The sequence below is a fragment of the Oncorhynchus clarkii genome, chromosome 18 (genome assembly GCF_045791955.1).
Source record: "Oncorhynchus clarkii lewisi isolate Uvic-CL-2024 chromosome 18, UVic_Ocla_1.0, whole genome shotgun sequence".
NCBI classification, from domain to species: Eukaryota; Metazoa; Chordata; class Actinopteri; order Salmoniformes; family Salmonidae; genus Oncorhynchus; species Oncorhynchus clarkii.
In genome coordinates this window covers 49,957,967-50,029,905 of record NC_092164.1, presented here as the reverse complement: position 1 = coordinate 50,029,905, position 71,939 = coordinate 49,957,967, and the positions used below count along the sequence as shown (strand labels likewise).

General features: G+C 43.5%; 3 protein-coding genes across 4 annotated transcripts; 1 reads left to right on the top strand and 2 right to left on the bottom strand.

Moving 5' to 3' along the window:
• Nucleotides 1–19,790: 19,790 nt before the first annotated feature.
• LOC139373624 (terminal nucleotidyltransferase 4A-like) lies at nucleotides 19,791–45,131 on the bottom strand. Of its 2 annotated transcripts, XM_071114343.1 has the most exons (13): nucleotides 44,186–45,131; nucleotides 37,884–38,007; nucleotides 37,691–37,737; nucleotides 37,464–37,584; nucleotides 28,720–28,827; nucleotides 27,670–27,798; nucleotides 27,331–27,544; nucleotides 26,919–27,045; nucleotides 26,622–26,725; nucleotides 26,266–26,429; nucleotides 25,991–26,137; nucleotides 25,191–25,355; nucleotides 19,791–24,021 (listed from the first exon to the last, which is right to left on the bottom strand). In XM_071114343.1, the coding sequence occupies exons 1-13, from the start codon at nucleotides 44,956–44,958 to the stop codon at nucleotides 23,842–23,844; spliced, it is 2,403 nt and encodes an 800-aa protein (XP_070970444.1). In that variant the 5' UTR covers nucleotides 44,959–45,131; the 3' UTR covers nucleotides 19,791–23,841. The 2 variants fall into 2 exon arrangements, with proteins under 2 accessions (XP_070970444.1, XP_070970445.1); XM_071114344.1 differs by lacking the exon at nucleotides 44,186–45,131 and having other exon boundaries at nucleotides 37,884–38,306.
• A 382-nt stretch (nucleotides 45,132–45,513) lies between these two features.
• On the bottom strand, nucleotides 45,514–54,511 carry LOC139373625 (steroid-5-alpha-reductase, alpha polypeptide 1 (3-oxo-5 alpha-steroid delta 4-dehydrogenase alpha 1)). Its single transcript, XM_071114345.1, has 5 exons — nucleotides 54,058–54,511; nucleotides 53,585–53,751; nucleotides 51,864–51,965; nucleotides 47,827–47,977; nucleotides 45,514–47,725 (listed from the first exon to the last, which is right to left on the bottom strand). The coding sequence occupies exons 1-5, from the start codon at nucleotides 54,366–54,368 to the stop codon at nucleotides 47,659–47,661; spliced, it is 798 nt and encodes a 265-aa protein (XP_070970446.1). The 5' UTR covers nucleotides 54,369–54,511; the 3' UTR covers nucleotides 45,514–47,658.
• Nucleotides 54,512–55,020: 509 nt separating this feature from the next.
• Nucleotides 55,021–62,218, top strand: LOC139373623 (RNA cytosine-C(5)-methyltransferase NSUN2-like). The gene is given in 20 exon segments (XM_071114341.1): nucleotides 55,021–55,231; nucleotides 55,669–55,826; nucleotides 56,865–56,969; nucleotides 57,049–57,154; nucleotides 57,277–57,348; nucleotides 57,516–57,600; nucleotides 57,975–58,170; nucleotides 58,589–58,663; nucleotides 58,737–58,867; nucleotides 58,960–59,033; nucleotides 59,291–59,421; nucleotides 59,708–59,804; nucleotides 59,940–60,103; nucleotides 60,174–60,266; nucleotides 60,430–60,565; nucleotides 61,249–61,329; nucleotides 61,408–61,546; nucleotides 61,659–61,698; nucleotides 61,820–62,053; nucleotides 62,055–62,218. Coding segments are annotated over 20 exon segments (2,229 nt in total). The 5' UTR covers nucleotides 55,021–55,150; the 3' UTR covers nucleotides 62,086–62,218.
• The last annotated feature ends 9,721 nt before the right edge of the window (nucleotides 62,219–71,939 follow it).

The window sequence follows — 71,939 nt, the reverse complement described above, 5'->3', positions numbered from 1 at the left end:
CTGTGTACTGAGCCTTTTCCTCTTCCTTCTCCTCCTCTTCCTCAATGAGTCTGGTCAGACAAGGAAAAAAAGACAGTTCCTTCTTTCTTCCTCCTGTCCCTGGTTTATTACAGAGAGAGGTTGTCTCCACGTGTAGCACACTGCTGCTGCTGCTGCTCCTAGGCAACATGTTCCCTCGTCAGAGGGGAGAGAGAGACTGAGAGAGAGAGAGAAAGCGTGTGCGTGTGTGTATTTGTGGGAGAGAGAGAGAGAGAAAGAGAGAGTATGTGTGTGTCTGTGTCTAGTGTGTGTATGTGTGTGTGTGTGTGTGTGTGTGTGTGTGTGTGTGTGTGTGTGTGTGTGTGTGTGTGTGTGTGTGTGTGTGTGTGTGTGTGTGTGTGTGTGTGTGTGTGTGTGTGTGTGATTGCGGAAGAGAGAGAGAGAAAGAGAAGGAGGGAAAGTGTCAAAGTGGCTCAGAGAGATGGAGCGAAAGGAGAGAGAGGGAGAGTCAGAAAAAGGGGGCAAGAGAGAACAAGAGTGTGAAAGAGACTAAGAGCCAGACAGAAGGAGAATGTAGCACTAGAGAGTCAAACAGGGAGGCAGAGAGAGAGATAGGGGTTGGTATAGAGGGGGTTGGGAGAAAGAGAGAGGGGTAGGGGTTGGTATAGAGGGGGGTGGGAGAAAGAGAGAGGGGTAGAGGTTGCTATATAGGGGGTTGGGAGAAAGAGAGAGGGGTAGGGGTTGGTATAGAGGGGGGTGGGAGAAAGAGAGAAGGGTAGAGGTTGGTATAGAGGGGGTGGGAGAAAGAGAGAGGGGTAGGGGTTGGTATAGAGGGGGGTGAGAGAAAGAGAGAGGGGTAGGGGTTGGTATATAGGGGGGTGGGAGAAAGAGAGAGGGGTAGGGGTTGGTATAGAGGGGGGTGGGAGAAAGAGAGAGGGGTAGGGGTTGGTATAGAGGGGGGTGGGAGAAAGAGAGAGGGGTAGGGAGGGATGTAAGCTGTGCTAATGTGAGAGGAGTGAGGGAATAAGGGAGATTTGGAAAATAAAGACTGAACAGAGAGGATGAGATGCTACATACAGTATGTAACAGCTGGAGAATGAATGGAAGAGACAGAGAGAGAGAGAGAGAGAGAGAGAGAGAGAGAGAGAGAGAGAGAGAGACAGAGAGAGAGAGAGAGACAGAGAGAGACAGAGAGAGACAGAGAGAGACAGAGAGAGACAGAGAGAGAGAGACAGAGAGAGACAGAGAGAGAGAGAGAGAGAGAGAGAGAGAGAGAGAGAGAGAGAGAGAGAGACAGAGAGAGAGAGAGAGAGATAGGTTGAAATTTAAAGGTAATTTTCAATTGAGATGACATATGCATAGTTTACCGTGATGCAGTTTCTGTGAACGCGGGAACATTGCCTTAAAATTGAAATTGTGCTATAGTGCTGGACTTCGGCATTATGGATTGAATTCAGCCCTATAGAATAATAGATTGAGTGTAGAATGAAAGAGACAGGGATCCCAGGTTGTCGTGACTCATTCTACAATATGTCCCGTGCCACACTCCCCTCCCTCCCTCCCTCTCCACTCTTCGCTTCTTTTACACCCTCCCTCCCTCCCTCCCTCTCTCCCTCCCTCCCTCCCTCTCTCCCTCTCCACTCCTCGCTTCTTTTACGCCCTCCCTCCCTCCCTCCCTCCCTCTCCACTCCTCGATTCTTTTACGCCCTCCCTCCCTCCCTCCCTCTCTCTCCACTCTTCGCTTCTTTTACGCTCTCTCCATTTTTTTCTGTATCTCTTTCTCTCTTCCTCACTCATTTTACTTTCATGTCTCCACCACATGACAATATCTGAGGTGTGAAAACTGTCATCCGTAAGACTATTCATTAATCTATTCTCTAATTCTCTCTCTTGCGCGTCTGACGTTTTCACAATTGATGAGCTAACCTGTATGATGTCATTGCTCACACTTTATTTCAAATCCACACTGCACCAAATGTGAACCAGCTGAAGTATGCATTTCATTCCATTTTCACAGATACACCGGATTTCTACAATGTCATGCATTGTGCTCAAGGAATGGCATTCCATTTTAGCAATATTCCTTTTTTATACATGATTTGAAGCTAGATTTAAAAAGTCAAATTCTTCCAAATCAATGGCGATATCTCATGAGTTGAGTTTACTGGGAATGTTACAGACTGTGGCTCTAAGTGTGTTTGAAACGTATTTGAACTAAGGTAATTCCAATGGTAGTACACTGTAGTACACATTGTGATTGAGAGGCTATTTTGGTGAAATTGGCAATGTTCTAAAACAGTGGACCTGTCCCAGTGATGCTGGTAAATGTGTGGAAGGGCTCCCGAGTGGCGCAGTGGCCTAAGACACAGCATCTCAGTGCAAGAGGTGTCACTGCAGTACCTGGTTCGTTCGAGGCTGCATCACATCCGGCCGTAATTGGGAGTCTCATAGGGCATTGCTCAATTGGCGCAGCATCGTCCGGGTTTGGTCGTCATTGTAAATAACTGACTTGCCTGGTTAAATAAAATAAAAAATAATTTTTCTGTCCAAGACACCAGTTCTCTCCTGTTGACTCATACAGTTCTGTAGTTCATTTCTTCAATGGGTTCACTGTCTGATAGGTACAGAGTGTGTGTGGGTTGGTTATTCTATCCTTGAGGGGATCTTAAATCCCCAAAGGTTCCCACAAGGATAATAAAATAAGGGAAATTATGCCTTATGGGGATGTGGGAAATGTCCCCACGAGAACAAAGGCTATTTTAAACATAGGGGTTAGGTTTAGGGTTAGGGGTTAGGAAAAATAGGATTTTAAATGGAAATTCATTTTAGGTCCATACGAGGATAGAAGAACATGACATGTGTGTGTTTGTGTGTAAGTGTGTTCGTGTGTGTGTGTGTGTGTGTGTGTGTGTGTGTGTGTGTGTGTGTGTGTGAGTGAGTGAGTGAGTGAGATAGAGAGAAAGTGAGAGAGTGTGTGTTCGAGAGAGAGAGAGTGTGTGTGTGTGTGTGTGTGTGTGTGTGTGTGTGTGTGTGTGTGTGTGTGTGTGTGTGTGTGTGTGTGTGTGTGAGTGTGAGTATGTGTGTGAGTATGTGTGTGTGTGTCTAATTGGACTCACTCAGTTCACACTGGTTCTCTCTATACTGTAATTTCATGATGTGTCACATATGGGAGTATGAGTGACAGGGTTCTCTGTTAAGTGAATCTAATTAGCAACACATCTCTATCTATCAGCTTAGGAACATAGAAAGCTGCTGTAACTGTAGGCTATGTTAGTTGCATCCATTTCATTTAATTGATGTAAATCCGTTGGTTTAATCCATAATCCTTTACATTATATGATAAACTCAAATCCACCTTCAAGCATATGCATTTGACATGATTTGAGCTAGAGTCAATTTATAAAAGACACACTTGAAGGAAACAGGGTACCATTTGGGACACAACCTAAATGTAAGTATATACAGTATAATAAACATCATGTAGTATCTAACCCAGGCTGCATGTGTCCCCATCATTCATAAATATTATATATCATGGTGTGGAGAGTGACCTAGAAAACCACTGGTTTTGTGTGTGTGTGTGTGTGTGTGTGTGTGTGTGTGTGTGTGTGTGTGTGTGTGTGTGTGTGTGTGTGTCTTCCCTAGACCATTGGTGTCAGCTCACCTGTGATTAAACCATCCTTTGGACAGTGTGGTAAATTGATGGGTTGGGAATCAATTACACTGCTGTAGAGATATACCTAAAGAGAGATATACCTAGAGATAGAGAGGTGGGAGAGAGAGATAGAGTGAGGCAGAGGTGGGAGAGAGAGAGAACGAGAGAGGTAGTGAGCTCATGGGCTCCTGAGTTCTTAGTTCTTCTGCTAAAATATAGATTTAAAGTTGGATAAATGCCGATAAACTAGATTTTTTTTCGCAAAGTACTTCAAAACCTTCAATCCAAATCAAAATGACTTACCTAAAACCTTGATTTTGGTCCAAATTACATGAATGAACTATTACTATCAAGGACTTTCAAGAAAAAACGTCTAACAAACCAAAACCTGCAGAAGAAACACAGAGGAACCTGGAAATACCATCCAACACAACACCGAGTGAGTAATGTTCAGTCTGAACCTACTTCTGAAGGAGAAAAGTAAAAGACAATCATCTCTAGGTCATTTTGTTATATTAAGATGAATAAATAAGGCTACTAAGCTACCAAACTGCTAGGACAGAACTGACCTGGCTGCAACTTCAATTAGCACTGAAGTTTGAAGTTAGGTGTGAAAACTCTTGAAAATACAGAGCCCCAATGGCTTATCCCTGTGGAGAGGTCATTACAATACAGTACCCCATGGATATAAAAAAAATAACACTGCATGGAATAAATACGAAAAAAGCTCCTCAAGGACGATCCAGAGAAACTATTTGCTGACTGCTACAAAGAGGGGAACGTAAGCAACTTAATTTTCCACAAAGACCATCCCCTGGAATGGCACAGTGCTATAAGAGCACACTACCCCTATGTCAAGAGAGAGGGTATTGGCCCAGGCTAGACACTCAGAATACTAGACATTGAGGAAATTGAAACAACTTGTACACGTCAACGTGTACATGTCTGGGACAGTAATGGTGCAGGGCCTCCTCAAGCAGGACTTTTACGGGATCAAAGAGAGAGCACAGCAGGAAAATCTCTCTCTCTGCGATGACTCCCCCATCCTGAGTCAGTCTGATCACACCTCTTCAAACTGTCCTGCAGACGAGGATAGTCCCCCCTCCAGCACTGAACACACCCAGGTCCACAACTGCTCCTCCATCACTGAGAGGGATATATTCACAGAGCTGGAGAGAGACATGGTGGAGCTCAGAGAGCTAGTCCACACAATCCAGACAGAACAGACACATAAAACAGACCAGCATAACAACACCCCCCACAACAAGACTCTGAGGGCAGAAGGTGGAGATGGACGGCTGTCTGAGAGAGCTGGCTGCTCTACAGTCTGAGGTGAGAGAACTTAAAGAGGCACACATGGCACTGAAGGAGGAGGTGACAAAGCTGAGGTGTGACAGAGAGCAGGACACTCCCCTAGAGAACCAGCAGAACAGCCCACTGTCAGCTCTCTTGACAACCCCTACACATCCACTGAGGACACACAAAAGCCAGAGGATAAACTTATTCCCAAACACAAAGTGTCTAAACTCTGGTGTCCAAACACTAGGCATGCCCTGGAGCTATTGTCAGAGGACAGACTAGGGTCCCCCAGCCACATCATAATTCACACGGGCACAAATGACCCGAGGGCCCAGCAGGAAAGGGTGGCCACAGCACTCAAGGGAGTGATTTCAAAAACTTCTTCCACTTTGCCCAACGCACAAGTGGTTATCTCCACCCTGCTACCACGAAAAGACAATCCAGGGACTGTGCCTCAAAACCTAATGTCTTCCTGTCCCACCACTCTACCCTGGACTTGAACAGCCTTTATGACCAGTAATGTCTACCTGTCCCACCACTCTACCCTGGACTTGAACAGCCTTTATGACCAGTAATGTCTACCTGGCCCACCACTCCACCCTGGACTTGAACAGCCTTTATGACCAGTAATGTCTTCCTGGCCCACCACTCCACCCTGGACTTGAACAGCCTTTATGACCAGTAATGTCTACCTGGCCCACCACTCTACCCTGGACTTGAACAGCCTTTATGAGCAGTAATGTCTACCTGTCCCACCACTCCACCCTGGACTTGAACAGCCTTTATGACCAGTAATGTCTACCTGTCCCACCACTCCACCCTGGACTTGAACAGCCTTTATGACCAATAATGTCTACCTGGACCACCACTCCACCCTGGACTTGAACAGCCTTTATGACCAGTAATGTTTACCTGTCCCACCACTCCACCCTGGACTTGAACAGCCTTTATGACCAGTAATGTTTACCTGTCCCACCACTCCACCCTGGACTTGAACAGCCTTTATGACCAGTGATGTCTACCTGTCCCACCACTCCACCCTGGACTTGAACAGCCTTTATGACCAGTAATGTCTACCTGTCCCACCACTCTACCCTGGACTTGAACAGCCTTTATGACCAGTAACGTTTACCTGTCCCACCTCTCTACCCTGGACTTGAACAGCCTTTATGACCAGTAATGTCTACCTGGCCCACCACTCCACCCTGGACTTGAACAGCCTTTATGACCAGTAATGTCTACCTGTCCCACCTCTCTACCCTGGACTTGAACAGCCTTTATGACCAGTCATGTCTACCTGTCCCAACACTCCACCCTGGACTTGAACAGTCTTTATGACCAGTAATGTCTACCTGGACCACCACTCCACCCTGGACTTGAACAGCCTTTATAACCAGTAATGTCTACCTGGCCCACCACTCCACCCTGGACTTGAACAGCCTTTATGACCAGTAATGTCTACCTGGCCCACCACTCCACCCTGGACTTGAACAACCTTTATGACCAGTAATGTCTTCCTGTCCCACCACTCCACCCTGGACTTGAACAGCCTTTATGACCAGTAATGTCTACCTGGCCCACCACTCTACCCTGGACTTGAACAGCCTTTATGACCAGTAATGTCTACCTGGCCCACCACTCCACCCTGGACTTGAACAGCCTTTATGACCAGTAATGTCTACCTGGCCCACCTCTCTACCCTGGACTTGAACAGCCTTTATGACCAGTAATGTTTACCTGTCCCACCTCTCTACCCTGGACTTGAACAGCCTTTATGACCAGTAATGTCTACCTGTCCCACCACTCTACCCTGGACTTGAACAGCCTTTATGACCAGTAATGTTTACCTGTCCCACCTCTCCACCCTGGACTTGAACAGCCTTTATGACCAGTAATGTCTACCTGTCCCACCACTCTACCCTGGACTTGAACAGCCTTTATGACCAGTAACGTTTACCTGTCCCACCTCTCTACCCTGGACTTGAACAGCCTTTATGACCAGTAATGTCTACCTGGCCCACCACTCCACCCTGGACTTGAACAGCCTTTATGACCAGTAATGTCTACCTGTCCCACCTCTCTACCCTGGACTTGAACAGCCTTTATGACCAGTAATGTCTACCTGTCCCACCACTCCACCCTGGACTTGAACAGCCTTTATGACCAGTAATGTCTACCTGGACCACCACTCCACCCTGGACTTGAACAGCCTTTATAACCAGTAATGTCTACCTGTCCCACCCCTCTACCCTGGACTTGAACAGCCTTTATGACCAGTAATGTTTACCTGTCCCACCACTCTACCCTGGACTTGAACAGCCTTTATGACCAGTAATGTCTACCTGTCCCGCCACTCCACCCTGGACTTGAACAGCCTTTATGACCAGTAATGTCTACCTGGACCACCACTCCACCCTGGACTTGAACAGCCTTTATGACCAGTAATGTTTACCTGTCCCACCACTCCACCCTGGACTTGAACAGCCTTTATGACCAGTAATGTTTACCTGTCCCACCACTCCACCCTGGACTTGAACAGCCTTTATGACCAGTAATGTCTACCTGGCCCACCACTCCACCCTGGACTTGAACAGCCTTTATGACCAGTAATGTCTACCTGGCCCACCACTCCACCCTGGACTTGAACAGCCTTTATGACCAGTAATGTCTACCTGGCCCACCACTCCACCCTGGACTTGAACAGCCTTTATGACCAGTAATGTCTACCTGGACCACCACTCCACCCTGGACTTGAACAGCCTTTATAACCAGTAATGTCTACCTGGCCCACCACTCCACCCTGGACTTGAACAGCCTTTATGACCAGTAATGTCTACCTGGCCCACCACTCCACCCTGGACTTGAACAGCCTTTATGACCAGTAATGTCTTCCTGTCCCACCACTCCACCCTGGACTTGAACAGCCTTTATGACCAGTAATGTCTACCTGGCCCACCTCTCTACCCTGGACTTGAACAGCCTTTATGACCAGTAATGTCTACCTGGCCCACCACTCCACCCTGGACTTGAACAGCCTTTATGACCAGTAATGTCTACCTGGCCCACCTCTCTACCCTGGACTTGAACAGCCTTTATGACCAGTAATGTCTACCTGGCCCACCTCTCTACCCTGGACTTGAACAGCCTTTATGACCAGTAATGTTTACCTGTCCCACCTCTCTACCCTGGACTTGAACAGCCTTTATGACCAGTAATGTCTACCTGTCCCACCACTCTACCCTGGACTTGAACAGCCTTTATGACCAGTAATGTTTACCTGTCCCACCTCTCTACCCTGGACTTGAACAGCCTTTATGACCAGTAATGTCTACCTGGCCCACCACTCTACCCTGGACTTGAACAGCCTTTATGACCAGTAATGTTTACCTGTCCCACCTCTCTACCCTGGACTTGAACAGCCTTTATGACCAGTAATGTTTACCTGTCCCACCTCTCTACCCTGGACTTGAACAGCCTTTATGACCAGAAATGTCTACCTGGCCCACCACTCCACCCTGGACTTGAACAGCCTTTATGACCAGGTCCACCTCTACAAGGCAGCAATCCCAATGTTTGCCAGGACCCTGAAGGACGTCACCCTCAACCGCAGACCCAGCACCTCACACAGGAGCAACAGAAAAACAGACAGCTCGCCCAGACCAGCGAGGCACCCTCCCAGACCTGCAAGAGCCCTCCTGAAGGACCTGCCCCCCAGAGAAGCCACGCCAAGAGGACCTACACCCAGACCACAGCATCACCACCCACACCCCAACCAGCTAAGACCATCCCAAGCAAACACTGGCCACACCCTATATAGGCCCCCCCATATCAGACCTATGCCCCTTCTGCCCACCCCATGCCCCCCGCAGCAAGGACCTCAACATGACAGCAGGACATATGCCCAGGCCATGAGCAGAGCAACAGGCCCAACCCCCACTATTACATCCGCCCAAGCCCCATCATGCGACCTAAGAGGTATGTATCAGATGCTCAACATGCTCTGCTCACACCTACTGTAATGGTCCAGGCCTAAACCACACAAAAACTACACTAAACACTATGGAACACAAAGGTTTTACTATCTTATCCTGGAATATTCCAGGTCTGAGGTCATCTGCCTTTGGTCTAAAGAGCAGGAACCAAGACTTCATCAAAGACATTGGAAATACAGATATTGTCATCCTACAAGAAACATGGTATAAATGAGATGGACCCACTGGTTGCCCTCTAGGTTACAGAGAGCTGGTAGTCCCATCCACCAAACTACCAGGTGTGAAACAGGGAAGAGACTCAGGGGGTATGCTAATTTGGTATAGAGCAGACCAAACTCACTCTATTAAATTAGTTAAAACAGGAACATTTTACATCTGGCTAGAAATGAATGAGGAAAGAATCTCAACAGAGAAAAATGTCTTCATGTGTAATACCTGAATCCCCATACTTTAACGATGACAGCTTCTCCATCCTAGAGGTCCAGGGACATGAACTAGTCTGTGGTGACCTAAATGCCAGAACTGGGCAAGAACCGGACACCCTCAACACACAAGAGGACAAATACCTACTTGGAGGTGATAGCATTCCCTCCCCCATATGCCCCCCTAGACACAACTATGACAACATAACCAACAAAAATGGGTCACAACTCCTGCAGCTCTGTCGAACGCTGGGTATGTACATAGTCAATAGCAGGCTTTGAGAGGACTCCTTTGGTAGGTACACCCATACCTCATCTCTGGGCAGTAGTACTGTAGTACTGCACTCCATCAGATCACAGCAAAATCACACTCTACTTGAACAGTGCTATGCTCAATCATGAGGCATCAAAGCCAAAGGAACTGAATACTATTAAGAAGCTATAGATGGAAGGAAAGTAGTGTGGGAAAGAAACAATTGGGCAACCACAAATTCAACCCCTTCTAGACAAGTTACTGGACAAAATGCTTCACTGTAATAGTGAAAGTGTAAACTTGGCAGTAGAAAACCTAAACAGGATAACAGTTTGACCTCTCAGCTTCCCTTTCAAATCTAAACATTTCAAGCAGACAACTTAAGAAAATGAACAACAATGACAAATGGTTTGATGAAGAATGCAAAAACCTAAGAAAGAAATTGAGAAAACTATCCAACCAAAAACATAAAGACCCAGAAAACCTGAGCCTACACCTTCACCATGGTGAATCACTAAAACAATACAGAAATACACTACGGAAAAAGAAGGAACAGCATGTCAGAAATCAGCTCAATGTAATTGAAGAACCCATAGACTCCAACCACTTCTGGGAAAATTGGAAAACACTAAGCAAACAACAACATGAAGAGTTCTGTCCAAAACGGAGATGTATGGATAAACCACTTCTCCAATCTTTTGGCTCTATAACAAAGAACAAACAGCAAAAACATATACATGATCAAATTCAAATCTTAGAATCAACTATTTAAAACTACCAGAACCCACTGGATTCTCAAATTACATTGAATGAACTACAAGACAAAATACAAACCCTCCAACCCAAAAAGGCCTGTGGTGTTGATGATATCCTCAATGAAATGATCAAATATACAGACAACAAATTACAATTGGCTATACTTAAACTCTTTAACATCATCCTTAACTCTGGCATCTTCCCAAATATTTTGAACCAAGGACTGATCATCCCAATCCACAAAAGTGGGGACAAATTTGACCCTGAAAAAATCCATAGAATCTAACCACTTCTGGGAGAATTGGTCAATTCTAAACAAACAACAACACAAAGAGGTATCTATCCAAAACGGAGGTTTATGGATAAACCAATTATCCAATATTTTTTGCTCTATAACAAAGAACAAACAGCAAAAACATATACATGATCAAATACACATCTCAGAATCAACTATTAAAGACTACAAGATCCCACTGGATTCTCCAATTACATTGAATGAACTACAGGACAAAATGCAAACCCTCCAACCCAAAAAGGCCTGTGGTGTTGATGGAATCTTACATGAAATGACAAAATATACAGACCACAAATTCCAATTGGCTATACTTAAACTCTTTAACATCTTCAGCATTTGGAACCAAGGACTGATCACCCCAATCCACAAAGGTGGAGACAAATTTAACCCCAATAACTACAATGGGATATGCGTCAACAGCAACTTTGGGAAAATCCTCTGCATTATCATTAACAGCAAACTCGTACAATTCCTCAGTGAAAACAATGTACTGAGCAAATGTCAACAACAACAAAAAATCCCCCCCAAAATTTTGTTTGTTTTTTCAAGTTCTTCGTAACTTGTTTTGAACATAATGTTGCTGCTAACGTCTCTTAAGACCGAAAAGAGCTTCTGGACATCAGAACTGGGATTACTCACCTCAAAGTTGATGAGGAGTTCTTCTTCAATGAGTCGGACGCGAGGGATATACAGACACCCGACCAGGCCCAGATCCCCGTCAATTGCTGGAAAAGAAAATGTAGGTTTTGCGGAAAGCAAGCTGGTCCTGGCTCTCTGTTCACAAACACAAACAGACCCCACAGAGCCCCAGGACAGCAATACAACTTGACCCAACCAAATCATAATTACCTGACACATTGGAAAGAATTGACAAAAAAACTGAGCAAACTAGAATGCTATGTGGTCCTAAACAGAGAGTACACAGTGGCAGAATATCTGACCAATGTGACTGACCCAAAATTAAGGAAATCGTTGACTATGTACAAACTCAGTGAGCATAGCATTGCTATTGAAAAATGCCCTCATTTTGTGTGCACACTGGAGAGCCATAGAGACACATATATATCCCTCAGATTACACAGATCCACAAAGAATTTGAAAACAAATGCAATTTTGATAAACTCCCATATCTATTGGGTGAAATACCACAGTGTGCCATTACAGCAGCAAGATTTGTGACCTGTTGCCACAGGAAAAGGGCAACTAGTGAAGAACAAACATCACTGTAAATACAACCCATATTTACGTTTATTTATTTTCCCTGTTGTACCATTTGGACATTTGGACATTGTTACAACACTGTATATATACATAATATGACATTTGAAATGTCTTTATTATTTTGGAACTTTTGTGAATGTAATGTTTACTGTTCACTTTTTATAGTTTATTTCACTTTTGTTTATTATTTATTTTACTTGCTTTGGCAAAGTAAACATATGTTTCCCATGCCAATACAGCCCCTTAAACTGAATTGAGAGAGAGAGAGAGAGATGATACATCCCCCCACATTTGAAAGGTGTCATTATACAGGAGGATGTGTTTAAACTTTAGGTGTTGATCTATCCTCATCTCATCTCCTCGGCGCGCACACACACACACACACACACACACACACACACACAAGTGTGTACGTTGTACGAATATCCCTTTCTGTCTACTGCTAGTTACACTAGTTACACACACTCCAACCATCATGCATCAACATGTCCATGCTGGAGGGTGCTGTGACAAAATTAGCACCCCGTAACAACGTGTGTTCTGTTTAGGAAGTATGGTCAGTGTTTTTCACGGCGCTCTCATTCTGTCACCACAGCAGCAGTGTGTACAACAGGGGAGCAGGTGTTTTGCATAGAGAGTGATATAAGTAAAGAGAATAGTCAATTAAAATGAACACGATAAAATATGAATGTGCTTACCCACTGTCACATAGCTGCTCCAAAAGTAGGTGGCATACTTACTAATGTTGACTTATTTTGTCTCTCTCTCTCTTCCTTACTTTCTCTCTCTCTATCTCCCTCGCCCAAACTCTCTCTCTTTCAAAAGAAGGAATTAAGTAATGAAATTCTATTACATCGCTCTTTGCAAAAAAATCAGCAAAACCCTGGGTTTCAATTCTTGAAAGAGCAAAACTGGGGTTCTACTCTCTCATCACTCTCCTTTCTTCCAAACCTCTCTCCTCCCGCCCCTCCCGCCCCTCCGTATCCCTCTCGCTCCCTCTGATTTAATTGTAAATGCAGCGAAGCGCTGGACAGGCTAGTGCCCTTCTCTGACAGATCTACTCCCCCAACCTGTCACACACACACACACACACACAGGCCGGTGGGTCTGGTGGAACTAATCTTTCAAGTGTAATTTAAAGTGTTTGATAGAGGAAAGGAGGGAGGGGATATGGAGGGATGAGGAGGAGTGAAAGAAGAGAATATGGAGGTGAGGTTGAAACTGGGTTATTCTGGACAGAGGAGAGGATTGGGAGCGAGGAGTTGAGAAAGAGGGAGGAGGAGAGAAACAGAGGGTGAAGGGAGAAGAGTTTAACTAAAGAGTCTAGTTTTAACATGGTTTTATTGTTATAAAAATTAAAGAACTGAGACAGTGACAGAGAGCCAGAGAGACTATACAATATGTGTGTGTGTGTGTGTGTGTGTAACGACAGGCTCGAGATGAGTGCTGCAGTGTTAATCAGGGATTGTTAAGCCAGTCGACTAATCAGGCTTTTAATGATATGATGTCATACAGAGAGCTTTCTGTCTTTGTCTGAAGCAGCTCAGTAAGAACATGTTGCTGGGCTCTCAGATACACACAGACACTTCAATTCACATCAATGAAGTCTGTTCATTCATTTGTTTGTTCATTTGTTAGTTAATTTGTTCTTACACACTGAACCTGCTTCGTTCCTATGTGAAACATAAGGTTTTTCACGAGTGAGTGCCATTGCTGCCAATCTTTTGGGATTGCTTTCTATGACAGGCCCAGTTTTCATCTCCTTCTCCCTAGCCCTTTGCCAGGTTTCTTTGGGCAGCCGGCCACGCTTCCTTATCCCATCTGCTGTCCATCTGGGGCTGTCTTTGTGAGTGCAGTATAAGATCAACTGTATTGTCTTGGACACAGTGCTGCTTAGGGTTTCAAAATTCTGTTAACTTTCTCAAAAATCCCAGAAATCCTGGTTAGAATATTTCTGGAATCAGTAAGGAATAAGCAGGAAATCTGGAATCCTCCAAACAGCATTTCTGGCAAACCTGGGAATATGGGGAAAATTGGCTGAATTTACTATAAAAACATTAATAACATTCCAAAACATGCATCCTGTTTGCAACAAGACCCTAAAGTAATATTGCAAAGAATGCGGCAAAGCAATTAACTTTTTGTTCTAAATACAAAGTGTTATATTGGAGGAAAATCCAATACAACACATTACTGAATACCACTCTCCATATTTCCAAGCATAGTGGTGGCTGCATCATGTTATGGGTATGCTTGTAATTTAAAAAAAGCAGACATTGAATATCCCTTTGAGCATGGTGAAGTTATTACACTTTGGAGGGTGTATCAATACACCCAGTCACTACAAAGAAACAGGCGTCCTTCCTAACGCAGTTGCCAGGTAGGAAGGAAACCGCTCAGGGATTTCACCATGAGGCCAGTGGTGACTTTAAAACAGTTACAGACTTTAATGGCTGTGATAGGAGAAAACTGAGGATGGATCAACATTGTAGTTACTCCACAATACTAACCTAATTGACAGAGGTTACTCCACAATACTAACCTAACTGACAGAGTGAAATGAAGGAAGCCTCTACAGAATAAAAAATATTCCAAAACACACGTCTTGTTTGCAACAAGGCACTGAAATAATACTGCAGAAAATGTGGCAAAGCAATTCCCTTTGTGTCCTGAACACAATGCAACAGATTACTGAGTACCACCCTCTATATTTTCAAGCATAGTGGTGGCTGCATCATGTTATGGGTATGCTTGTAATCGTTAGGGACTGAGTTTTTCAGGATAAAAAATAAACGTAATGAAGTTAAGCAAATCCTAGACGATCCTAGACACTGGGAGATGAATTCACATTTCAGCAGGACAATAACCTAAAACACAAGGCCAAACATATACTGGAGTTACTTACCAAGAAGACCATGACAGAGTTAGGTTTGACTTAAATCTGCTTGAAAATCTATGGCAAAACCTGAAAAATGGTTGTCTAGCAATGATCAACAACCAATTTCACAGAGCTTGAAGAATTTTGAAAATAATAAACGGCAAATATTGTACAATCCAGGTGTGCAAAGCTCTTAGAGACTTACCCAGAAGAACTCACAGCTGTAATAGCTGCCAGGTGATTGTAACATGTATTGACTCCGGGGTGTGAATACTGTATTTCATTCTCAATAAATTTGCTAAAATGTCTAAAAACATGTTTTCACTGTCATCATGGTAGAAACATCTATTAATCCATTTTGAATCCAGGCTGTAACACCACAAAATGTGGAATAAGTCAAGGGGTAGGAATACTTTCTGAAGGCACTATATGTGAACAGAAGGCAGGCTGGCACAGGACTGTCATGCCATTTCCAATATTTATCCCCGTCTTGGATCGGTGACAAAACGTAGCTTTCCCAAGGATCTATTCACTGTGTGTATTTGGCATGGATAGTTGACAGATACTGTGTTTGTATTTGTGATGAAAATATGACAACACTTGTTGGGGAAAGGAGAAACATGACAAATTGCATCTGTGTCTACCTCCCTCTTATTGTTATTATTTATCTGTCTTTCTCTCTCTCTCCGATGTCATTACCTAGAGGTGCTCAGTCTTATCTGAGAACCTTTGATTCTCTTCTCCCTTTCTTCTCTTTCGAGTCATCTCTCTCCCCATCCCTCCCTCCCTCATCCCTCTGTCTGAACACTAATCCAGATGAGAAACCCTTATAGGCCGGCTACTTTACAACACAGAGGCATCTCTCATTCTCTATCTCTCTCTCTCCCGCTCAGCCTCTACTTCCTTCGCTCTCCCTCTCAAACATTATTCAGCTCAGAAACGTAATAAGAGAACACACTTATCATATTTATTTTTTATTTAAAAGCCTTTGTAATGGGGTAAGGAGGGTAAGAGAGCGTCAGAGAGAGAGGGGGAGAGAGAGATCAATATAATACAGAAACAGACAGACATAAGCAACATGGACACTTACCTATTGTCAGGCAGGTATCTCAACATCCCTGTGGAAACAGAGGAGAAAAACATAAAACACGTACAGTACTAGTAGAAACATGAATGGGCCATCAGTCAAACATTAAACACAGATCATGGCTTTCAGTTGAGGCTCAACACACACCTACAGTCAATGCAGAGTGAAATTCTACACACCCCTCCCACTGGGCAAAGATGTCAATTCAACGTCTATTCCACTTTGGTTCAAAGTCATTTCATTGAAATGATGTGGAAACAACGTTCGTTCAACTAGTGTGTGCCCAGTGGGCTGGCAGAGTCTTCACATTTTGCTGCCTTAAAAATATATTTTTAAAAAAGTATTACATTGGATTTTCTTCCTATCGATGTACAACCTTTAAAACATGAAAGATAATGTCCAATTTTCCAAATAATATATATATTTTTTAAATAAAGATGTCTTGATTATGTATGTCTTCACACCCCAGAGTAAATACTTGGTGGAAACACCTTTGGCAGCCATTACAGCTGTGAAACATTTTGAATAAGAATCGACCAACTTTGGACAACTCTTAGGGCAACACACAAAAACATTGCTCAAGCTTAGTATATTTGGTTGGGAGTCATTGATGTCAGGACTGAGACAGGACCATCCAGTTACATCCACCTATTGTCCTGCTGAAATATAAAACTGTAGGCCAAGGTTAGGTATTAAGAAGCTTGAGGCAGGGTTTCCTCAACATTTTTCTCTGGACTTTGCTGCTTTTATATCTCTTTTGACCCTGACAAACTCCCCTGTCCTTGCTGATGTTGCCTCCACAATACTTGAAAATACAGAGGACCAACAACTCTGCATTCACTCCACTACTGGCCTGTATGAAAAATGTAAAAGAATGAAGCCTGTTTTTTTATTTTGTATTTTTTTTAATCCACTCCGTTTGCAACAAGGCTGTTAAAGTAATTGTCCGGTGTTTCCAGATTTCTATGAATTATGACCTATAATTAATTACAATATGAGGTTAATACAATAGTTTTACTACCCAAAAATTATTAAGTATGTTAAAAATCTGCTTTTCTGTGTTGAAATGGTGTGGGCATACCCAACAACAGAATGGTGGGCCTATACAGTCATTAAACGTATTAATGGTAAGTAGACCGCTGATTGGCCAGCTCATCGTGCACGGGATAATGACATCATCCTCTATGAGGAAGCATTTTTTTAACTTCTGTTTAAAGTTACAAGTTTGAAGTGGAGATGAAGTGTTTTCTTTTCTTCAATTTATGCTTTGGCCACAAATAAGAGTATAGGATGAGTCAATAACATTGGTTATGGGTTAACAGAATATGACCTGTTAAATGGAAGACTTTCAGTTACTTTAAAAAGGTCCAATGTAGCCATTTTTATCTCAATATCAAATGAAGTACCTTATTGTGATTGGTGAACCTGGGTTGCAGGGAGCCTAGTGGTTAAGAGCGTTGGGCCAATAACCAATAGGTTGCTGGTTCATATTGCCGAGCCAACTAGGTGAAAAATCTGTTGATGTGCCCTTGAGCAAGGAAGTTAACCCTAGCTGTTTTGGACAAGAGTGTCTACACATTGATTAATGACATTTTTCAATTAAAATGGTCAACAACAACAAAAAAATGCTTCTTTGCAAAGAGCAATTTCTCAAGCAAGAATTTTGCCAGCTGTCTGGGAGTGGTCTGAGAGGTTTGGAAGTGTCTTTCTTATTGGTCTGTTAACTAATTTACCACCTGTTGAGGTAGAGCGAGGCTAAAACTCCTCCCCACCAGGCTGAAATTGGCCAAAATTAAAAACTACATGCTTCGGTCACATCCAATACAACACAAAACAGAATGAACCCCTCTGTTTTTTTAAAAGCATTGTGGTGGCCGCATCATGTTATGTATATGCTTGTCACCGACAAGCACATTTGAGAAACAGACGCCTCAAGTCCTCAACTGGCAGCTTCATTAAATAGTACCTGCAAAACACCAGTCTCAACGTCAACAGTGACGAGGCGACTCTGGGATGCTGGCCTTCTAGGCAGAGTTCCTCTGTACAGTGTCTGTGTTCTTTTGCCCATCTTAATCTTCTCTTTTTATTGGCCAGTCTGAGATGTCTTTTTCTTTGCAACTCTGCCTAGAACGCCAGCATCCAGGAGTCGCCTCTTCACTGTTGACGTTGAGACTGGTGTTTTGCGGGTACTATTTAATGAAGCTGCCAGTTGTGAGGCGTCTGTTTCTCAAACTAGACACTAATGTACTTGTCCTCTTGCTCAGTTGTACACCGGGGCCTCCCACTCCTCTCTGACGAGTTTCAGAATAAAGTTATTTGTTTCTGGCCATTTTGAGCCTATAATTTAACCCACAAATGCTGATGCTCCAGATACTCAACTAATCTAAAGAAGGCCAGTTTTATTGCTTCTTTAAATCAACACAACAGTTTTCAGTTGTGCTAACATAAATGCAAAAGGGTTTTCTAATGCTCAATTAGCCTTTTAAAATGATAAACTTGGATTAGCTAACACAATGTGCCATTGGAACACATGAGTGATGGTTGCTGATAATGGGCCTCTGGATGCCTATGTAGATATTACATTAAAAAAAATCTGCCGTTTCCACTACAATGGTCATTTACAACATTAACAATGTCTACACAGCATTTCGGATCAATTTGATGTTATTTTAAATGGACAAAAAAAATGCTTTTCTTTCAAAACAAGGACATTTCTAAGTGACCCCAAACTTTTGAACGGTAGTGTATACAGTAGTTAAAATATATTTTTAGAGAGAGAGGCACTGTGATAAAGAAATGTACCTGTTTAAAAAATAAAAAGTTAAACTTGCTTTTTGCCGGAGTAAGATGATATGGTTCTGTACATAACTGAGCGAAGTATTAAATCTGTTTTTGGTTTGGGTATGGTGTCTGGTGGGGTGCGTTTGTCTGTTTGAAGTGTATGCAAATAGATTATACAAGTGGTTAGGCATTTTCAACACACAAATGTTTCTTTAGAAGAGAAGTAGACAATGTATCCTCAACCATGAAAGACTATGATGCATGTTGTTAATGTTAGTAGTGTCTGTGCGGTTAAAGACGTGCTGCTTTGTTTTGAGTCAGCTGCAGCTTTGCTAGGTCTTTCTTTACTGCACCTGACTATATTACCAGACAGGAAAACCCACCTCAGTAGGTTGTGCAGATCAGTAGAAAAAAATATATCATTTATTCCCTTTTGAGATTAAATTTGAAAAAGGCAGCAAAATGTGAAGACTGCAAGACTTACACTAGCGACTATTTTCTTGGCCTGTTGGTAAGTGTCGGGACTCCTGATCACATACCACAACATTGAATAGAGCCTAGGGAACTCTGGATTCAAGGCTATGGGCACAGATAGAACAATGAGACAGATATTTCCCCGGATGTTTAAATGTGAAGCATTCGTTTGTCGTTTCCACGCACTACCAAATATGGTGATGAGAAGAAGCCCAGTGGGCAGCAGTGGAAAAAATGTTGCCGCCATTCTGCTCATTTTCTCATCGATGAAACATTTGATCTCCATACAGTTATGGTTCTAAAACTAAAAACGGGAACAAAGAGTGGACTGCATTTTGTAGAGTTTACCCTTTTGCCAAAGTTTTGAAACTTTTAGTTATTGCACACGCACAGTTCAGAGTAGGCAGTCTCTAATGGAAATATGCAAATAAATACTAGAACTCGCCAATAGGATCTCACCAGCTCATGCTTGGCTCTGCCCACCTCCTTGCTTGTTCTGCCTACTATGAAATGACAGACTCTGGACTATCTTGGGTTAGTTATAAAAATCTTTGCTATGGGTGTGCACCTAGTGTGCCACCTAGTGTAGATGAGCATTAGTACAGGATCACATTTGACCTCATTTTATAATCAAGCCTTTCTGTACCTTAATGAGAAGGGACTTAAGCACATACAAAAACAAGACAAGATCACTATGATAACTGGCAGTTTTATGATGTTTAATAAAAAATAAAATAGAAAAAAATATACTGGTACATAAAAAAAGAAGTTCAAAACAAAAGCCAGGCTGTCACTCTGTGACCGCCGCTAGTTTGGCGACCATTTTAGGAGTTCCTCTTCAGATGAGTTGGCCATGACAGAAGAGCCGCCACCTTTCACAAAATGGCGGCCGTTAAGTTTAAAATCCCTCATTGTGATGCAATGGAGTGCATTACATTGCATCTATGTGTACATGTGTTTCTTGTTCTCAATGGTCTAAAGAGGATTCCTCTCCTCCACATCTCTCCGATCTACCAAATGATTGGCTTTTACCTGTTCCAATTTCTTTTAGATCAGATAAAGGGCATGAGGGGAGGAAGCTTGTGTAGACCATTGGGATGCACACAGAGTTGAATCCATACAGACACACTGCATTTCAGTCTTAATAGAATCTGTAAAAATGGTGGACAACTGACAGGCTTGACAAATCTCCAACCAGAGATAGTGTTTGAGCTCATCTCTCTGACAGATGATGGTTCTATTCTCTAAAAGCAGACACAGCTTGAGTCCCAAATGGCACCCTATGTCCTATATAGCCCAGCTACCTTCCACAAGACACTACAAAGATCTAATCAAAAGTAGTGCAATACATTCAGAACAGGATGCCATTTGGGGCCGACGACCCTGTCAAAGGCGATATATTGGCCAGGTCGAGTTTTGATTGGTGGTTAAAAGTTGCTATAGTAACATTACAGAGAGTGACGTTGGCGCCTAACACAGTCTCAGGAAGGGTAGAGGACTATAGTGCACTAGGAAGGGTATGAAGTCGTCCACTACAGAGTGCAAGTCGCTCCTCATGTGCACTCAAATGACACCCTTACTCCTATATTAGGGCACTACTTTAGAACAGCACTAGAGTACAATAGCATGCGCTATATAGAGAATAGGGTGTCATTTGAAAAAGAAAAAAAACAGTCTCTCTATTCGCTCAGACAAGCCAGACATACAGATACCCAACCACTTAAACACACACCCCCTTCCATAGACTTTCTGCCAGATAGAAATACAAAACTAGACTTTTAAAACATCAGGACTTGCATACAAAGACAGAGTGTTGTGGTTCACTTGTAACTGGGCTGAGGCTGGCTAACCACCATCTAGCCTAGCCCACCAATTACAGGCCTAGTCGTTCAAACTGGAGTTTACAGTAACGTCACTCCGATCCAAGAAGCAGTGGTTGTCATTGGAAACAGAAATACTGGGGCACTCAAAAATAACCCACTTGCATAGTAATAACATCATATGTTCAGTGTGTAGCTACCGCGCTGAGCCTCAGCCACACACAGTCACTCGTATGTGTGTGTGTGGGGCTATGTACTTACGAGACACACACACACACACACACACAATTAAACACAAAGAAAAGACAAACAACTAGCGGAAGTACTTGGCAATCAAATATACACTAGATTCCAGAATGGAATCAAAATGATTCCCTTTCCTCCACTGTCCAGAGGTCTCCAGAACTTTCTCCCCTGCTAAGAAGAAAGACCCTTTAGCCTTTAGAGCACCTAGTCTTTTAGGGCATGTCTAAATGGTACCCTATCCCCTATGTAGTTCACTACTTGACATAGCGGGTAAGTTGCCATTTCACACCACTCACCAATCTTCAGGTCATTTTTGCTGTTCCTTCATCTAACTCCACCCCCATACCATGCACATCTTTAAAAAATGACAGACATACACTACCAGAAACACACTTGGAGCATACAATATGTATTTGGCCTGTGCCAAACTCCTGCAATGGGGAAGAGTTTTCAGCCCTACTCTACACTAGGACTGAGTAGCGGAAATGGCACAAACGTTAGGTGACTAAGTCCTCCTATGACTGACACGCACGCACGCACGCACGCACACACACACACAAGCACCAAATAAAGATAAGGGTTTTAAAAACAACAGCTATGGTATTGGGCGTGACTAAGAGCTCAGTCCACTGTGACTCTGCTATAGTAAGAGCTCAGTCAGTCAGTCCACTGTGACTCTGCTATAGTAAGAGCTCAGTCAGTCAGCCCGCTGTGACTCTGCTATAGTAAGAGCTCAGTCAGTCAGTCAGTCCACTGTGACTCTGCTATAGTAAGAGCTCAGTCAGTCAGCCCGCTGTGACTCTGCTATAGTAAGAGCTCAGTCAGTCAGCCCGCTGTGACTCTGCTATAGTAAGAGCTCAGTCAGTCAGTCAGTCCACTGTGACTCTGCTATAGTAAGAGCTCAGTCAGTCAGTCAGTCCACTGTGACTCTGCTATAGTAAGAGCTCAGTCAGTCCGCTGTGACTCTGCTATAGTAAGAGCTCAGTCAGTCAGTCAGTCCACTGTGACTCTGCTATAATAAGAGCTCAGTCAGTCAGTCCGCTGTGACTCTGCTATAGTAAGAGCTCAGTCAGTCAGTCCACTGTGACTCTGCTATAGTAAGAGCTCAGTCAGTCAGTCAGTCCACTGTGACTCTGCTATAGTAAGAGCTCAGCCAGTCAGTCAGTCCACTGTGACTCTGCTATAGTAAGAGCTCAGCCAGTCAGTCAGTCCACTGTGACTCTGCTATAGTAAGAGCTCAGTCAGTCCGCTGTGACTCTGCTATAGTAAGAGCTCAGTCAGTCCGCTGTGACTCTGCTATAGTAAGAGCTCAGTCAGTCCACTGTGACTCTGCTATAGTAAGAGCTCAGTCAGTCAGTCAGTCCACTGTGACTCTGCTATAGTAAGAGCACAGTCAGTCAGTCAGTCCACTGTGACTCTGCTATAGTAAGAGCTCAGGCAGTCAGTCCACTGTGACTCTGCTATAGTAAGAGCTGTCAGTCAGTCAGTCAGTCAGTCAGTCAGTCAGTCAGTCAGTCCACTGTGACTCTGCTATAGTAAGAGCTCAGTCAGTCCACTGTGACTCTGCTATAGTAAGAGCTCAGTCAGTCCACTGTGACTCTGCTATAGTAAGAGCTCCATCTAGTGAGACAATGTGAGATTACAGACGTTTAACCTGTCAACAATAGAGGTTGCATTGCAGTAGTCTGAAGCCACTTATCTCCTTCTGATTCTTCCTTTTCAGACATTATAAAACACCCATGGGGGGGTTCAACTATACTTTGACACCAACAAGATACACACAACTCACCAATTGACACATACTCTTGACACAGACACACACTCCGTCACACACTCTTGACACAGACAAACACTCCGTCACACACTCTCCAGACCGGAGGCCATCTGGGGAAAGTTTCTGTAAACTCTTGGCAAAAAAAACAAACCTACAATCTTAAAAACATAACACCAAAATTCCTTTACATACACAAATAATAAAATTAAATAAAGATTGATAAGATAAAAAAAAAAAATAGAACACATTATTGCACAAATTAGAAACCGTCCAATGTGTGAACACTGAATAAGATACAGCTTGGCTACAGGGTTCAAGGACAAAGGCCTTCACAACGCAACCCAGTCAAAAAAACTAAAATAAACTCAATTTACAATACGACACTGGTCTTTCGCTACTTCCACCTGGCAAAGATGTCACTATCCTCAGTCTCCTTGAACGTATGTGAAAAAGGGCAAAGCGCAATTTTTAAAATTATTAATGTGAACAATAAACATTAACGAAAAGAAAACAAAAGGTGGATCCCAAACAGGAAGCAAAAGACTGGAGCGCTGCAGAAAAGTTCTGGGGTCAGAATGCACGTTGGGTTGCGCTGCGTTCTGTTTGCTAGTCGCACTGCTCGTTCCCGTATCGTTGGCCGTTGGTTCATTGCGCAGTAAAAAACATGCACAAATGGGGAGAGGATGAGTGATGGAGAAAGAGTTTCCCCAGAGCTACACTTCTTTCCCTCCTCGGGGCCAAAGTTCAGCAGCCCAAAGTGTTGAATGAATCCCAATGCTGGTCTGGTGCCTCTGCCTGCCTGTCCTCCAAGTTGAACAGCAGGGAGCATTGTCTCATGAAGTTGTCTTCCCAATCAGTCAGAATGAGAGAGGGATGAAGGGAGGAGAGGAAACGGGGATGTTTTATCCTTTATCTGCTCAGGCTTACTGGCAGGCTGTCCCTCTTCCGACGGCGCCAGGTGTTGCGGTACTGCGTGTGTGAGTGTGTGTGGGCGTGTGTGAGAGGGTGCGTGTGGGCGCGGTTGGCCAGGGCGGGACTGTGGACCACAGCTGGATTGTGGAAGCCTTTCAGGTGAAACTTAGGACCATTCTGTAGAGGTAGAGAGAGAGAGAGGTAGAGAGAGAGAGAGGTAGAGAGAAAGAGAGAGAGAGGTAGAGAAAGAGAGAGAGAGAGGTAGAGAGAGAGAGAGAGAGAGGGATAGAGAGAGAGAGAGAGAGGGATAGAGAGAGAGAGAGAGAGGGATAGAGAGAGAGAGAGAGAGAGAGAGAGAGAGAGAGAAAGAGGAGGGTAGAGAGAGAGAGAGAGAGATAAAGAGGAGGTAGAGAGAGAGAGAGAGAGAGAGAGAGAGAGAGAGAGAGAGGAGGGTAGAGAGAGAGAGAGAGAGAGGAGGGTAGAGAGAGAGAGGAGGGTAGAGAGAGAGAGGAGGGTAGAGAGAGAGAGAGAGAGAGAGAGAGGAGGGTAGAGAGAGAGAGGAGGGTAGAGAGAGAGAGGAGGGTAGAGAGAGAGAGAGAGAGAGAGAGAGAGAGAGAGAGGAGGGTAGAGAGAGAGAGAGAGAGAGAGAGAGAGAGGGGTAGAGATAGAGAGAGAGAGAGAGGAGGGTAGAGAGAGAGAGAGAGGAGGGTAGAGAGAGAGAGAGAGAGAGGAGGGTAGAGAGAGAGAGAGAGAGAGAGAGGAGGGTAGAGAGAGAGAGAGAGAGAGAGGAGGGTAGAGAGAGAGAGAGAGAGAGAGAGAGAGGAGGGTAGAGAGAGAGAGAGAGAGAGAGAGAGAGAGGAGGGTAGAGAGAGATAGAGAGAGAGGGGGGTAGAGAGAGGTAGAGAGAGAGGGGGGTAGAGAGAGGTAGAGAGAGAGAGGTAGAGAGGTAGAGAGAGTGGGGGAGTGAGTGAGAGAGTGAGAAGCGATGAAGAGTTAGAATTCAAGTCATTGAGTGTTTGAAACCTGAGTCAACGCACACACACACACACACACACACACACACACTAAAAGCAAAGTGCTCTACGAAAGGAATCCTATATTCAGTTACATCTTGCAGATATTCAATACAACAATGTAATCATGAAACCAAGAGGGGCCGATTGAGAGAACAGAGAGAAACAGGGGGAGGAGAGAACGAGGGAGAAAAGAAAGCAAGATACGTTGGAAAGCAAAAAAAGAGAGCAGAAATAAGAAAGTGAGAGGTGAGGAGAGTCTTAAAGGAGAGAGAAAGACAAAGAGGTTGTCCCAGTCTAGTGTGTGTAGCCGGAATTTTGGCCGGCGCCTACCTGGTGTGTGTGGCTGGTGGGGTGGGGGCTGGACAGAGGCTGGGGGTTGGAGGGGGCATGAGGGTTATGGTGGGCAGGGTGGTGGGTAGGGGGGGTCATGTCTATACCCACCTGTCTGACAGGTAAGGAGTGCATCGTCAGGCCACTGGGCAAAGACATACACGCCTGGAAGGAAGGGGCGGGAGAGACATTTTGAGCCATCACACGTCCAATCACAAACAGCTTTAGATCACCATTTCACAATCCCTGTTACTGGGATGTGAGTACTAAAAACACAAGTTATGGAGACCATTTCATAGAAAAAATAAAATAATAATAAAAAATAAAATAATATATAATAATAATATATATATATATATATATATATATATATATATATATATATATATATATATATATATATATATATATATATATATATGACAAATCTTAATGATAAGATGGAGCTGGAAATTCAGGAATGCTGTTTTCTTTTTATAACAGTAAAAGGTAGACTGCGGTATGATGCTGGCACAAACAGCACCGCAGCCATTAAGATGCAAGACTTTGTGGATACCTGTGGATGTGCACGGATGCACTTCACCCTGCTACAAAGTGGTATCTACGGGACCAAAACAGCAGAGAAGTTTAGCCTCGTGCTTCAACGCTCTTAGTTGTTGCGGAAACTGTCCAGATATCGTTTATACTTAATGCGTCGCTGAGTCTACCTTTAACGTCCCACTCACAGAACATGTTGATCCATCACGCTAAACTCTCCCATCTCTAACAACACAAAGCTCAGTAGCTGCTAGGTTCTGTACCTGTGAGCCAGGGGACATGATGAGGTGCTGCTGGTTGATGCCAGTCTTGCCCAGTGCCAGGCCCAGGGGTAGAGTCATACCCAGAGACTGGAGGGTGTAGGGGGGCAGCGCCGGAGGGCGGCCAGGGCATGGCGTCGAATCAGAGTCCTGGAACACACAGCAGAGGGGAGGGCTTAAAACATGATCAGCTGTCAAATCATTAACACAATTGCATTTATATAGTTCATCATAAAGACCACAGTGTGTGTGTTTATTGTATGTGTCTGTGCCCTTACATTGTCTGACCCAGACAGAGAGGAGACCGAGGAGGCTGAGGAGTGTTGGTGAGGACTGGACAGGGACATGGGGGAGTCTGCACTGTGAGGGGAGACTGAGTCCCTCTGTTCCTCCACACCTACACCCAACACACACCGTGCTGGGTCCTGCTCCAGGACAGAACCTAAAGAGAGAAACAGGTTATTATACACAGCAACACACACTTCCCAAACTGCCATACGAGACAACAAAAGGTTACCCTTGCACACACAGGTCAATATACACACACAAAACCTGCCATAAAAGACAGTCAAGACTTATTTTACGCAGAGGTTACACACACAGGTTATTTTGTACACACACACACTTCTTTTACCACGGCTCTCCATGCGGGCGAGGTGCCTTCCTCCCCACTTCGTCATGATCCACTCCCTGTAGTCAATCACTTCCTGGGTCACCTTGATTATCCTCCCCAAAGTGCTGCAGGGATAGTGAGAAACAGGAAAGGGCAGGATTTCAAATGTTGCACAGCAGTGGATTAGTTACACTTTCCAACACAACCACCATATTTATTTGACAATCTTTACTTTGATAACTTCTGTACTTATTCATGTACAAACATTTCTAGGCCCAGCTGGACACAGAAGACATTCTGAAAGAGGCGGGAACCAACCTGTCGATGTCCTTATTGGGGTAGGAGCGTGCTAGCGGTGACACGGCGTGACCAAGGACGATGTAAGCGTAGTCAAACACCTGCTTGACTTGCATGGCTCCGTACGAACTCCTGCCAACGTCGTTACCTGGAACACACACACACGGTTAAAACACCTAAATCGTCCCATACAAACTAAGGCCAACACCATTACCAATGGAAAACACATACATTCGCTCAAACACTGTCCAGCACACCGTCAGATACACACACATACACATCGTGACACAAACACTCAGTCCTGCACACCATCATGCACACACACACACACACACACACACACACACACACACACACACACACACACACACACACACACACACACACACACACACACACACACACACACACACACACACACACACACACACACCTGGCATCAGTGGGTCCTCTATACAGAGCATGGAGGGTCTGTAGCCGTTGGTCATAACCTTCGTCATGTCCTCCTTGGCCATGTAGGCCCCTCCGTTCTTGACACGGATGCCCGTCTTCAGGTAGTTAAAATGGCGGCCGTACAGCTCAAAGAACTCAATCAGCAGGATGCCAAGGTTGATGTTGGGGCTACTGGCGTCAATTCTTGGGTGGAGCTGAATGGATGGATAGATAGAGTGAGAGAATAGGTAGACATGTTATGACAACATTACAAGTGCCTTAACTGTACACTGTCATACTAGATTACACAAAGTGTGTGTATGCTCGTTTGTGTGTGTACCTGGAGGAAGCTAATGACCATCAGGATGAGGCTGTAGGAGCTGATTCCTCCAGTGAACACCTCATTGAGATCTCTCTGGAGCAGAAATTGCTTCAGCACAAAGATCAGGTAAGGCAGCACGGGATACCTCTGTAGGGGCCCGAGAGAGAAAGGGGGGAAGGAGGGCGAGAGAGATTAAAAACACTAAGGAGAGAATCGAAACCCTGCTCAATTTACACAGTCATTGAGGAGCAGAGCGCCTATTAAAAGTGGGAATTATTTGAGGATCACTACTTGAAATACAATTCGCCTCCTCTTTACAGATTCTCATTTTTAAATCATATGCTGATTTTGAGGCTGCGGTTGTCAATGGGACAAAGACTCACGCGTTCTGGTTCTGGTGACTTACAGAAGCATGTTGGGTTATGTCATTGAATACAGGACAAGTCAGAGAAATTCCTTTACTGACAGCATATTGTGGACCTATCACCAAATCTCCACCTAACCCCTAGGGCATAGGCACTACTGCAGAACTAATAAGATTGGCTAGAGAAGTAAAAGCACGGTTGATTTGAGCGGGAAAACATTACAGCAGACGACACCACTCTGAACCAATGTGCAGGTGTACATTCTCTGTTCTCGCCCAATATGGAACATTCCATCTGAAATGTAAAATGCATACAGTGCCTTCAGAGGGTATTCACACCCCTTGACCTTTTCCAGATGTTGTTGTTTTACTGTCTGAATTTAAAATGGATGACATTTAGATTTTGTGTCACTGGCCTACACACGCACATACAACATCCCATAATGTCAAAGTGGGATTATGTTTATTTTTTTACTAATTAACTCAAAATGAAAAGCTGGAATGTGTTAAGTCAATAAGTATTCAACCCCTTTGTTTAGGCAAGCCTAATAAGTTCAGGAGTAAAAATGTGCTTAAGTTAAAATAAGTTGCATGAACTCACTGAGTGCAATAATAGTGTTTCACATGATTATTGAATTACTACCTCATCTCTGTCTTGGGAAAATGAAGCTAACCTAAAAAAGTACAAATGCTAGTGTTCTCACCTTTGTGTAGTCCTTGATGAAGAGAGCAGCTTTGACTCCCGTCTCCACATTGAAGCTGATGTCCACTTTGACGTCTGTCTCCTGGTCAGTCAGCTTGATGATTGGCACCTGGGAAAAAGAAGAGAAACATTGACTTTTCATAAAAATAAACAAAGTTTATTTCACATCCATTTAACTTTCATTCCCGCTCAATTCTCAGATCTAATCCTTAGTTGAATGTATGACAAGTGTGCACGAAGTCTCATCTCCTTGTTTATCCTGTTCAATTCTGACGCTCTCGGGTGTCATTTTCTAAGTGACACAAATTGTAACCTACCCGAATTAGATATCATTTTGAAATCTAAATGTAAGTCCTACAAACACATGCTTAGCACTGTTAGAAGGGTAAGTGCCGTGGGATTCTGATATAGCTGTACAGCAACGTCATGACTATTAAAGGGGGCAAAAACGGCATAGCCCCCTCAGTTTAAACTTGTGCCCCCTCAACTTAAGTTTAATATCCCTATATAAAAATAGCAAAAATGGTTAAATGATGATGATGATGATTCAGTGACAGGTTGGCGCAAAATCTGTATTTCTGCTGCACTGCGTCAGTACAATGGACAGAAGGCACCGCAGTGTGTGAAGGGGGATATGGAAAGCCACTGGGGCGGTTAGGTAAGACTCCATTGGGTGGTTGGCTAAATGGATAACGCGATACGCCTCCGCCTGTAATATTTCATTTATAAGGGTGGGGTCATGTTTACCGTTGAAGCCGCTTCACGCAACTCTGCTTCACTCCCTACCACTACAGAGTTTTGTTAGCTTCTTGGCTAGCTGTAAAAAGTGCTAGTGTTGTTAGCAGTACAGTAGCCCAGCAGGACAGAGGAGAAGAGACTGAGTGTAAAAGACTTCTTGGATTCCGTCATTGGTGAAATGTCAGAACGATTCAGCGAACACAACAGCCAAATGGTGGAGGCCCTGTGTGCCTTTGACCTGGAGAGCCATGACTTTCTAGATGTGAAAAAGGTGAAACCACTGCTGGAGCTAAGCAAAACAGATTTGGTGGGAGCAGAGTTTAGTGTCGCTCGCCAGTTGGGCTGAAAAATCACCCGCTCCAGCTCCAATGAGGACCCCACTATACACGGCAATGATTCTCTGGTTCTCTCTCCGCTATGCTGACCGTGCTTACTGCACTGACACGTGGATCTCATTTTCCACAGACAAATGTGTTCAGACAGCACAGAAGAAGCATGCTACATCTGAGGAAAGCTCAACTAATCCAACTGTCATTTGAAGGGGAACTTACAAGAATATTTCAGGGATAATGGAATGATCAATTACACAGGAAGTTCCACAGAGCATCAAGGAGGCTGCAACTCTTCTGAAAAGAAACAATCTTGCTGGTTGGTTTTTATCAAAATCTTGGTGGTAGAGAATGTGGCCTCATTTCAGCAAAAACCTAGGATATGGAATGGCAAAATGACTACCTTGGCCAACAGCCTAGGTTTTCAACAGCCTCGTTTAGTGTGTAGGGGGCAGTCCATGGTGCTGATAGAGCACAGCGGACAATTCACACCAACCGGTCACTTCTTGGTCAAAAGCACTCAAATGGTCTCGCCAATTGAACGTGTGTTTATTGTGGTACAGCATGATATAAGCGGAAATCTATATAATTCCAATGCAAGAATCCAAATGATGCCCCAGGGTATAGCTACATTACATACAGTTGAAGTCGGAAGTTTACATACACCATAGCCAAATACATTTAAACTCAGTTTTTCACCATTCCTGACATTTAATCCTAGTAAATATTCCCTGTCATTGGTCAGTTAGGATCACTACTTTATTTTAAGAATGTGAAATGTCAGAATAATAGTAGAGAGAATAATTTCTTTCAGCTTTTATTTCTTTCATCACATTCCCAGTGGGTCAGAAGTTTACATACACTCAATTAGTATTTGGGTGTATTGATGTTAAATTGTTTAACTTGGGTCAAACGTTTCAGGTAGCCTTCCACAAGCTTCCCACAATAAGTTGGGTGAATTTTGGCCCATTCCTCCTGACAGAGCTGGTGTAACTGAGTCAGGTTTGTAGGCCTCCTTGCTCACACACGCTTTTTCAGTTCTGCCCAAAAATGTTCTATGGGATTGAGGTCAGGGCTTTGTCATGGCCACTCCAATACCTTGACTTTGTTGTTCTTAAGCCATTTTGACACAACTTTGGAAGTATGCTTGGGGTCATTGTCCATTTGGAAGACCCATTTGTGACCAAGCTTTAACTTCCTGACTGTTGTCTTGAGATGTTGCTTCAATATATTCACCTAATTTTCATCCCTCATGATGCCATCTATTTTTTAATTTTTAATTTTACCCCCTTTTCGTGGTATCCAATTCTTAGTAATTACTATCTTGTCTCATCGCTACAACTCCCGTACGGGCTCGGGAGAGACGAAGGTCGAAAGCCATGCGTCCTCCGAAACACAACCCAACCAAGCCGCACTGCTTCTTAACACAGCGCGCATCCAACCCAGAAGCCAGCAGCACCAATGTGGTGGAGGAAACACCATGCACCTGGCTACCTTGGTTAGCGTGCACTGCGCCCGGCCCGCAACAGGAGTCGCTGGTGCGCGATGAGACAAGGATATCCCTACCGGCCAAACCTTCCCTGCCCTAGACCACTGCGCCACCCGGGAGGCCCATGATGCCATCTATTTTTTGAAGTGCAGCAGTCCCTCCTGCAGCAAAGCACCCCCAAAACATGATGCTGCCACCTCCGTGCTTCAGGGTTGGGATGGTGTTCTTCAGCTTGCAAGCCTCCCCCTTTTTCCTTCAAACATAACAATGGTCATTATGGCCAAACTGTTCTATTTTTGTTTCATCAAACCAGAGGACATTTCCCCAAAAAGTATGATCCTTGTCCCCATGTGCAGTTGCAAACCATATTCAGAGTTTTTTATGGCGGTTTTGGAGCAGTGGCTTCTTCCTTGCTGAGCAGCCTTTCAGGTTATGTCGATACAGGACTCATTTTCCTGTGGATATAGATACTTTTGTACCTGTTGATTTGTACTTTTCGCAGCAAAATACTTTAACCTCTAGGAGACAGATGGCGGCGCCTTCCTGAGCGGTATGACGGCTGCTTGGTCCCATGGTGTTTACACTTGCATACTATTGTTTGTACAGATGAACGTGGTACCTTCAGGCATTTGGAAATTGCTCCCAAGGATGAACCAGACTTGGAGGTCTACAATTTATTTCTTAGGTCTTGGCTAATTTCTTTAGATTTTTCCCATGATGTCAAGCAAAGAGGCACTGAGTTTGAAGGAAGGCCTTGAAATACATCCACAGGTACTCCTCCAATGGACTCAAATGATGTCAATTAGCCTATCAGAAGCATCTAAAGCCATGACATAATTTTCTGGAATTTTCCAAGCTGTTTAAAGGCACAGTCAACTTAGTGTATGTGAACTTCAGACCGACTGGAATTGTGATACAGTTAATTATAAGTGAAATAATCTGTCTGTAAACAATTGTTGGAAAAATTACTTGTGTGATGCACAAAGTAGACGTCCTAACCGACTTGCCAAAACTATAGTTTGTTAACAAGAAATTTGTGGAGTGGTTGAAAAAACGAGTTTTAATGACTCCAATCTAAGTGTATGTAAACGTCTGACTTCAACAGTATCTGTATGTTTCTGTATGGAAATAGATGAATTCTATTATGGTTTCAATGGTAGCTTAGTGGTTCTTGTCATTGTAAATGGAAATGTACATATTAGAAACATGGTTATGGTAGGTTGGCATTGCATAATTGATTGTGTGGGTCAAATTTGATCCACAAAAGTGGAATGTGTCATATGAAAAACGTGTTGCTGAACTCATGAGCGCCATGGTTTTCCATGTTTGAAGCGGGCCTGTAGGCCTATTTATTTGGCAAGACAGCTGTGTGTGGCTGCATCTCACTGTAGTAGGATGTTTTGGTTATTTGGATCTCCATTCGCCTTTTATTTACTGCTTTGTTTACTGTTAATGTAACTAGCCTGAATATAGACTGTGTTATGCCTTTATTGATCTCATCCTCGGATGGGGCCACAGTGTCTCCTGACCCCTCCTGTCTCAGCCTCCAGTATTTATGCTGCAGTAGTTTATGTGTCGGGGGGGCTAGGGTCAGTTTGTTATATCTGGAGTACTTCTCCTGTCCTATTCGGTGTCCTGTCTAAATTTAAGTGTGCTTTCTCTAATTCTCTCTTTCTTTCTCTCTCTCGGAGGACCTGAGCCCTAGGACCATGCCCCGGGACTGCCTGACATGATGACTCCTTGCTGTCCCCAGTCCACCTGGCCGTGCTGCTGCTCCAGTTTCAACTGTTCTGCCTTATTATTATTCGACCATGCTGGTCATTTATGAACATTTGAACATCTTGGCCATGTTCTGTTATAATCTCCACCCGGCACAGCCAGAAGAGGACTGGCCACCCCACATAGCCTGGTTCCTCTCTAGGTTTCTTCCTAGGTTTTGGCCTTTCTAGGGAGTTTTTCCTAGACACTGTGCTTCTACACCTGCAATGCTTGCTGTTTGGGGTTTTAGGCTGGGTTTCTGTACAGCACTTTGAGATATCAGCTGATGTACGAAGGGCTATATAAATACATTTGATTTGATCTGATATTTTGTTTACTGTTAATGTAACTAGCCTGAATATAGACTGTGTTATGCCTTTATTGATCTGATATTTTGTTTACTTGACCTACTTGGTACCCGTGTTTCTTTCGCATGAATTTGTTTGCATTCGCGGTTGCCAAACTGCTATTCACCCCCCAAAAATGTCCATGCATGAATGAATAACTAGGCTACTACTTAAAGCATTTCATTTCGTTTGCATTATTTTGGGAAGACAGCGGTGTGTATAGGCTGCATTCACATAGGCTGTTTTATATGTTAATTACCCCCCATCTACAATGCCTTCAGAAAGGATTCACATCCCTTTACTTTTTTTCACATTTTTAGTGTTACAAAGTGGGATTAAAATGGACTTAAATGGTAATATTTTATTAACGATCTACACAAACTACTCTAACATCAAAGTGGAAGAAAAATTCTAACATTTGTAAAAAATAAAAAAAATAAAAAATACAGTACCAGTCAAAAGTTTGGACACAAGGGTTTTTCTTTATTTATTTTTTTACTATTTTCTACATTGTAGAATAATAGTGAAGACATCAAAACTATAAAATAACACATAAGGAAACATGTAATAACCAAAAAAGTTTAACAAATCAAAATATATTTTATATTCTTCAAAGTAGCCACCTTTGCCTTGATGACAGCTTTGAACACTCTTGGCATTCTCTCAACCAGCTTCACTTGAAATGTTTTTCTAACAGTTTTGAAGGAGTTCCCACACATCCTGGGGACTTGTTGGCTGCTTTTCCTTCACTCTGCGGTCCAACTCATCCCAAACCACCTCAATTGGAGGCCAGATCATCTGATGCAGCACTCCCATCACTCTCCTTCTTGGTCAAGTATCCCTTACACAGCCTGGAGGTGTGTTGGGTCATAGTCCTGTTGATAAACAAATGATTGTCCCACTAAGCGCAAACCAGATGGGGTGGCGTATCACTGCAGAATGCTGTGGTAGCCATGCTGGTAAAGTGTGCCTTGAATTCAAAATAAATCACCAACAGCGGCACCAGCAAAGCACCCCCACACCTCCTCCTACATGCTTCACGGTGGGAACCACACATGCGGAGATGTTTACCTCTACCTCTGTTGGACTCATCAGACCAAACACATCAAATTTGGAGGACAGATTTCCACCGGTCTAATGTCCATTGGGCATGTTTCTTGGCCCAAGCAAGTCTCTCCTTCTTATTGGGTCCTTTAATAGTGGTTTCTTTGCAGCAATTCGACTTTGAAGGCCTGATTCACACAGTCTCCTCTGAACAGTTAATGTTGAGATGTGTCTGTTACTTGAACTCTGTGAAGCATTTATTTGGGCTGCAATTTCTGAGGCCAGTCACTCTAATGAACTTGTCCTCTGCAGCAGACAGTTTGGGTCTTCTTTTCCTGTGGTGGTCCTCATTAGAGACAGTTTCATCATAGAGCTGGATGGTTTTTGCGACTGCACTTGAAGAAACTTTTAAAGTTCTTGAAATGTTCCGCATTGATTGACCTTCATGTCTTAACGTAATGATGGACTGTCGTTTCTCTTTGCTTACTTGAGCGGTTCTTGCCGTAATATGGACCTGGTCTTTTACCAAATAGGGCTATCTTCTGTATTCCATCCCTAGACAACAATTTTTCAGGCATTAAGAAGGAAATTAATTCCACAAATTAACTTAAGGCACACCTGTTATTTGAAATGCATTCCAGGTGACTGATGCATGAAGCTGGTTGAGACAATGCCAAGAGTGGGCAAAGCTTTCATCAAGGCAAAGGGTAGCTACTTTGAAGTATCTCAAATCTAAAATACATTGGTTACTACATGATTCCATACATGTTATTTCATAGTTTTGATGTCTTCACTATTATTCTACAATGTAGAAAATAGTAAAAATAAAGAAAAACCATGGAATGAGTAGGTGTGTCCAAACGTTTGACTGGTACTGTATATAAATAAACAGTAACACATCTTTATTTTACAAGTATTTAACCCAGAGACAATACATGTTAGAATCATCTTTGGCAGCAATTACAGCTGTGAATCTTTCTGGGTAAGTCTTCAAGAGCTTTCAACATCTGGATTGTGCAACATTTGCACATTATTATTTTTAAAGATTCTTCAAGCTCTGTGAAATTGGTTGTTGATCATTGCTAGACAACCATTTTTCAGGTTTTGCCATAGATTTTCAAGCAGATTTAAGTCAAACCTAACTCTGTCATGGTCTTCTTGGTAAGTAACTCCAGTATATGTTTGGCCTTGTGTTTTAGGTTATTGTGCTGCTGAAATGTGAATTCATCTCCCAGTGTCTGGTGGAAAGCAGACTGAACCAGGTTTTTGTCTAGGATTTGCTTAACTCTATTACGTTTATTTTCTATCCTGAAAAACTCAGTCCTTAACGATTACAAGCATACCCATACCATGATGCAGCCACCACTATGCTTGAAAATATAGAGGGTGGTACTCAGTAATCTGTTGCATAGTGTTCAGGACACAAAGGGAATTGCTTTGCCACATTTTCTGCAGTATTATTTCAGTGCCTTGTTGCAAACAAGGCGCGTGTTTTGGAATATTTTTTATTCTGTAGAGGCTTCCTTCATTTCACTCTGTCATTTAGGTTAGTATTGTGGAGTAACTACAATGTTGTTGATCCATCCTCAGTTTTCTCCTATCATAGCCATTAAACTCAAAGTCACCACTGGCCTCATGGTGAAATCCCTGAGCGGTTTCCTTCCTACCTGGCAACTGAGTTAGGAAGGACGCCTGTTTCTTTGTAGTGACTGGGTGTATTGATACACCATCCAAAGTGTAATAACTTCACCATGCTCAAAGGGATATTCAATGTCTGCTTTTTTTTAACCATCTACCAATAGATGCCCTTGTTTGTGAGACATTGGAAAACCTCCTGGGTTTGAAATTCACTGCTTGTCTGAGGGACCTTACACACACCTTACAGTATGTGTGGGGTACAGAGATGCGGTAGTCATTCAAAAATAAAGTTAAACCCTATTATTATACACAGAGTAAATCCATGCAACTTATTATGCGACTTGTTAAGCACATTTTTACTCCTAAAACGTATTTAGGCTTGCTATAACAAAAGGGTTGAACACTTATTGACTGAAGACATTTCAGCTTTTCATTTAATTAATTTGTTTTAAAAAATAATCCTAAAACATACTTACACTTTGACATGAGAGTTATTGTGTGTAGGCCAGTGACAATTTTCTTTTACAAAAGTGTCCCTTAGTTGGGGAATAAGAGATTTGAATGTCTAGGTTTGAAATAAAATAACCAATTACCATTCCAAAAGGACACAGCCATTTTAAAAGCGCAGGGCTTGTGGAAGGTGCCATGCTTAAATGTTTTCATCTTACAGGAATGATATACATAACGCTGAAGTTGTAATCTTTTTACTGATATAATCAGATCTCATGTCTGATTTCCAGTTCGACCACTAGAAGATCACATGTGACTTTGGAACAGGAAAAATAGATGCGTCCGGTTTGATCAGGTTTGGGTAGTACCCCACTGTGCAAAAATGGCTGAACGGATTTTGAAGCCTGACATCTTAAAATAACCCTACTGATCGGGACTTTCTAGCTATCAAGTATTTTTTTTAAATAACACAGACAGCCAAGGAAACGTCAAACTACTTTTCCCACTGGAAACGAGTGAGCTTGATCAACGGCGAATATGGAGGATGCATTCAAAGTAATGTTATATTATATGTGGATGGTAAAGAAATGCATTGCATTATGAGGACCACCAGGGTGTACCCTTTCCATGCATACATTTTTTCCCACTTTTTGTCAATTTACCCAAATTATACACACTATGAATATGACCTTTGCGCATGATTTATGGCCTGTAGGGTGGACGGTAGTGGGGGCATTCTTATGACATCACCAGCAGTGAGATTTGAGATCGATTTCCAAAATGAGAAGTGCTGTAGTTTTCGAATGATAGGTTTCTATTTTCTGAATGAAATTGACTGAATGGGTACAGAGCCCAAAACACTCAAGAGTTTAACAGGTTATCAGTTTGAACAGCATTGAAGCTATCCCAACAGATTGTGTAAGCATTCTTTTAAAACACAGCACCAACTCACTGTAGCTTTGTCCAGCACTTTGATGGAGAAAGGTTCCGCCACGTTGTGTTTCCGGAGGGCCTGTTCCAATTGCTGCAGAGGGGGGCGTTCCCACTTCCCAAACACCACCAGGTCTATGTCACTATGGCAACAGAGAAAGATGGTGGTAGGTCAACTGGTGGCCAAGCACCTGGAGCAAATTCTGAGAACAAGATTCAACACATTACACAACAAGACAGCTCTCTTACCTTGTAGGTAGGTAGAGTCCAGTGCTGAAGCTGCCAAATATCTGCACCTGGAGAGAGAGAGAGAGAGTTAGAAAAAATAAGATTTTTTTTTTATTGTACCAATATTTGTAGACTAATGGACAAAATGTCTGATGTGCTGATTCAACGCCCAGCTCTGGTGTGTGTGTGTGTGTGTGTGTGTGTGTGTGCTCACGTCAGCAGTAGGCCACAGCTCCTTGATGACCTTCTCGATTCTGTTGACCACCTCCTTCCTCATAGAAGCCTCCTCGGGTTGGGGAGACATGAAGTTGTAGAAGTCCACCACCTCCTCATGGAGACTGGGGAGGGACAGGGGAACAGGGAGAGGAGAGGGTTAACAACAAGCACACAGTCGCTCACCTGATAATAAACCAATCAAATAATAGGTTGATTTACATGTTCTGTTTCATGAATTTAAAGGTCATCAGGTCGGGCCTACTGCCAGCATCTTCTCGAAAAACGTAAGACCATCATGGAAGCAGAGATTTTTTATCCAAGGCCTATGTTGATAGTAATAAAAAATGGGACATCTATAGCGCTTTTTCTGGACCCAAAGTCGCTTGATTTTTATTTTTATTCAACCTTTATTTAACTAGGCAAGTCAGAACAATAAGAACAAATTCTTATTTACAATGAATGCCTTGTTCAGGAGCAGAACGACAGATTTTACCTTGTCAGCTCGGAGATTCGATCTAGCAACCTTTTGGTTACAATGCTCTAACCACTAGGCTACCTGCCGCCCAGGTTTTCAAATAAGTTCAACATCCCAGATATCCCTTAGAACTGTGTGGTAGTAGTGGAGAAGCCATCTTAGAAAAATGTTATACGTACCACCATAAGTAATCCACATGCCCTGGGATGAACTGTAGTAGTACTGGTCAGCAAAACCCTACAGCAATTTATTCACTAGGAAAAGGCCTAAACGCTATGCTATGATTTTAGAATGAAACACAGAGCAGAGACTCTTACTATCACTTACTAGGACCCTGGTGGTGCCGTTAGAGACGGCATCTTCGCTTCTAGTCCTTAGGAAACTGTGCAGTATTTATTTTTATGTATTATTTATTACATTGTTAGCCCAGAAAACCTTAAGTGTTATTACATACAGCCGGGAAGAACTACTGGATATCAGAGAGACGTCAACTTACCAGCACTATGACCAAAAATCAGACTTTCCCAAATCGGATCCTTTGTCTGAACCTCCCAGGGCATTTGAACTGATTCCAGAGGCCGACCCAAAACAACGCCGCCGGAGGAGAGGGTGCCAGAGCGGTCTTCTAGTGATGCTTCGGATGAGCACACACCACCCACCGCTCCCGAGTATATTACTTGCTAATGTCCAGTCCCTAGTTAATAAAGTCGACAAAATCTGGACAAGAGTTGCTTTCCAAAGAGATGTCCGGGATTGTAACATACTCTGTTTCACGAAGACATGGTTAGCTGGGGACATGCTGTCGGAGTCCATACAGCCAACAGGATCTTTAGTACATCGCATCGACAGGAATAAACATCTCTCTGGTAAGAAGAAGGGCTGGGGTTTATGTTTCATGATTCACGGCTCATAGTGTAATTGTAACAACATACAGGAACTCAAGTCCTTTTGTTCACCTGACCTGGAATTCCTCAGTCAAATGCTGATCGTATTATCTCCCAAGAGAACTCTCCTCGGTTATCATCACAGCCGTGTATATCCCCCAACAAGCGGATACCAAGACGACCATCAAGGAACTTCAGTGGACTCCATGCAAACCATATATCCTGAGTAGAGGTTGACCGATTAATCAGAATGGCCGATTAATTAGGGCCGATTTCAAGTTGACATAATAATCGGAAATCTGTATTTTTGGGCGCCGATTTTTTATACCTTTATTTAACTAGGCAAGTCAGTTAAGAACACATTCTTATTTTCAATGACTGCCTAGGAACGGTGGGTTAACTGCCTTGTTCAGGTGCAGAACGACAGATTTTCACCTTGTCAGCTCGGGGGATCCAATCTTGCAACCTTACAGTTAACTCGTCTAACGCAATACCGACCTGCCTCTCTCTCGTTGCACACCACAAGGAGACTGCCTGTTATGCGAATGCAGTAAGCCAAGGTAAGTTGCTAGCTAGCATTAAACGTATCTTATAAAAAACAATCAATCATAATCACTAGTTAACTACACATGGTTGATGATATTACTAGATATTATCTAGCGTGTCCTGCGTTGCAAAAATCTGACTGAGCGGTGGTAGGCAGAAGCAGGCGCGTAAACATTCATTCAAACAGCACTTTTGTGCGTTTTTCCAGCAGCTCTTCGTTGTACGTCAAGCATTGCGCTGTTTATGACTTCAAGCCTATCAACTCCCGAGATGAGGCTTGTGTAACCGAAGTGAAATGGCTAGCTAGTTAGCGCGCGCTAATTGTCGTTGTGTTGCTGGTTCGAGCCCAGGGAAGAGTGAGGAGAGGGATGGAAGCTATACTGTTACACTGGCAATACTGAAGTGCCTATAAGAACATCCAATAGTCAAAGGTTAATGAAATACAAATGGTATAGAGGGAAATAGAAATAGAATATGCATATAATTGACAGATTAGGATGGAAAACACTCTAAACACTCTAAAGTCTCCAAAACGGTCAAAATATTGTCTGTGGGGCCTCCCGGGTGGAGCAGTGGTTAAGGGCGCTGTACTGCAGCGCCAGCTGTGCCACCAGAGACTCTGGGTTCGCGCCCAGGCTCTGTCGTAACCGGCCGCGACCGGAGGGTTTGGCCGGTAGGGATATCCTTGTCTCATCGCGCACCAGCGACTCCTGTGGCAGGCCGGGCTCGGTGCGCGCTAACCAAGGTTGCCAGGTGCACGGTGTTTCCTCCGACACATTGGTGCGGCTGGCTTCCGGGTTGGATGCGCGCTGTGTTAAGAAGCAGTGCGGCTTGGTTGGATTGTGTATCGGAGAACGCATGACTTTCAACCTTCGTCTCTCCCAAGCCCGTACGGGAGTTGTAGCGATGAGACAAGATAGTAGCTACTAAACAATTGGATACCACAAAATTGAGGAGAAAAAGGGGTCAAATTCAATTAAAAAAAAAAAATAAACAATTAGTTTCAGGCTTTAATTTTGAAAAATGAGCGAGAAAGATAACATCGCGTCAGTGGATAGCTGGGTGTTCGCATGAGTTTTGCTTGTGCAACAGAGTGGGGCAGCCATTGTCTCTTCCTCTCCTACTGAAAAAGAGACAGTGCCGGTTGATTATTATCGATTATATATTTTAAAAACAACCTGAGGATTGATTATAAAAAACGTTTGACATGTTTCTGTGGACATTACAGATACTATTTGGAATTTTCGTCTGCGTTGTCGTGACCGCTCGAGCCTGTGGATTTCTGAACATAACGCGCCAAACAAACTGAGGTATTTTGGATGTAAAAATAATATTTTTGGAACAAAAGGAACATTTACTGTGTAACTGTGAGTCTCGTGAGTGAAAATATCCGAAGATCATCAAAGGTAAGCGATTAATTTTATTGCTTTTCTGATTTTCGTGAACAAGCTACTTTGATGCTAGGTGTTCATAATGTTTTGTCTAGTGATCGATAAACTTACACAAACGCTTGCATTGCTTTCGCTGTAAAGCATATTTTCAAAATCTGACACCACAGGTGGATTAACAAAAAGCTAAGCTGCGTTTTGCTATATTGCACTTGTGATTTCATGAATATAGATTTTTTTTGTCATTTTTTAAAAAATGTGGCGCTCTGCAATTCAGCGGTTGTTGATGAAAATCCCACTAATCCCACTAACGGGATGGGTTGCGTCAAGAAGTTAAAACAGTGTCCAAAGAAGGGCCAGATGTATACAGAATGGTGTCGTCTTCATAGAGGTGGATCAAAGAATCCCCCGCAGCAAGAGCGACATCATTGACATATAGAGAAAAGAGTTGGTCCTAGCATTGAACCCTGTGGCACCCCCATAGAGACTTCCAGAGGTCCGGACAACAGGCCCCCCGATTTGACACACTGAACTCTGTGAAGTAGTTAGTGAACCAGGCGAGGCAGTCATTAGAGAAACCAAGGCTGTGGAGTCTGCCGACAAGAATACAGTGATTGACAGTCGAAAGCCTTTGGCCAGGTTGATGAAGACGGTTGCACAGGACGGTCTTTTATCGATGGCGGTTATGACATTGTTCAGGACCTTGAACATGGCTGAGGTGCACCCGTTTACAGTTCGGAAACCTGATTGCATAGTGGAGAAGGTACAGCCTGTTTTAGAGAAATGTAATCATTGAATATTGTAAGAACTTTCATTGTCTGCTTATATGCCCCTGTTATTTATCCTACGGTTCTGACTTGGTGTACAGGAAGAACATTAAGAACGGCCCAAGCTCTGAATTCTGTCGCTGTACATTTCAAAAGTGCTAAAGAAATAGTTATATTGACTGTCTGTCCTAGCTTGCATATTAATGTCTTAATCGAAATTACGGATTGCCTCTTATCCGCTTGTGTCCTTATGCCATAGTTTGTACATCTCAATTGTCATTAGAAACCACATTTGTTTAAGCAAGTCAGCCATATCAGCTATGTTTTTTATAGGCAGTAAATGAGAAGGAATTAACTGTTTCACTGCCAGACAAGGCTCCGCTGATAGCCAGGTGTAGCAGTGGTAAGATGTTGGGATAGCTTTATATATGCCCTAACAGTTTGTGGCCACCGTGTGTCACCGTTAAAGTGCAATTAATGTATTGTTGTTACTTGTTGTGTAGTGGCTTTGCTGGCATGCGTCCCACTTTTAGTGGTATTTGTTTTTCCCCAATTAGATTTACATGCTAAAATCTTCGTTAGGTGCTTCCTCCGTCACGTCATGCCATTGTTATGAGCATTCTCAAGCCGCCCTCTGCCAGCGTACTCAAAGTGATGCCCTAAAGTGGTGATAAACCCAGTCATTCTGGACGGAGCCTAACTACTATTGCAAAAGCACTCAAATATTTAGTAGGAAACAACTTTGCCAGCATTATCATGTCGTCAAATTTACTTTACGCATCTCAATGTTCTCGTCAGCTAGCAAAGTTCAAAAAAAAGCTAACAATGCTAAAATCCGGTGGCCTTAATTTTAGAAAGCTAGCTAACGTTATTCTACATCTAAAGTAAATCTGGCGACATCAAAATTAAGACAGGTTTCCCTACTAACTATTTGACTCATTTGGAATGACAGTATTTCCAAGTCACTGTAATGCATTTAAGATTAAATCTTCATCGACGATGGAGTGGAACGCTCAACCGGGCATCAGTCCAAAACAATATTGTGAATTGTGACGAAACATGCGACCTGTGATCCTTAAAATTGCTTCTGTGCATACTAAAGGTAGATAAGAGATCGTGTGCATGTTTTTGGCAAAATAAACAGATTTATCGTTAAAACATGATTTTGTATTTTCAGCAAATCTAATGAAAATGAACTTATTGATAGCCTTCTTACTCTTAATATAGTAGTTATCTAGGTATCTTAAAGTCACCTGGCAGTTTTTGTTACAGCCTCTGATTTTATAGCGGTGGTCACCAACTTGGAAATATATATAGCTAGCTAATCTAATCAACATTAATATATGGAATGTAGTTAGCTAGCAAGCCAACTAGCTAGCTATAGTTGAATAACTATATATTGAGTCAGAGGTTCATCCTCCAAGTGGCTAACTATGAACCCCTTTTTAAGTTTGTGTGACTTAAACATATATTCTAGAAGTTACCCAACCATTCATATGTTAAGTAACCAATAAGTTAGCAAGCTAAACCTACCAAAGCGTTAGTTAGCCGCTACCTGCTTAGCAAGCTAGCTAATGCACTGCTAATAAATACAAAAAAATGGTTAGCCACTGCAGTTCAATCTAGCTAAAAGTTAACATTCGCATTACTACCGCCCGTGCAGCAAATCAAACACCAAAATTACACGTTAATTGATTAACTGTAGGCATGACAAGATGACATTTTTACAATCATAAATAAAAGTAGCTAAAGTTAACTAATAGGAATAGGAAACCATGACAGCTAGCTGTCGCGGTTAAGATTAGCAAGTTAGCCAAAGAGTATAACTAACTCAAGATAAACTAGAGCCAGTATTTAATTGCATATTTCCGTTAAGGAACGCCTACTCTGTGAAACGCGTGTGTGCAATAACTCAATTCGCCCTTGAACAAATATTTTTTTCCCTCACTTTGGTAAAGGGTAAAGTCTTCAAAACCTAATCCACTCTGTTAGCTACAAATTATAGTTATGGATACAGAACTGTATGGAGATAAATATATTTAATCGGCCAAAATTCATATTGCTCAATCTTCTCCCACAGCCGGCCAATGGGCTTCCTCTCATCACCATATTTGGTAGTGAATGAAAGGCCAACCGGATGTTACATTTATACATCCGGTGAAATATCTGTCTCATTGTTCTGTATGTATGTTGGCGTCAAACAATCCCAGTGGGGCAATGACCCTATCAAAAATACTCACCCATCAACACCGGGGCTGTATTTCCTCGTCTTCCAAGGAGTTCCAGTCCCCGAGCTAACATGGTTGTCATTAGTCCAGTTAGAAAGCAAGTAATTAATCCCATAGGTGCTCGCCTTGTTGTCACTTTTCCTTCGGCCTGGATGGTGAGTGTGGTTATTTAAGGGTGATGGTGGGTGACGCTTCACACAATTATGTTGGAAATTGTACTGGGGGTGATCCTGATGATGCCTTTGATGGTGGTGGAATTGGTTGACATTATTATGCATGCTTTCGCTGAAGCTAAAAAACAGATTGGCACATCCAGGGCTTTTATTACTATTTCCCGTTACATTGCCACCGCAAGTCCTTCCCAACGAGCAGTTCGAAGATGGACTGTCCGTTCCAGATTCAGTCTTTTGGGGCATTCCACTGTCTCCCAACAAATCTGTCGTTACACTGTTACCGTTCGCGTTGGACGGGGTCAATATGTTCTGTACGTTGCCTTTGGTTAACGTTGACCCGAAGGAGGAAAATGAAGTGCCGTGATTAGTAGTACGGTTTGAAATACAGTGATGGCTGCTGCTCAGACTAGCAGTGGTGTTAATGCTATTGCTCGATGCCGCAAATTTTTTATAAACGTCCAACGCTGGATAATTCACACATAGGTTGTGGTTCTGATTATTATGATGTTGACCGGAGGTCGCTCGTACCTGAGACATCTCCCAGATTCGCATCCATGATGCGTTCGCAGGTCCTTTCTGCTCGGGCTGATTCCAAGCCACCCTCGGATCCATTCAACTTTTTTTCGGAAACCCCTTCAAGCAAATCAATGTGCCCGTTAAAAATACACTACTGCCCTGACTAAAGAAATGTGATAATAACCCGTGTTACAAAGACAGAGATAAATGGTAACGCCAAATGAAGACCATTAGAAGACCGGTCCTTTTCAAACAGCTAGCTGAAAATCGCTAGCAGAAGTCTACGGTGATTCAATATGGCGTATTCTCTTCAAACCGAAGCGCCGTGCGCATGTCTGTAGGATTTTAAACGATCGGTTTGAACACACCCCGGTCGTCCCTAGTTACCACAGCCACAAAGTCCTAAACCCTCGCCTATTTCTACAATTTCTCTTCTTAAAATCAGATTTTAAACCTAACCTTAACCACACTGCTAACATTATGCCTAACCTTATGTTAAGACCAAAAAACGTATTTAAATTATTTTAGTTTTTTTAGATATAGGCAATTTTTGCTTTGTAGCTGTGGTAACGACACACACCTCGCTCTCAGCTGCCACACAATTTGACTCATTACAAATCACCCAATAATGTTCAAAGTAAATATTTGAAGAATTTTTGACCATGTTTATACAGCAAAATATGTATTATGAATAATTCAATAACAGCACCCAGTATCACAACAGGATTAGACAGCTAAGATAAAGTTAATTTGAAATAAGTAATCAGTCAACATGTTAATGAGAAATTTGAATAACCCTGGCAAAATGTTGGACAGCCTTTGTGCATGACAGATTGGCAATAAAAAAAAAATACATTTAATTGATTACATTAAGAAACAGGTCGTTTCATTTGGAGCATCCCTCTATCAGAAAATACTTATGTTTAAATGACTTCCTGGTCCTTGTAGAGGTAAAAAAAAAAAAAAAAATAGAGAATGTATTACCACAAGCTGGGTGACTTTTTAATGTCATTGATCCTAGTCTCTCCCTGAATGACCCTGGTAAGCTAAGGAGCTCAACAACCCATTTTACTGCTTGCTAACAGCTCAGTTCAGTGTGAGTCAAAATGCAATGCTGTCCTAAGACCACAAGGAATTCACAAGGTGAGAGCTCTTACCTCAGACAAATATGTTGCTTGGGGCAATGGGTGTAATAGCTTGAGTCTTGAACACTACACACACAGAGAGAGATGGAGTCCACAGTGCAGTTCAGCATTTCCAATTCTGTTATGTCATGAATGGAATCAAAATGAGTGTCATTGAAATGAATCCAATGTTTCAGTAAAAAAATAATTGCTGCCCAATTAAAAATATACTATCCTCACTTACAGGATTGATACTATAAACTACATGTGAAGACAGAGGGCTGGGAAGGAGACGGGGAACACGTAACTAGAGGTGTTCGTCATTACACACGCAAAGAGAGAGCGATTCCAGACACCATTTGCAGTCAACTCTACACACAGCCATCTTCCAGCCCATTAAACTCTGTAATGGAATGAGGCAAGCTGGAGCCTACTGGCAGCACCTTCTGTACTGTGTGTGCGCTCTTTGCATAATGTCTGCTTCCCTCCCTGCTCACGTGCTGCATGTGACAGAGCCAAGGAAAACCCCCAGAGCAAGAATGTCAGGTTGAGTATTGCTCACTCCCTCACTAGCCCACTCTCTCTCCCTCCATCACTATCTTTTCACTCTCCCTTTCTTTTGGTCTCTCTATGGCAGCAACAAGCTCTGGGTGATAGACTAATCCAGTGGCCTTACTGACTGAATGGAGCATTTCTCTCATTTGTATCTCTGGTTCATAACCCCATTTTCAGCCCTAAGGCTGGGGTCGCCTCACGAAGTGTGTGTGTGTGTGTGTGTGTGTGTGTGTGTGTGTGTGTGTGTGTGTGTGTGTGTGTGTGTGTGTGTGTGTGTGTGTGTGTGTGTGTGTGTGTGTGTGTGTGTGTGTGTGGTGAAGGGTTGGTTCATCCTCAGTGCTGCTAGCACTACAAATCATAGGGGAAGACTACAGCACTGCTCACAACAGATTCCTCTGACACACACGTGAGTGCACGAATATACAAAGAGCTAGTTTCTTCCACAAGCAGTGAAATCTGTCTGTCTGCATTCCTGTGTGTTGACAGTAAGTTAATTCTCAGTCCTTCTAGCACTGGGTTGTCTCACCGGGGAAACTAGAGCTCTACTGACATTGTGTTTTGATGGTTGGCTCGTTCTCCGCCTGCACGCAACAGAGAGGGCGAGAGATGCACACACTGCTGCAGGGAGTTAGGGGAAGGGTAGAGGTTAGGGGATGTGTTGAAATGGAGCTGAACCTTTGTAAGATGGATTGGTTCTGTTGGTTGGTCCGCTGTGAAAGTATCGTAAAAGTAATAGTCGCCACATACTATAGTAAATCTCATTGCGGGACATAACCAAGTTGGTGAGAGCTGAGGTGCAACCATGTGAAAAATATATCCAGCCACTCTTGGAGGATTTTTTTTTTCTCAATAAAATAAATTGCCTCTACTTGGCAGTGTAGCCTCCATCAGGGCATGTCTAATAATCTTGTCATTGGTGTTGTGGTTTCTGGAGCTCTTCATATCTTCCCAGTGAATAGAATTGTCAGTACTCATTGTGTTCATCCTTGTATGTATTCTCTTGAGGTAAACCCAAACAAACAAGCAATAACAAACCTAACCAGACCCCAGATGATGTAGCATAGGGTCACAGCTCGTTGCGTTTGGCTGTTGGAGGTTGGATCGTTGTAGTGAATCATTATAATACAAATGGTATCAATGCCTTCCTGGATTTGGGGTAGTCTTCGAATTTCTGAAGGTACCACCTAGAGAGAAGGAAAGACAGGAGGACATGAATTCACTATTATACTATTACAAGTGTTAAAGGTGTAGTTCACCCCAAACCGTGTGTGTGTTTCCTTCCTACCTGTGGTGAGCGAAAGCTCTGCTGGCAAGAACAATGAGAGTGAAGATGGCGAAGGATGCGCTGTGGACAGAATGAGCCGCCAGGGCAAATCCCGCCCACTCTGTTATCTCACCAAAGAAGTTTGCTCCAGACACATATTCAAACAGCCCACCTACAGGAGAGAACATAAGACAGGGTACAACCAGTGATGTACAGTATATAAACCCTGGATTGCTGATGCTATGTATTGACCAGTGAAAGGCTTTGAAGCCACCGGTCAACTACACTGCTCAAAAACATAAAGGGAACACTAAAATAACACATCCTAGATCTGAATGAATGAAATATTCTTATTAAATACTTTTTTCTTTACATAGTTGAATGTGCTGACAACAAAATCACACAAAAATTATCAATGGAAATCAAATGTATCAACCCATGGAGGTCTGGATTTGGAGTGACACTCAAAATTAAAGTGGAAAACCACACTACAGGCTGATCCAACTTTGATGTAATGTCCTTAAAACAAGTCAAAATGAGGCTCAGTAGTGTGTGTGGCCTCCACGTGCCTGTATGACCTCCCTACAACACCTGGGCATTCCTGATGAGGTGGCGGATGGTCTCCTGAGGGATCTTCTCCCAGACCTGGACTAAAGCATCTGCCAGCCCCTGGACAGTCTGTGGTGGATGGTGCGAGACATGATGTCCCAGATGTGCTCAATTGGATTCAGGTCTGGGGAACGGGTGGGCCAGTCCATAGCATCAATGCCTTCCTCTTGCAGGAACTGCTGACACACTCCAGCCACATGAGGTCTAGCATTGTCTTGCATTAGGAGGAACCCAGGGCCAACCGCACCAGCATATGGTCTCACAAGGGGTCTGAGGATCTCATCTCGGTACCTAATTGCAGTCAGGCTACCTCTGGCGAGCACATGGAGAGCTGTGCGGCCCCGCAAAGAAATGCCACCCCACACCATGACTGACCCACCGCCAAACCGGTCATGCTGGAGGATGTTGCAGGCAGCAGAACGTTCTCCACGGCGTCTCCAGACTGTCACGTCTGTCAGATGTGCTCAGTGTGAACCTGCTTTCATCTGTTAAGAGCACAGGGCGCCAGTGGCGAATTTGCCAATCTTGGTGTTCTCTGGCAAATGCCAAACGTCCTGCACGGTGTTGGGCTGTAAGCACAACCCCCACCTGTGGACGTTGGGCCCTCATACCACCCTTATGGAGTCTCTTTCTGACCGTTTGAGCAGACACATGCACATTTGTGTCCTGCTGGAGGTCATTTTGCAGGGCTCCTGCAGTGCTCACCCTGCTCCTCCTTGCATAAAGGCAGAGGTAGCGGTCCTGCTGCTTGGTTGTTGCCCTCCTACGGCCTCCTCAATGTCTCCTGATGTACTGGCCTGTCTCCTGGTAGCGCCTCCATGCTCTGGACACTACGCTGACAGACACCGCAAACCTTCTTGCCACAGCTCGCATTGATGTGCCATCCTGGATGAGCTGCACTACCTGAGCCACTTGTGTGGGTTGTAGACTCCGTCTCATGCTACCACTAGAGTGAAAGCACCGCCAGCATTCAAAAGTGACCAAAACATCAGCCAGGAAGCATAGGAACTGAGAAGTGGTCTGTGGTTATCACCTGCAGAACCACTCCTTTATTGGGGGTGTCTTGCTAATTGCCTATAATTTCCACCTGTTGTCTATTCCATTTGCACAACAGCATGTGAAATTTATTGTCAATCAGTGTTGCTTCCTAAGTGGACAGTTTGATTTCACAGAAGTGTGATTGACTTGGAGTTACATTGTGTTGTTTAAGTGTTCCCTTTATTTTTTTGAGCAGTGTATATTGGCACTGCCCAGAAGAATGAATGGCACCCCCTATCAGTCATCTAGTGTGTATATATAAATAATTTGGTAGAACCACAGGAACAGTCACGACAGCAATGTGATTAACCAGGCCCGTGTCGCATGTTTATCACCTGCGCCAGTCAAGATTCCATTGATCCAAGGTCTGGGTTTTAGTCTTAGCAGACGTGCTTATCCAGACCGACTTACAGTAGTGGGTACATACATTTTTGTACTGAGCAGCCAACAAGTGCTCAGCACGTGGGAACTCCTTCAAAACTGTTGGAAAAGCATTCCAGGTGAAGGTGGTTGAGAGAATGCCAAGAGTGTGCAAAGCTGTCAAAGGGTGGCTACTTTGAAGAATCTAAAATATATTTTGATTTGTTTAACACCTGTATGGTTACAACATGATTCCATGTTTTATTTTTACAATGTAGAAAATAGTACAACTAAGAAAAACCCTTGAATGAGTAGGTGTCCAAACTTGACTGGTACTATTTTTCCCACCCAATACGAATGTTTAGTGGTGAGCACCAATATCGATAATTAATGTAATACTGATATGAGCATGGCATATCGTGATATGGGTTTATCCTTGCTGTTAACCTACACTATTGTGTAAAAGTAAATTCATGACTGTTCCTGCAGTCACAGAACATCTACTTAGCATACTTAACAGCCTGCTGAAGGGCCATCAACAGGCTTTCCATTGTTTTCAAGCTAGGTTAGGCTCCCAGAACATTCACACCTGGCCCATGGAAAATCAGGAAACGGTTATCTGAACTTCAAAGCCTTGGAAGAGAAGTCCACACAGTTGCAATGTTATTCATTCAAACAGATGTGTTTGATAAAATGCAACTGATTTCAATATACATTTTCCATATCCGTGCCCATCACAATTTTATTTTTTATCTTGGTCCCAGATGTTTGTGCTGTCTTGCCAATGTCTATGATCATTCACTGGCTTGTCAGTACGAAAAAGTACAAATGTATGCACACACTATTGTAAGACGCCCTGTACAAGAGCGTCTGCTAAATAACTCAAATGTAATGTCAAGGAGTTGGTTATAGAGTACAACCAGGTCTGGGACCAGGTTATAGCCATTGTACTATGATCGTGAGCTCTATCAAGATCTATCCACCTAGGCTGCAATACAGAAAACCCACTTCTGATACAATTTCACACACTTGATTATTTACATCAAGACCATTCACATTGTCATTGTGGTTGGATAATTGGAGAAAGAGATCCCTAATATGATTTTATAAACTGCCGTTAAGTAAATCATTCAATAGAGGCATTATTACAAAAGGAAGCAAAACACTACTAAAGACAAATGTTAATCTACCCGTTTCAATTTCTTCAGGTCAGTTTCCGGTGAAACTGTAGCATTGTATTTCAGATCCTTTCTCACAGTCTCTGGCTTCAAACCACTTCTAAGTCACTGAAGGTTGATCTCAATTTTGAGTGTTAAGGTCATAGACTGAAATACGGCAGCATAAAAAATAATTCATAAACAAGGCACTAAAGACCATAGATGGCTTCAGTCCTCCCCCTGCTTGAACACAGATTGTGTACAGCCACTGCCTTCACCACCACTCTTCTAAAACATCATGTTTCTCTGGATTCCAGGAGTGCCTGCAGGGCGGCAGGTAGCCTAACGGTTAAAAACGTAGGGCCAGTAACTGAAGGTCATTGGTTCTAATTGGTGAAAAAAAATTGTCTGTGCCCTTGAGCAAGGCACTTAAATAACTAAAATGTAAGAATTTTTCCATACGGTGTGACTAGACTTGCTGCATTCTTCTGTCTCTACCGTAAAAAGCTTTATTTCTACAAGGCTTTAGGGTGGACAGGTTTCAACTGGTTCATCAGTTATGAAGGGTTCACCTCGGGCACAAGGTGATGGTTTCAACCCTCTCTGGTGTGTCATAGTGACACTACTCTCTGTAACCCTGGATTTAAAATAGAATACTGGATCCACCCTCTGGAAAGAGTGAACTCCCTGTTTTAAGCAACACTGAACATCAGTGTGCTACTATGGTTGTAGCTAGCATAGACACATTTCACAGCCATTATTTACAATGTGTTCAGCTGGCTGTGCGAGAACTGATGTGAAAATGTTACAGCATGCTGTCCAAAACGGTCATGGCGTCTGATCAGTGGAAAACCTGTCTCTCTCTATATCGCTCTCTGGTAGCAGGTATCTTACCTGTTGGTATCTTGTAGCTGATCTCTCCAGGCTTCCGTAGGTTCCTCAGGATGTGGTCTGAGTGAACGTTCACCAACCAACCCACCAACCATAGCGCAGAGCCTGAAAATCAACCAATGGGGAAGCTGATTTATAATGACAGTGTATATAAGACAACCAATGAGGTGAAAATGAGGAAATGTAAGGTACAGTGCCTTGCGAAAGTATTCGGCCCCCTTGAACTTTGCGACCTTTTGTCACATTTCAGGCTTCAAACATGAAGATATAAAACTGTATTTTTTTGTGAAGAATCAACAACAAGTGGGACACAATCATGAAGTGGAACGACATTTATTGGATATTTCAAACTTTTTTAACAAATCAAAAACTGAAAAATTGGGCGTGCAAAATTATTCAGCCCCTTTACTTTCAGTGCAGCAAACTCTCTCCAGAAGTTCAGTGAGGATCTCTGAATGATCCAATGTTGACCTAAATGACTAATGATGATAAATACAATCCACCTGTGTGTAATCAAGTCTCCGTATAAATGCACCTGCACTGTGATAGTCTCAGAGGTCCGTTAAAAGCGCAGAGAGCATCATGAAGAACAAGGAACACACCAGGCAGGTCCGAGATACTGTTGTGAAGAAGTTTAAAGCCGGATTTGGATACAAAATGATTTCCCAAGCTTTAAACATCCCAAGGAGAAAGCCATTTCTTAAAGATATCCATAAAAAGTGTTGTTTAAAGTTTGCCACAAGCCACCTGGGAGACACACCAAACATGTGGAAGAAGGTGCTCTGGTCAGATGAAACCAAAATTGAACTTTTTGGCAACAATGCAAAACGTTATGTTTGGCGTAAAAGCAAAACAGCTCATCACCCTGAACACAACATCCCCACTGTCAAACATGGTGGTGGCAGCATCATGGTTTGGGCCTGCTTTTCTTCAGCAGGGACAGGGAAGATGGTTAAAATTGATGGGAAGATGGATGGAGCCAAATACAGGACCATTCTGGAAGAAAACCTGATGGAGTCTGCAAAAGACCTAAAACTGGGACAGAGATTTGTCTTCCAACAAGACAATGATCCAAAACATAAAGCAAAATCTACAATGAAATGGTTCAAAAATAAACATATCCAGGTGTTAGAATGGCCAAGTCAAAGTCCAGACCTGAATCCAATCGAGAATCTGTGGAAAGAACTGAAAACTGCCGTTCACAAATGCTCTCCATCCAACCTCACTGAGCTCGAGCTGTTTTGCAAGGAGGAATGGGAAAAAAATTCAGTCTCTCGATGTGCAAAACTGATAGAGACATACCCCAAGCGACTTACAGCTGTAATCGCAGCAAAAGGTGGCGCTACAAAGTATTAACTTAAGGGGGCTGAATAATTTTGCACGCCCAATTTTTCAGTTTTTGATTTGTTAAAAAAGTTTGAAATATCCAATAAATGTCGTTCCACTTCATGATTGTGTCCCACTTGTTGTTGATTCTTCACAAAAAAATACAGTTTTATATCTTTATGTTTGAAGCCTGAAATGTGGCAAAAGGTCGCAAAGTTCAAGGGGGCCGAATACTTTCGCAAGGCACTGTTTGTTTTGGATAGCATGATGTGGATAACTCTAGAACGAGAAGAAATTCATGGAACATATTGAAATAGACAACTGTGTAATTTGTGAATGTGTGGTTTATGCATTAATACAGACCCTATGCTGTATGTCATGTCAGCCATGTCTCTTACCTGTGATAAAGCAAGGGCTGGTAACCCAATCAGCAGAGTACTCTGCATAGTGGCTCAGGTATCTGACCTGCATGTAGCCATTATAGATGCAGAACACAAAGGCCAAGGCGAACGATGCAAATGGTGTAGATTTCCCTCCACGAATTAAAAATGGATAGATGAGAGATCTAGGAGAATATAAATAGAACTGATGAATAATAATTTCCCCACCAGTTGTCTAGGATGCATGTGTCTCATGGCTGGCAATGCACTGCATTTCAGTTACAACGTTGGCACATCATTTAGCAATGTGTTATTACAATTGAGAAATCAATTGCATATGAGGGGGTACTCTGGGCAGAGCAAAATGTACTTGGTTGTACAGTAACCAAAAAACGTTTGAGAACCACTGACCTAGATATGACAGTTAGTACTTTGTATGCATGTGAAGTACAGTGTTACTTTGTCAAACTCTTCTAACCATTGGGTCTTACCTTTGCACATAGTGGCAGAAGTACATGACCAGCAGTAACTGATTGGGAAGATGAGTGGTTTTCGCCGCAGAAGTCCACAGCACAAGGCACAGTGGCACCAGAAAAGCAGGTAGTTCCTGCACGAACCAGGCGAATTTGACGTTGACGGGGAATCCATATCTGCTTGTTGCGTATCTGCCATAGGGGACATTCTCAAATAGTAATGTTATGAAGGTACAAGCAGCCATGAAAATCATGAAGTATGCCAGGCAGTCCAAAACATACAACTCTTCTGTCTCGGAGGCGAAAAGCTTTGAAAGAATACTGTCCATCTTTACCAGATAAGCTGCAAATAGTGTAAGAAATTAAAATTGTATTCAAAACAATGTAAATAAAATGAATGTATCCAAGGCAATAATGAACACATATGTCACTTGTACAAGTATGCGTACTGCGATCATCTCACTGGTCTGCTCAGTTCCATGGTCCAATCATAAGGATAAATAAAGGAGCCTGACTCCTAATAAACCAATCGAGTCACTTTGTTTTGCATCGTCATTATCTAGCCAATTGAAAATGGATACAATGTTATTCAACTACAAGGTGTGTTCAGGAGAAACCACCACACTGGTAAAAATATGAAATTACAGTAATTTTAGATGAATTCCATTACATATTTATGCAAACTGCTGTTAATTTTTTTTAAATAATAAAACAAGTATATAGCCATTGCCCCTGGGTTCCTTAACTGGCGAGGAATAAGCCACTGACTATATCGTTGATCAGACATTGTTTGGAGGAAGGGGCATTAGTGCACACAAAAAAAAAAAAAAAACGTATAATTTATCACTGTCTGACTAGCTCCAAAACGAAAACATATGAGTGTGTTTTTGGTTTTAGTTGGCCAAAATGTTGCACTGATATTTTCTATTTCTCAGGCTAATACATCGCCACCCATAAACTGGGGTCCTGTCTCACATGTGTGCGTCAGAAGCTGAAACAGAACACGAGTGCAGTACCATTCGCATTTCAATCACCCTGTTAGCAAAATACATTCAGCTACACCAGAACGTTGCTTCGCAGGTTCATATTTAGAGTAGTGTGTGTTTCCAAAATGGGAAAGAGAAGTCGACTGAGAAAGAAGGAGCATCAAAATAATAGCAAGCCTGGTGGAAGAGATAACCGGGACAATGCTGTAAGTTTTGATAGCTCTTCATAGCTATCCGGCTAATTTAGCGTACTGTAGCTAACTTGCCTAGGTCACCTCAAATTACTGTATGCCGAGTCAAAGAGATTTAATTTCTCCCCAGCAACTTTGATTTGATTACTACTGCACAACTCGTTGACATAGCTATGTGTAGCTAGCTAGCTATTTTATCTTGGTCCCAGATGTTTGTGCTGGCATGTCAAGGAGTTGGCTATACAGTAAAAACAGTTCTGGGACCAGGTTATAGCTATTGTACTATGATAGTAAACTATCAATATCTATCCATCTGAGGCTGCAATTCAGAAAACTAACATCCACTTCACCTTACCCCCATCCATTCCTCTCCTCCCATGTCTCCTATTTGGTTCCCCCCCTCATCTGCTCTCCTCGCGTCTTCCCTCTCCTCCGATGTATCTGTCCTGTAGGGTTGGGGTGCAGGCTACGCTGACATCATCAAGGAGAACAAGCTGTTTGAGGCATACTATCAGGAGCTGGGCCTGGTGCCCGAGGGGGAGTTTGACCAGTTCATGGCGGCTATGAGAGAACCGCTGCCCGCCACAATCCGCATCACTGGATACAAGAGGTACGGAAGCTACTAAGCTCGACCTCTGCCAAGTGGTCAGGGGTGTATTCACTAGGAAGTAAACAGGTCCCCCCATGTTCGGTATTATCTAAATTTGTCCAATAGAAACTCTTGTTTGCCAGATGTTTTTTGTTGGGAAACATTTTGTTACAGTGTGCACTAATAAATACATCAATGGACTCTGGATCCTCTATGGCACATATGGAAGTGGTCTTTCTCACCCTGTAGGTGAGGTGACAAACTGTTAGTTGGAATTGACCACTGTAGATGTTTTGTAAAGGGATGATGATTTATACACTCCCACTCTTGTTTTAGCCTGGTCCCAGATTTGTTTGTGTTCATGATAATTTGACATGACAATGACCATAGGGGGGTTAGCGAGACAGCAGACACAGGTCTAGGACCAGGCTACTCTTGCTCTACATCAGGATTCATACTTATGAAGATTGCTTTCCAAAACACCACTCTATTAAACCTCTAAGTGTATTAAAAAGGGTTGTCCCCATGTACTTCCTGACGGGCCGCCCCCAAGTGTTGAGGGTAGGTAGCAACACATCCGCCACCCTGATCCTCAACACTGGAGCCCCTTGGGCGCGTGCTCAGTCCCCTCCTGTACTCCCTGTTCACCCACGACTGCGTGGCCAGGCACAACTACAACACCACCATTACGTTTGCAGGTGCCGGAGGAGGTCCGAGACCTGGCTGGGTCTGAATTGTGTCTCACCACCCACCAACCCCTCTTTACATTACTGCTACTCTCTGTTTATCATATATGCATAGTCACTTTAACCATACCTACATGTATATACTACCTCAATTAGCCCGACTACCCGGTGCCTGTATATAGCCTCGCTACTGTTATTTCTCACTGTCTTTTTACTGTTTTTATTTCTTTACTTATCTATTGTTCACCTAATACCTAATTTTTTAAACTTAAAAATCGCAATGTTGGTTAGGGCCTGTAAGTAAGCATTTCACTGTAAGGTCTACACCTGTTGTGTTTGGCTCACGTGACAAATGAACTTTGATTTGATGTAGCCATGCCAAGGAGATCCTCCACTGTCTGAAGAACAAGTACTTCAAGGAGATCCAGGAGGTAGAGATCGACGGGCAGAAGATAGAGGCTCCTCAGCCTCTGAGCTGGTACGTCTGCGCACACACACACAAACACACATACATACATACATAAAGGGTCATCTGCTGTAATTGTGTGTGTGTGTAGGTACCCAGATGAGCTAGCATGGCACACCAACATGAGCAGGAAGATCCTGAGGAAGTCTCCTCTCCTGGAGAAGTTCCATCAGTTCCTGGTCAGCGAGACCGAGTCGGTGAGGAAGTCTTGAGTGTTATTTAAGCATTAGAAAGTAATTTAATAGGATCTCGATGGTTTCTTAGCTGTATGGCTGCCTTATGTACTGTGGTGTTTCTTTCTCTACGTTGGGCTCTACAGGGTAACATCAGCAGACAGGAGGCTGTAAGTATGATCCCTCCTCTGCTGATGAAGATTGAGCCCCACCACAAGGTAAACGACACACTGGACGCCTTTCTGGCCAAGAACTGCTTCCATTTCGGTCCTTAGACCCTAAATCTGGGAACATTATAGTGTAACTGTGTTTTTGTGGGTAGATTCCTTTCCTAGACCCTAAACCTTGGAACATGTAAAGTGTAATTGTGTTTTTCTGTGGGTAGATTCTGGACATGTGTGCTGCTCCTGGATCTAAGACGGCGCAGTTGATTGAGATGCTCCATTCCGATATGGACGTACCCTTCCCAGGTAACCCGCACGCACAGAATCAAATCAGTAGAAAAATTTAACAACAAACATCTGATGCATTGGCGTATCTGAATTGTGGCCCAATGGAAAGAGCGGTAAGTTGCTGAATGTATCTTTTCTGTTACTTTGTGACAGAAAAGATAGCGGTTAAGAGCATTGGGACAGTAACCAAAACACTGCTGGTTCGAATCCCCGAGCAGACTAGGTGAAAAATCTCTGTGCCCTTGAGCAAGGCACTTAACCCTGATTGCTCCTCTAATTCTCTGGATAAGAGCATCTGCTAAATGACAAATGTGAAACAATGTAACAAAGCATTGTAATCCTGAACATCCTCATCTCCCCCCTCTTTCTTTCTCTCCCTCTTCCCCCTTCAGAGGGCTTTGTGATAGCCAACGACGTTGACAACAAGCGTTGTTACCTGCTGGTGCACCAGGCTAAGAGACTGAACAGCCCCTGTATCATGGTGGTGAACCACGATGCCTCGTGCATCCCCAGACTACAGATAGACACGGAGGATGGACAGAAGGGCACACTGTTCTACGACCGCATCCTCTGCGACGTCCCCTGCAGGTGAACAAAGAGTGGACCTGTTTAGCTGAGAGAAGTAGGGGAGAAAGGTGGGGGGGGCAAAGGAAAATCTGGGATTTTGGTATTCGACAGTCAAAACTAGACATGTGTCGACAGTGGATATGGAGAGATATCAACCTCATGGTTCTACCCTGTGTCTTATGATTGGCTCTTCTGTCTGATTTATGATTGGTTGCTGCACTGGGTAGGCTACTGTTTGTTTTGTTTTTATTAGGGGAACCAAATGTGACTATAAGAATGACACAAGAGAGAGAGCAATCTCCTGTAACCACATTGTAGGATTGTCTGTCTGGGAAGGCTCATGTGTAGTTAGATGCCCCAGGGAAGCTGACAAACTCTAATTTTGGATTTTCTCAAGTGTGTTCCTAAAAAGTAAAGTATTCTGTGTGTGTTTCTATAGTGGAGATGGCACCATGAGGAAGAACATTGACGTGTGGAAGAAATGGACCACCAGTAACAGCCTGCATCTCCATGGGTGAGGAGAGAAAGAGGGAGCATGTGTGTGTGTGCCTGTATATGTGTGTGTGATAACCTGTGTGTGTCTCCAGTCTCCAGATCCGTATAGCAGTGCGTGGTGTGGAGCAGCTAGCTGTAGGAGGCAGGATGGTCTACTCTACCTGTTCACTCAACCCTATAGAGGACGAAGCTGTCATAGCAACGCTACTGGAGAAGAGTGAAGGTAACACACACGCATGCATGCACACACAAATACAGTGCCACACACACACACAGGAGATAACTGCCTCTGTCTCCCTCTTTGTCTATCTCTAGGTGCGTTAGAGTTAGCAGATGCGTCAGTTGATCTCCCAGGGTTAAAATGGATGCCTGGAGTCACCAAATGGAAGGTATATAACTGTTGGAACACATGACCGCCACCTCATGCCTATTAATCACTGCTAGTGACTACTAGAGGTACTTGATAGGCCTGACAGTCTAGCCACTACAATAGTCATGATATTCCACCACCGTGCCAGTTTGACTACAGATTTAGCCCGTTTTATAACTGAGTCTTTTGCGCTCTCTCCCATCCCCCTCCTCTCCCTCCAACAGCTACCTCTCACACACACTTAATATCTCTCACCATCTTTCCTTCCATCTCTAGTTGATGACTAAGGAGGGTCAGTGGTATAAGGACTGGTCCGAGGTGCCAGTCAACCGCCACACACAGATCAGACCCACCATGTTCCCTCCCACAGACACAGAGAAACTGGCCAATATGAAGTTGGAGAGATGGTACATTCACCTGCGTACACACCTGCACACAAACACACAGGGCCCCACTTTATTTGGTTAGAATATGCCTAAAATGTCAGTCATGACAATCATGTACATGTATTTGCTACACCTGTGCACACAGCTGCATACCTAATCCTAATGAGATGAAAAATAAAAGCTGGACAGACTTTCAAATCCCTGTGAAGTGTTGCTGGTTTGTGTTGATTTGATTTCTACCAGCAGAGGGTGCTGTTGCATCTAATTAATCTTTGTATATACCGTGCATACGTATGTGTTTATTCAGTATGAGGATCCTGCCCCATCACCAGAACACGGGAGGCTTCTTTGTAGCTGTCCTGGTCAAGAAAGCCCCCATGCCCTGGAACAGAAGATTCCCCAAGGTATACACACATGTACATGCACGGCCACACACTCTTGGATAAGCCCACATCTCAGATGGAATGCAACACCATCAGGTAGCTCATATACCAGAGAGAAGTTCCCGTTAAAGTGAACTATGATCCATCTTTCTCCAGTTGAGGAAGGAGCAGTCATCCAGCTCCGTGCCCCAGCCAGAGGACTCTCCAGTGGGCACCCCTCTTCCTGAGACACCCTTGGAGGATGGAGAGAAGGAGGCAGGAGAGGACTCGCCCAAAGAGCCAGAGGCAGGCGATCAGGCCAAGGAACCCAACGTGTGTGGGTAAGTTGAGAGAGAGAGCGAGGGGTGGGGGGGGAGAGTGTGTGTATTCTGACTCTGTTCTGTGTTCCAGGCCTCCTCCCAATAAAAAGATGAAGAGGCATGGTTTTAAAGAAGACCCCTTTGTCTTCCTCACTGAAGACGACCCTGTCTTCCCCCCGATAGAGTGAGTGTGTTTGGTGGTTTGTGTAGCCTATGTAAGCAGCTGCTCGATAACAGCATTATCTGTACAGAGGGGACAATGTTTTGACCTAGCATAATGGTATTACCTTTACATGTTTTGATTGAGCCCTGGTTATTGATCTATTCCATGAATGTGTGTTTTGCAGGTCATTCTATGACCTGTCTCCAGACTTCCCAAAGATAAACGTTCTGACCAGAACCCACGAGGGGAAGAAGAGACATCTGTACATGGTCTCCAAGGAGCTACGCAACGTCATGCTCAACAACAGTGAGCGAATGAAGGTAGGAAGGTGTATGCGAGAGATGTTCTCTAAGGAACAATGTGGCGCTCTGCCTAACAACAACTGTGTGTGTGTCACTGCCAGCCCATCAAGGGGAGTCCAGCTAACAGATGGGACCCTTTTCATCCCAAATCCCCCTAGTACACTCAGCTCCTGCACAGGTGGCCGTGTGTGTGCATTCAAGCAAACAGAGGAACCCCCCCCCCCCCCCCCCCATTCCGCTCTTAGTCTATTTCCCGTCCTCTCCTTGTCGCTCTCCCCTCCTTGTCTCCTTTTCACCCTTTCCTTTTCCCCCTCCTCCTCTCCCTATGTATCTCCCCCTCCTTTCTGATGTTGTGATGTTTAGACCTAACCCAGGTTCAGATCAGCCTCCAGGTAAGCAGTAGTAACAGACGGTTCCCAGAACTGCACACATACTGACATACAAGCAGCGTACTTAACAGGGTTCTGGCTCAATGATGGGAGAAAGTATTTAGTTTTCTTAGAAGCAATGGTTTATTTGAAATGGCCATCTCCCAATTGGAGCAATTTGACCTAATAAACAAATATTTGCATAACTTAAGAAATCTAGAAACTGTCATCACTATTATTGAAAACAACAATGACAACATTGAAACGAGAAGCAATTGTAAATATGTTGCTGAAACAGTCATTCTCAAGTGTAATGATTTCATTATTTTGCAGGTGATCAACACAGGGGTAAAGGTGTGGTCTCGCAACAGTGACGGGGAGGAGTTTGGCTGTGCTTTCAGACTAGCCCAGGAGGTAGGTGCATGCACACACACGCGCATTCATTCCTTACTCTCCTCGTTCTGCTCTCCTCATTCTGCTCTCCTCCTCCAGGGTATCTATACTCTGTTCCCCTACATCCGCTCCAGGATGATCACAGTGAGTGTCGAGGACATTAAGATTCTACTGACTCAGGAGAACCCGTACCTCAGCAAACTGGAGGAAGACGCTCACCAACAGGCCAAGAAGATGGGTGTGTGTTCTCAACTGGAAAGCAATGTGTCTAAGGCCATGTTGGGTGTTGGCCCATTCATGTCTGTATTACTAGTAAGTACTTCATGTTTTCCTCCTCTGTGTTTCCACAGGAATGGGCAGCATCGTGTTAAAATACCGGCCTGACAATAGGTAAGTGTCCATTTTGTTTGCCTGTCTGTGTGTGTTATATTATCTGTTGAATTCACCCTGACCTCCTTCTCCCTCTATCGCCCCCTCTCTCCCTCACCGTCCTCTCCCTCTCTTTCCTCAGTAACCCCGATGGTCCTCAGTGTCCTATAGAGCTGTGTGGCTGGAGAGGCAAGACCTCCATCAGAGCCTTCGTGCCCCGCAACGAGAGGTTCCACTACCTCCGCATGCTGGGGGTCGAGGTATTCAGAGACAAACAGGGGCAGGGACCCAGGGAGGAAGAGAAGGAGGTGAAGGAGGAGGTGAAAGAGGGGGAGACAGAGAATGGGAATAAAGATGTCAGCCCAAAACAGGAATTGAGAGGTGAAAATCGAGGTGACGAGCACCTGAAAGGAGATGAGAGGGAGGGAGGAGGGGAGAATTTGACCAGCACCTGAGACGAGTAGAAGGAAATGTGTAACTTAATAGTCTTAACAAGTTTTCCTCTCTTTGGCTGCACTGATGTTAATGAACTGGAGGTCATCCACCATGTTGTCACCCATGTTTTTGCAGATGGAGAAGAGGAGTTGAGAAGCCACTTTAGACTAGTAAGATACACGGAGAAGGGAGGAAGTGGAGCTGTATGAGGTTGAGCAATGCTGGCCAGACAAGAGCTAGACCAAACATGAGAGAGAAGAGGGGTGTTGGGTAGCTCAGTAGTACTTCTAAACCACTGCCATAGCAGAATGGCCACCCCTCCTAGACGGGGCATGTGGACTCTTCCATGCTCCCCCAGACTTGGTGTGCTTCAATGCTTTAGTGACTTATTTTCTATTGCCGGTTTTATTTTAACAAAACTCAACTCCACTGGCAAAACATGGAGAGAGTGTTGTTTTTTTCTTATTGTGCATGTTTGAAGGTTTCTCTTAATGGCCATTTCATTTTTTTATCATTGTAAGTAAGAAGAAAGGTGGAATTGATTAAAAGTATTAAATTCATATAAAGTCTCTGAAGTGCATTGAAATAGAATTCCAACCCCAATATGACTTAACTGCGTCATATCACACAACCAACCATACACACACACACACACACACCATCAGCCATACACCTCCTGTTTCTAACCCATCTCTGCTGCCATGACAAGAGTCATGATGACCGTGCAGCCCCCTCACCTCTCACTGCAGCTGGAAGAGAGGAAAATAAAGAATACACTTGCTTTTCTCATTCCATCCTCTTCCTCCATCCTCCTCTCACTGCAGCTGGAAGAGGGAGAACAGAGAAAGAATACTTGTCCTCATCCCTTTCCATCGTTCTCTTCCCCTCTTCTTTCATGCTGTCTGGAACTAGTGGAGACATAAGAAAGAGGGAACATTATAGAATGGAGGAAATATGGGAGGAGGAGGTGCTGGAGCACGTGTCAAACCCATTCCACGGATGGCCGAGTGTCTGCGGGTTTTTGCTCCTCCCTTGTACTTGATTGATTGTCACTGATTAGTAAGGAACTCACCTCATCTGGTTGTCTAGGTCTTTTAATTGAAAGGAAAAACCAAAAACCAGCAGACATGGAATAGTTTGACACCCCTGTGCCAGAGGGAGACTGACAAGGTGCAGTATGAGAGGGAGACTGACAAGGTGCAGTATGAGAGGGAGACTGACCAGGTGCAGTATGAGAGGGAGACTGACCAGGTGCAGTACGAGAGGGAGACTGACCAGGTGCAGTACGCGATGGAGACTGACCAGGTGCAGTACGCGAGGGAGACTGACCAGGTGCAGTACGCGAGGGAGACTGACCAGGTGCAGTATGTGGGCTTGGAGGGAGAGGGAGACTGACCAGGTGCAGTACGCGAGGGAGACTGACCAGGTGCAGTACGCGAGGGAGACTGACCAGGTGCAGTACGCGAGGGAGACTGACCAGGTGCAGTACGAGAGGGAGACTGACCAGGTGCAGTATGTGGGCTTGGAGGAAGAGGGAGACTGAAGACCAACTGCAGGTCTGTGTCCCAAATGGCACCATATTACCAATTTAGTTTAATACCACTACTTTTGACCAAACCCCAATGGGCCTTGGTCAAAAGTAGTGCACTGGGAAATCAGGTGTCATCTGGTACGTTGACTAGTTGTCATGGATGTGTGGCGTTTTGAGAGTATTAAACAGAGGGAGGAACTTGTCTGTGTACTTTGCTCTGTCAGAGTGAGTGATGCCCAGTGTCTTTTAGCTGCTGCTCCATGTGCCAGCTCACTAATACCATAACATGTTCCCTGTAGGAACACATCATTCACTACGCTTTCTACCTCGCTCTACTGTAACTTCATTCCTGCTTTCTCTCCCTCTGCTCTCTAACCTCCCTACCTTCCTCTTTCTCCTCACACCTTTTGTTTATCCATTTCTACTTTCCCCCTATTTTCTCTTCTGATCTCTTGCTCTCTCCTGTGACTGAGCTTTTAAAGCAGGCCTCTGCTTCAATCTCTGGACCCTAAATGTTCCAGACAGGCACTTTAATCAAATGGTCTCTCGGGACCAAGACAATCCACCATGTTTGCTATCCTAAACACCCAAAACCTTCTCAGTTACTGTAAATACATCTGAGATGAGTGTACTTCGTCTTACGTTAGCCATTGAAATGGCTATATCAAAACCCTATTGTCTCTCTAGTGCACTTCCTTCCATTGTTTGATCCGTCACGTTTTCATTAGGCTGAACCATCCACCCAGAATCAAGCAAGCGAACAGAATCTCCTCGTATCACCCCTTCCCCTCTTTGCCTACCCAACCACCTTCCCCTGTTTCCACTTCCCTTGTCCTCTCCTTTCACTTCCTCTTCTTTCCTCATCCACTCCCCTCCTTCCAAACTCCTTTCCTTTTCTCTCTCCTTCTCTTCTCCAATCTGCTGCTGTTGCATGGTTCATGCTCTCCGACTGCAAGCCTCGGCTCGTGGATATGAATATATGTTTCGGATTATATAATAGATGCCCTTACGCAACTCACAGATTCACATGGAGTGGAGGCATTTGGGTATAGAGCTTGGATGAAGTCTAATCCCACTCAGCCTCCACAGACACATGTGGCTACAGGCTAACACAGACATTTCAAAATGCTAAATACTTTTAGTCCACACGCTTCCACTTAAATTCACCCATACAGACCTTAAACACACACACACAGATTTTCATGGATTTACGTGTCATTTGTAATGCAGCTTTAGCTCTCTGACTCATCTTCTGCGAAAAGACAGGATTTGTGGTTTAAACCCCCAAAAGACATTTCTCTGCATTTGTCTACAGAGACCATAGTGACCATATGACCAAGAACAGAACACTTTAATATAATTGAGCTACACTGAACAAAAATATCAACGCTACATGTAAAGTGTTGGTCCCATGTTTCATGAGCTGAAATAAAAGATCCCAGAAATGTTCCATATGCACAAAAAGCTTATTTCTCTCAATTGTTTTGCACAGATTTGTTTACATCCCTGTTTGTGAGCATTTTCCTTTGCCAAGTTAATCAATCCACCTGACCGGTGTGGCATATTAAACAGCATGATCGTTACATAGGTGCACCTTGTGCTAGGGATAATGAAAGGCCCTTCTGAAATGTACATTGGAGTTGTGTTGTGTGACAAACACAATGCCAGAAGTGTTTAAAGTCTTTAGGGAGTGTCCAATTGGCTTGCTGACTGCAGAAATATCCACCAGAGCTTTTGCCAGAGAATTGAATTTTAATTTATCTATCAAGCCACCTCCGTCATTTTAGAGAATTTGGCAGTACGTCCAATTGGCCTCAAACGCAAACCACGTGTATGACGTTGTGGGCGAGTGGTTTTCTGATGTCACCGTTGTGAACAGAGTCCCCCCATGGTGGTGGTGGGGTTATTTTATGCGCAGGCATAAGCTACGGACAATGAACACAATTACATCTTATCGATGGCAATTTGAATGCACAGAGATACAGTGATGAGACCCTGAGGCTCATCCGCCACCATCACCTCATGTTTCAGCATGGTAATGCACAGCCCCATGTTGCAAGCATTCCTGGAAGCTGGAAATATCCTAGTTCTTCCATGGCATGCATAATCACCAGATATGTCACCCATTGAGCATGTTTGGAATGTTCTGGATCAATGTACACGTTCCCGCCAATATCCAGCAACTTCACACAGCCATTGAAGAGGAGTGGAACAACAGTCCACGGGACATAATAAACAATATGATCAACTCTATGTGAAGGAGATGTCGTGCTGCATGAGGCATTTTTTTGTATATATATATATCTGACCCAACAGGTGCATATCTGTATTCCCAGTCATGTGAAATCCATAGATTCGGGCCTAATGAATTCCTTTCGATTGACTGGTTTTCTTATATGAACTGTAACTCAGTAAAATCTTTGAAATTGTCGCATTTATATTTTAGTTCAGTATAAATGCTCGAGAACAGGTGTCTTTCATGTAATTGGGATAATCACAGACCATTGTTAACAATATCTGGTTCCTGTTGCTGACGAGTCTCCATGGTGATGGGGTTTATTTCCTGTAGAGATTCAGCTAGCAGGGTCCACAGGGTTTACTTCCTTACTCTTCTCTCTACTGTTGTTTTCCCCTCTATCTAATAGTCGTTCTTCAGAAATCACGGTCAGAGAGAAAAGAAGCTGTCAAGGAAAATGTGTTCTGCATTCATGGTAGAACATGACAAACACAAACTGCCAAGGTAGCTCTGAAGGTTCAAGGCCTTGCTGTGGATATCCTCTGCTTTTGGCTCAGGGACAACTTGAAGCTGAGGAGGGATGAGAAAAGGATGGAGGGAAGGGGTGAGGGAGAGTAAGATGGGGTTAGAGATTATGGTGGTGAGAGGGATGAATACTGGGAGCGAGAGAGGTGGTAAGGGAGAGAGATGAAGGATGGAGATAGAAAAGGGGGTTGAAGAGGGAGGGGGTGAGTGGCTGGTGCAAGGCTTTATTTAGCCCATGCCTGCAGGTGTTGCCTAGTAACAGAGACAAAACAGAATGGAGGAAGAGTGTGCATATCACCTTTTTCTCTTTCACTGCATTTCCTCCCTCACTCCGTCTCTCTCGGTTTCCGCTGTTTCTTCCCCCCTCGCCTTTCCCCTATGTGTCACTCAGGTAAACACACATCGATGACTCTGCACTGCTGTTTTTCATTAGCAGTGAGAAAGGATGCAATTATCTGGACAGAAGGACGAGAGGATGAGGAAGAGTATAGAAGAAGAATGTGAATGAATTCCTCCATTTTAAAATAACAGCCTCAGTTGGTTGCCATGGTTTTAGCGCTGTACCTCTCGTTTCATGCTGTTTATTTGTAGTTGTAGCAGTGTGCTGCCATCTTGCCTCTAGCTAACAGCTGTTGAACTTGGTTAAATCAGTAGGTTCTCACCAGATTGAAAGCAAGGTCATATCAAGGTAGAAGAAGGTTAGAGGTCCAGCAATGATCATCCAGGCCTGTGTGTTTGTGCATGTATTCTGGACACTGACCCAATTACCTGCAGGCCTGTTTAAAAATGCAAGAGTTAACACAGAGACCAACACAGACACCGAGAGAGAGAGAGCGAAGCGAGAGACCTGGATTGCAGTTGAGATTAGACTAAAAGTACATGGTGCAAGTGATCAATGCCGTTAGAGTTTCTGCAGAGATTATTACAGCAATTGTAAATCTCCACAGAACCACAATGACCTAAGCAGGCCATCTTGAACATGCACACATTATATAAGAAAAAATGTATTGTGACAGTAACCTACAAAATGTTGACATGGATGTGTTACTCATTTTAAGGTTGAATGTTACATTAGTTTGTAAAATAGCCTTAACTTTAGGCTATTTACTCTATTACAAAAGTAATATTGAATTCTGTTTGGTTGACAACACAACCAAATATCAACATTTAAAAGGAAATGTAAATACTGCTTGGATAGTTCCATCTGAGCCACTAGCTTAATCCCATTCTTTAAATTGTATTTTTGGTTGAGTTTGTTAGCAGTTGATGTTACTCTTCAATAACACAGACCAAGACAAATCAGAGGGAGAAAAATAGGTTTCTTCAAAGAGGACAAATCATAGATGTTGAGAGGTAGATGTTCATTCTCTCCTGTCCTCGGTGATTCTCTCCACAGAACAAAGAGAATTGATGTAGTTAATAACCCAACCCTAGCCTGTGGTTGTTCCTCCCATGTTTCTGACCCTTTGATCATGAATTCCCTATTACTGAAAAAACACTATTTCCATTGATTGTTAATTCCCTCTTGACCTTTAGTACTCTAATGACTTTTAGTCCTCTTGATCTCTAGTCCTCTGCTTTGTGTATTTATCTTCTAAATATTCTTACACTCCTCCCTAGACCATTAAAAAAAAAATATATACTTCAAATGTATTTTTAGAAAACATGAAAATATACAGTATAAAAACACATTAGCAGTAAGCATAAATCATTCACATTAAACACCTTGCATTTCTATAAAACCCAAAGGGAATATTTTACTTGATGTTACAATAAGAAATAGATTTCAAAGAAAGTTAGAGAAAATAAGTATTAACAGGTGTAATGATGATGTCCCTTACGATTCCTACCACATCCTGTATTAGGAGGAAACTCACCCCAAAAAAAGTGACCAGCTCTTCCACACTGGTATCAGTCCCACATAGATAACTATTAGAGATTATGTTCTGACAGTCTGCCGGTAGTGAGGAATTCTTCTTCCGTTCCACTGGTTGATAAGGACTTCTCTAATGAACACTTCACCAGTGATCTTGTATCGTTTCAGGTACAGTCCTTCAGTCAAGGTATATTGCTTCAGTCGATAGTTTACCACAACCTGTAACGAAGGAAACAAAAAAGTGAAAGTAACATGTCCTGGTTTCAAGAGAATTTGAAATTTCACATAGATTTTCATAAGTAAGCATGTCCCAATTTTCAGGAAAAAGTTGGGACATTTCACCTAGATTTCCCCCATATGATGACGGCGAGGGTATACAGCATAGAAGCTTATCAGGTTCTGATCATCTTACTATGCTTCTTCACCCGAGATTGGCCCCCGATTGCTAATCAATCAGTTCTTTATTCTCCAGCCTCCACTTTGTCATCAACATGGACAACCTTGCAATGAGTGACGTATCCATCGTGATTTTCCTTGGACTTTTACTGCCGACCTCGTTATGAGCAAAACTTGATAAGGACCTTCCCGTTCTGGCCCTAATGTCTCTGTTACATATCTTTTTTTTGTTACCATCACCCACTGTCCTGGTACTACGTCCTGTCCTCTGTCTGCTTCCCCTAACGCATTAGAGAGTTGTATGCAATAGTTAAGAATTGTGTCACTCAAAAAGTGAACATCTGCTTTTCTCAAATCTAACATGCCTAGTAGTGGCATTGGTCGGCCTGTGACGACCTCAAAAGGACTCAACCCTGTGGTTTTGTTATGTGTTGTCGTATAATACATAATACCTTAGGCAATGTATCCGGCCATGCTATAAATTCTCTCTTTCAAAACTTGTTTTGTGCTTTCTACCTGCCCACTCGACTGAGGATGGTAAGGGCAGTGTATTTGCCAGTCTACCTCCTGACACACTTTTTCTGTAAAATGAGTGCCTTGGGTCGAAATCTAATTGTTCCTGAAATCCCCATCGGGAAATTATTTCTCAAATCAGGATTTTAGCTGTGTGTTGTGCAGTTCCTTTCTTAGTAGGGCAGGCTTCAACCCCATCGTGAGACACGATCAACAATGACCAGCAAATCTTCCTGTCCTTTACATTTGGGCAGTGTGATGTAATCAAGCTGTAGATGTCTGAAGGGTCCTGGTGGGGCAGGCGCTCGTAGTGTCTGTACTTTCACTCATGCCTTGGTGTTGTTTTCCATACAAATGTTGCAATTCACCACAACAGCCTCAGCCTCCTTCCGCACACCAGGATTCCACCATTTGCCCACAAAACGAAAAACTACCTTGTCCACACCAATGTGTCCCAAAGAGTGGATCTTTGTCTCCAAGTAGGATAAGAGTGCATTTGGCGAGACACATCTCAGGTTGTACTTCCACATACCTTCTTGATTGAGTTTGCATCCTGCAGCCATTCATTCCCACACTTTATCTTTTGGTGCACTGCTTTGCATGTCTCTAATGTGTTGCAATTTATCCAAGGTGTATTTCCTAATCAGTTTAGGTGACAGAGGTGTTCTCTTGGCAGCCGCCTTGGCAGCTCTGTCAGCCAGATCATTACCTTCACTCTCCTCTGTAAAGATTTGTCCATGTGCTTTCATTTTCAAAACTGCAACTTGTCCAGGTAACTGGAGAGCATTCAGTAGAGCCATCACCTCTGGTCCATTCTTCACAGGAGAGCATTCAGTACAGCCATCACCTCTGGTCCATTCTTCACAGGAGAGCATTCAGTACAGCCATCACCCCTGGTCCATTCTTCACAGGAGAGCATTCAGTACAGCCATCACCTCTGGTCCATTCTTCATAGGAGCTACCAGTGATGTCATGAATCCTCTGCTTTTCCATATTTTTCCAAAATCATGGGTAAGGCTGAAAGCATACCTTGAGTCTGTGTAGATATTAGCTGTTTTTCCTTCAGCTTGTTTACATGCTTCTGTCAAAGCCACCAACTACGCCACCTGTGCTGATATTCCTGCCGGTAACGTGCCTGTCACTATCACATTGTCCATTGTAGTAACTGCCCAGCCTGCCTTCCTCACACCCCCATCCACAATGATTGAACCGTCTGTGTATAAGATAAACTCAGGGTTTTCCAACGGATGACCCTATAAACCCATCAGAGAGCTGATCCAAAACCAACTCAAGTAATGTGGTATCTGGAGGAAGCATCAGATTAGCTGGATTACATGTTGTGCAACGTTGTATGATGATGTTAGGAGCCTCCAACATCGTTGACCATTTGTTCCAACGAGCAGCTGTGACCTGTGCAGCTCGATTCATGGTCAAAAGAATATGAACAGCATGTGGACACTTGATGGTAACATGTTGGTCGAGAACAAGCGATGCCACCATCGACACAGCAACGTAAGTAGCCTGCATAGCTCTGAGACATCCAGTTTCCTCGAATAATAGCCTACAGGTTTCTGACAATCACCATGGTCTTGTGTCAGCACTGAGGTCATGTAGCCATCTTTTTCAGCCACAAAGATGGTGAACGGTTGGTTGCCCTGAGTCCGGAATGCCCAAAGCCGGCACTGATGACAGAGCTAGTTTGAGCTTGCCCGGGGAAGGAGTCCACCTAGCATCTGTTGTAGTTGCACAAGCCCATGAAGGAGCAAAGTTCTTTAATAGTAGGCTCCTTAGCAACTTGTATGGCAGCCGTACAACTTGGTGTCATCTCTCTCTTCCCCTGTGAGACCAGTTCACCAAGGTTGATGGCCCAACTCATGCTGTAGTGGCTTCATTTCCTCTTGGCCATAGCTTTGGAGATGTTTATTTGTGTGATTACTGTCTTTTTTTTCCATTTTACCGCCTGTGTTCTGGTTGGCCTAAGACATTGGTCGTCACTGCTGTCAGAATATGTTGACTCAAACCAGGTATTGCTGACCAGACGCTTGAAACCTGAGACTGGCCAATGAAAAGATTAAGATGGGCAAAAGAACAGAGGAACTCTGTCAGCATCCCAGAGTCGCCTCTTCACTGTTGACGTTGACTGGTGTAATTCAGGTACTATTTAAGGAAGCTGCCAGTTGAGGACTTGTGAGGCGTCTGTTTCTCAAACTAGACACTAATGTACTTGTCCTCTTGCTCAGTTGCTGCACTGGGGCCTCCCTCTCCTCTTTCTATTCTGGTTAGGGTCAGTTTGTGCAGTTCTGTGAAGGGAGTAGTACACAGCGTTGTACGAGATCTTCAGTTTCTTGGTAATTTCTCACATAGAATATCCTTCATTTCTCAGAACAAGAATAGACTGACAATGTTTCAGAAGAAAGTTATTTGTTTCTAGCCATTTTGAGCCTGTAATCAAACCCACAAATGCTGATGCTCTAGATACTCAACTAGTCTAAAGGCCAGTTTTATTGCTTCTTTAATCAGCACAACAGTTTTCAGCTGTGCTAACATAATTGCAAAAGGGTTTTCTAATGATCAATTAGCCTTTTAAAACAATAAACTTGGATTAGCTAACACAACGTGCCATTGGAGCACAGAAGCGATGGTTGTTGATAATGGGCCTATGTAGATATTCCATAAGAAAATCTGCCATTTCCAGCTACACAATAGTCATTTACAATATTAACAATGTCTACACTGAATTTCTGATCAAG

Coding starts and splice junctions, on each gene's coding strand:
- LOC139373624 (XM_071114343.1), bottom strand. CDS start 44,958: ATGGATCCGAGGGTGGCTTGGAATCAGCCCGAGCAGAAAGGACCTGCG. Junction 28,828..37,463: donor AAGTGCTGGACAAAGCTACA/GTGAGTTGGTGC, acceptor TCTTTTTCCCAG/GTGCCAATCATCAAGCTGAC. Junction 24,022..25,190: donor CCACCAGCCACACACACCAG/GTAGGCGCCGGC, acceptor CTACCTCTACAG/AATGGTCCTAAGTTTCACCT.
- LOC139373625 (XM_071114345.1), bottom strand. CDS start 54,368: ATGGACAGTATTCTTTCAAAGCTTTTCGCCTCCGAGACAGAAGAGTTG. Junction 53,752..54,057: donor TTCTGCCACTATGTGCAAAG/GTAAGACCCAAT, acceptor ATATTCTCCTAG/ATCTCTCATCTATCCATTTT. Junction 51,966..53,584: donor CAGCCCTTGCTTTATCACAG/GTAAGAGACATG, acceptor GTTGATTTTCAG/GCTCTGCGCTATGGTTGGTG.